A 72,089-nucleotide genomic window follows, 5' to 3' on the forward strand; every position below is an offset into this window, starting at 1 on the left:
CCTTCGAACCACCACAAAAAGAAAATCCGACCACCTGAAACGCGGCCAACCACCGCGATCAACCAGCCACCCGCATCACCTTCTGTCGCAACCCAACTCCGCGACCAGCCACCTTCTGTCGCGACCCAACTCTGCCGCCCAGCCCCTCGACCCTGCCTGATTCCTCCTCGCCTGAATCCCGCCGGAAATCGCCGGCCAAACTCCACCCTCAAACCTTCCTCTTCCCTTCCTCCTCTTCGTGCTCCTCTGTCTTTCTCCCTCCTTCGTTTCTTTTTCTGTTTGTAAAACTGATTCAAAGAATCAGTAAAAGAGGACCCCCTTCCCTTTTTAATGAGTTTTGTTATTTTACCTTTATTTTAAAAAGCTAAAACTTATAAACTTCCTAAACTAGCTACATTAATTAATTAGTGTATTTTATTAATCTTTTACAAACTTGATAACGTTTTCTGATTTTCTAAATTAAAACAAGGAGTAACATATAGTTATTCTTCTATGTTTAAAATAGTTGTTTAAGTTAATAAAATTAAGATTGAAGTAATTTTATGAATACTTAAAATGATTTCATATATAATGTGAAAACTATAAAACTTTATAAACTCTCTTAAGTTCATTAAGAATTTCTTTAAAGTTATTTGAATCATTTAAATTGTTTACTTTATAAAAAAGGGGTTATTTAGGAACTAACTTAAATCTCGTTAATATTGTAGACTCCGATTTCGTAGACAAGGACTATCAAGAGCGCTAACACGTTCGTGAACTTAGCTTTGGGCACGCGTCACGAGGTAATCTTCAATGTCCATCTAAACATAGATCCCGTTGGCGTAAAACGAATTGATTACGTGATTATTATGTGCTTATAAAATTTATAAGTATGAACCATAATTATGGATTATCAATTTAATGCGGATTATGAATACGAATGACAAATGGACAATGATTATGGATTTTCGATTATGAATAATGACGAAGGACGATGTACGATATGACAACGATGTTACTATAACGTTACTAAAATCGGTTAATGTTATTTAATAATGATATGATTATTATTATATTATTATTGTTATTATTATTATTATTATTATTATTATGATTATTATGATTATTGTTATTATTATCACTTTATTCATGAATATTATTATCGTTATTAACTTTGAACTTTATGGAAGTTGGAATTGATAAGAAATTGTGATAACAAAATGATTATGAATCTGAGACGATAAATGAACTCAAGTGATTGGAAATATGAAATAAGTTATTGAAATCTCTATGAATGAATTGAGATTATGATGGATTGAATATGTTCACACTGGTTTGAACAAGATGACGTAAATTGAATAAGATGACGTAATTGAATAAGATGACGTAAATGTATATGTGAATTATGTGATGACGTGAATTAAAAGATGTTAATCACGTAAAGTGAAATATCGGAGGGAAATGATGAACAGGTTGCCCTGTATGAGTGGTTCAGCGGCCCCTACAGGTTCTCTGGTTACTATGCTGATTATTCTGTTAATGTCTTCCTTCTAACTTGATGTGATCCAAGTAGAAGGGGTGTGCACACTAGGGACTCTGTTATGGCCAATATGATTTTTCGTAGGTGGTTACAGGGGTTTCCCCGGCCTACAAGTAGGTGGTTACAGGGGGTTTCCCCGGCCTACTATGTTGAAGTAAGTGGTTACAGGGGGTTTCCCCGGCTTACTGGCGTTCTCTTTCCTCTCCTTAAATGATTGGGTTAATTGAATTAATGAAATGATTATTCAGTGTATATATAATGTGTACATGAGTTATGACTTCCAAAACTATTAGTATACTATTTTACAAAGTATTTTCAACTTAAGTATTTTACGGGATGGAGTTGGAATTACTCAGTTTATCTGATTTTTGAGAGCTTGTCTCTCTTGTCTCTTTTCAATGTATTTGTGCAGGTGGGTGATCGATCGGGGGAACAAAAGGGAGATCATTTAGAGTTGTCATCCACTTAGCATATGATTAGCTTCCGCTGGAACTCTGAAACATTTAGTTAATTAGTATTGTTTAATGAACAATTTACTTAGTTGTTTTGATTAATGAATTTGAGTTGGTGTGTTGTAACTTAGCCTTGCAATTGTTTCCAAGGAGATAATTGCGGCGGTAACACCACCCCGTCGGATCGAACCCTCAAGGATCCATTTTCCCCCGAAAACCCGAGTTTATTCGAATGGAAAAAGGGTTCGGGTCGGTGGGGGTGTTACATTATGGTATCAGAGCGGAGTTCGATTAACTAGGGAAAGATTTAAATTGTTAAAAGATATAGAGATTAAGGAAAATGAATCAAATAGGTTTAAACTTAAAATTTGATTAGGAAGTCAAGATAATTAGGAGAAATGAATTAGGATTAAAATTTGACTTAAGGGTTTTGTATGGGTACGAATGGGTTATGTGTGCATGTATGAAAGTACTTGTTAAAGGTACTTATTAATTGTTTATATTCTATTAGATGGCTAGGACACGCATGACTGCCAGGAAATGCACCAGAACCCCTCGTCAAGGACCTTACCTTCTAAGAATGAGGGTAGGAGAGTCTATTTCAGCCTACATCTATAGGTTGCGTCTGACCATGAAGTGTTATCACCTCAATGAAGGTCACGGAAATTCAGATTACCTCACGCCACCTAGACAAGCCGATGTCTTAGTTCGCACTCTCCCCAATGATGGCCCTTATGCTGAAATCAAGAGTGAATACTCTGATATTCTGAAAAATGGAAGGCCAAACTATGAAAGATACACGTGGAAAGGGAAGTGGTATCTCACTTTGAGTTACCTGGAGAAAAGGATGCTCGATGCCAGAGCCAAATGGCTTAATTACTACCTAACCTCCGATGATGATGAACCTTACTATAGTGATAATGAAGTAATAGAAAGAAGCCCTACCCCACCCGTTGAAAACCATGGAGAAAATGAAAATGAAGATGATGATGAAGACCCGTCCGAGGATGAAGAGTAAAACCTTCAACCCTAGCTAGCCATAACCACTAGGAATCAAAAAACCTGTAGTAGACTTATTAACGTTAATGTTAACTTATTTGTTTTATGATGCTAGTATACTTAGTTATGAAAACTAAGCTGACTCTTATGTGATGAAATGTGCATGAGTAATGAAATGACGAAATTTTAGTATATGAACCGAGTATGATGTGTGGAAATGAATGAATTGAATAACTTTGATTATGTATTTATTAGCCTTATTATTTAAGGATAAATGTGAATGGTGGGAACACCAATGTGAATAACGCAGGTAGCTTATGCAATACGTTTACACACGATCTAGAGGAAGACGTCAAGAAAACCAAATGGCCGAAACTCCTGAACAAGTTGCAGCACGACTTAGGACCCTCGAGCAATTAGCTCAAAACTTTGGATTAGTTCTTCAAAACCAGCTAACAACAACCACCATGGGGATGATCCGCAAGCCGCAATGGCGAAAAAGATTTCCTCTTTGAAACCACCAACCTTTGTTGGTAGAGAAGACCCATTCTTCTCGAAAATTGGATAAGAGATTTCGAAAAGATTTTCACGGCCACGGGTACGCCTGAGGCCCAGAAAGTAGACCAAGCGACCTTTTATTTGCACGAGGATGCTGATACTTGGTGGGAAAGTGTAGGACCCATTGTTAAAGCTCAAGAGAACTTTAACTGGGAAGCGTTTAAGATAGCGATTAAGGCTCGATTCTTCCCCGAGCACATTCGTAGGCAGAAGTACAATGAGTTTAGTAGATTCAATCAGAGTTATAACATGAGTGTGCAAGAGTACGCTCAGAAATTTAATGAGTATGCTCGCTTCTGTCCGACTGTAGTTCCTGATGAGGGAACTAAAGCTCAAAAGTTTAAGGACGGACTTAAGTTCGATCTTCAGACTCGAATGGGAGGTAGTACCTCAACTACTTTCGCGGAGGCGTATGCTAAGGCCTCAAACTTAGAGAGAATTCTGCAGCGTGAAAGAGAAGTGCTAAGTAGCCATAAGAGAAAGGAACCTGCGAGCAACAGCAACAACCAAGGGTACGACAAAAGGCCCAACAACAGTGGTGGAAACAACAACAACAATGGTGGACGCTACAACACTCAGAATTATGGACAACAGGCCCATCAAGGAAATAGGATCCAAAAGAACTATGTTTGCAAGAAGTGTCACAAGAGCCATCTAGGATTCACTTGTTTGGGTGAAAGAATCAAATGCTTCGAATGTGGAGAATTGGGTCACAAATCGTTTAATTGTCCCAAGAAGCAAGTTCCGAATCGACCAAATGCGAACAATGGCAACAATGGTAGCACAATGGAGGTGGAAACAGAGTTCAAAACTTCGTTAATAACCCGCCCCAATGAAGGAAATGCTGCCCTGAACAGAAACCAGGACAACCACTCTTTTGGAAGTGGAAATGGAAACTTCGGAAAGAATGGCAATGGAGGCTACACCAGTGGACGAATCAATGTCATGAGCCGAGTTGAAGCTGACACCGATGCTAACGTTGTGACTGGTACTTTTCTCGTGAACTCAAACCCTACATTATTAGACATCTAACTTTAAAGTTCGAGGACGAACTTTTTTTTTTAAGGAGGAGTAGATGTAATACCCCGAATTTTCAAAGATTATTTTATTATTATTCATTAAGATTTAACATTATTTTCACTTAAAATTTATTTTGTGATAATGAGATTTCATTTGTCAACTACGTTTATTAAAATAATAATTTAATTTAGTTTGATTTATTTTAACAAGTTTCAACTAAATAATTTACTTATTATTCATTTCATTATCAAACTCTTTAAATTGATACCTTGGTCCACATTGGTAATCCAAGCCCAAACATTAGTCCAAGTCCATGTGTCATTTAGCCAAAAAGAAAAAGGTAAACTGAAAACAAAAAAAAAAAGGGAGAAAGTGAAAATCAGTTTCTTTCACCACCTTCCTCCATCCTTCCTCTCCTTCCAATTCAACAGTAAATTAATTAGTTCAGCAACTTGCAATACTTGTCAGTAAAAATTTAATCTTCCCAACTAATATCGGATTTTAGGGGATAGCTTCACCTCCCTACACCATAGCCTCCATTAATGGGGACTTGATCAAGCTTAAAAATTTCTGACCAAATCCCTCTATAAATAGTGACTTCAATCTCATCAGATTCCTCAAGCAAAACCACTTCAAAGGTTTGCTTCACTCTCTTCCTCCCTCTTTAATTTCTGAAATTCTGATTTTTAAAGGTTAAAATAGAAAAAAATTCTAAACCCACCATTATCACCACCTTCGAACCACCACAAAAAGAAAATCCGACCACCTGAAACGCGGCCAACCACCGCGATCAACCAGCCACCCGCATCACCTTCTGTCGCAACCCAACTCCGCGCCCAACCACCTTCAATCGCGACCCAACTCTGCCGCCCAGCCCCTCGACCCTGCCTGATTCCTCCTCGCCTGAATCCCGCCGGAAATCGCCGGCCAAACTCCACCCTCAAACCTTCCTCCTTCCCTTCCTCCTCTTCGTGCTCCTCTGTCTTTCTCCCTCCTTCGTTTCTTTTTCTGTTTGTAAAACTGATTCAAAGAATCAGTAAAAGAGGACCCCCTTCCCTTTTTAATGAGTTTTGTTATTTTACCTTTATTTTAAAAAGCTAAAACTTATAAACTTCCTAAACTAGCTACATTAATTAATTAGTGTATTTTATTAATCTTTTACAAACTTGATAACGTTTTCTGATTTTCTAAATTAAAACAAGGAGTAACATATAGTTATTCTTCTATGTTTAAAATAGTTGTTTAAGTTAATAAAATTAAGATTGAAGTAATTTTATGAATACTTAAAATGATTTCATATATAATGTGAAAACTATAAAACTTTATAAACTCTCTTAAGTTCATTAAGAATTTCTTTAAAGTTATTTGAATCATTTAAATTGTTTACTTTATAAAAAAAGGGGTTATTTAGGAACTAACTTAAATCTCGTTAATATTGTAGACTCCGATTTCGTAGACAAGGACTATCAAGAGCGCTAACACGTTCGTGAACTTAGCTTTGGGCACGCGTCACGAGGTAATCTTCAATGTCCATCTAAACATAGATCCCGTTGGCGTAAAACGAATTGATTACGTGATTATTATGTGCTTATAAAATTTATAAGTATGAACCATAATTATGGATTATCGATTTAATGCGGATTATGAATACGAATGACAAATGGACAATGATTATGGATTTTCGATTATGAATAATGACGAAGGACGATGTACGATATGACAACGATGTTACTATAACGTTACTAAAAATCGGTTAATGTTATTTAATAATGATATGATTATTATTATATTATTATTGTTATTATTATTATTATTATTATTATTATTATTATGATTATTATGATTATTGTTATTATTATCACTTTATTCATGAATATTATTATCGTTATTAACTTTGAACTTTATGGAAGTTGGAATTGATAAGAAATTGTGATAACAAAATGATTATGAATCTGAGACGATAAATGAACTCAAGTGATTGGAAATATGAAATAAGTTATTGAAATCTCTATGAATGAATTGAGATTATGATGGATTGAATATGTTCACACTGGTTTGAACAAGATGACGTAAATTGAATAAGATGACGTAATTGAATAAGATGACGTAAATGTATATGTGAATTATGTGATGACGTGAATTAAAAGATGTTAATCACGTAAAGTGAAATATCGGAGGGAAATGATGAACAGGTTGCCCTGTATGAGTGGTTCAGCGGCCCCTACAGGTTCTCTGGTTACTATGCTGATTATTCTGTTAATGTCTTCCTTCTAACTTGATGTGATCCAAGTAGAAGGGGTGTGCACACTAGGGACTCTGTTATGGCCAATATGATTTTTCGTAGGTGGTTACAGGGGGTTCCCCGGCCTACAAGTAGGTGGTTACAGGGGTTTCCCGCGCCTACTATGTTGAAGTAAGTGGTTACAGGGGGTTTCCCCGGCTTACTGGCGTTCTCTTTCCTCTCCTTAAATGATTGGGTTAATTGAATTAATGAAATGATTATTCAGTGTATATATACATGTGTACATGAGTTATGACTTCCAAAACTATTAGTATACTATTTTACAAAGTATTTTCAACTTAAGTATTTTACGGGATGGAGTTGGAATTACTCAGTTTATCTGATTTTTGGGAGCTTGTCTCTCTTGTCTCTTTTCAATGTATTTGTGCAGGTGGGTGATCGATCGGGGAACAAAAGGGAGATCATTTAGAGTTGTCATCCACTTAGCATATGATTAGCTTCCGCTGGAACTCTGAAACATTTAGTTAATTAGTATTGTTTAATGAACAATTTACTTAGTTGTTTTGATTAATGAATTTGAGTTGGTGTGTTGTAACTTAGCCTTGCAATTGTTTCCAAGGAGATAATTGCGGCGGTAACACCACCCCGTCGGATCGAACCCTCAAGGATCCATTTTCCCCCGAAAACCCGAGTTTATTCGAATGGAAAAAGGGTTCGGGTCGGTGGGGGTGTTACAGTTACCTTGTCTGAGATCAGCTGCTGGTTTGAAGGACTTTGAAGGCTCCTTGTTAACCAGAATCGAATACGAGATTGTAGTAAGGCACTGCATTATCCACTGAATTCATATTCCAGGGGATTTCATTTTGTCGGAGAATAGCTTCCACAAAGTCCCAATGTATCTTATTGTAGGCGTTATTCAAATCAATCTCTAGGATCCCTGCATAGTTTTTTCAACTTTTTTTTTTACTCAATTGATGATTTCATGAGAGATAAATCAATTATTCATCATTTGTCTCCCAGAAACAAACACATTTTGGAATCCGTCAACCTAAAATACCTTTCAGTCAGTTGACTAGAGTCTTAGAGATGATTTTATAGAAAGTTTTGCAGAGACTTATCGGTTTGAAATCCTTTACTTCTTGGAGGCGATCCACCTTCGGGATGAGCGTGGTATAAGTTCTGTTATGTTCCTTCAGCAAATAACCGCTTGAGAGGAATGAATGGACACTATCTCTTACTTCTTTGTTCACAGTTCTCCAATTTTTATGAAATAAAATAGGTAAAAACTCCGTCTGGACCTGGGGACTTGAGAGGATGTGAGCTAAATGTTGCCTCTTGGATTTTTTCATCCGTGAATGGAGAAGAAATATGATTAATGTGATCTTATGATAGGTTGGGCATACAATCCAGGAAGTCATCATTTGCTTGGACCTTAAAATCCGAGTTAGAGGGCACCAATTGCCTTCAGAATTTTTGATTGTCTTAATATCATTTTTCGAGATCCTTCCTTTCATGCTTTTGTAAAAGAAGACCGTTATTTGATCTCCTAAAGTGTCCCACTTCAATTTTGCTATCTGTTTCGATAAATCAGCTTATCTTGAATTTCTTCTTTGACTTTTTCTTTTTGATGTGAGTCTGATAAAGTTTGAGACGTTGAAGAAATATTTTATTGAGTGGTAGTGAGTTTGTTGTTGATGTTGACCCAATCTATCTTTTTTTTTCGTGAAATCAAGGCACCAATATCGAATTTTTCTTTTTGATGTGAGTCTGATAAAGTTTGAGACGTTGAAGAAATATTTTATTGAGCGGTAGTGAGTTTGTTGTTGATGTTGACCCAATCTATCTTTTTTTTTCGTGAAATCAAGGCACCAATATCGAATTTTTCTTTTTGATGTGAGTCTGATAAAGTTTGAGACGTTGAAGATATATTTTATTGAGCTGTAGTGAGTTTGTTGTTGATGTTGACCCAATCTATCTTTTTTTTTTCGTGAAATCAAGGCACCAATATCGAATTTTTCTTAAGGTGTTTTGAGGTTTTCTTTGTTGAATATGAGGGTGAGATCCTATTTGGTGTATTTCCCATCCAATCTGAATAATAATTGTAATTTTCGAGTGATTGAGATACCATACTCACTACTTTCTTCTCGATTCACAATTGTATTAGGATATAAGACTAGGAGTATCATTTACCACATCCCCTTCATTAAAAAACAAAATATAACATTTAGTCATTTACCACATTCCATCCGATAAACACAATCCCCACCTCAAAAAAAATCACAAAAACTTTTGAAAATTAAAACTATTATGTCATTCTCACTCAGTCACTTGTGCAAATCCGGTCTCAATCTTGTACTTTTGCGCCTACCCCCACGCCTCACCACATCAAAAAAAACCTCCATCTCTCTCTCTCTCTCTCTCTCTCTCTCCTCCTCTCAGCTGCTTCGACCCTTTTATTGTTCTTCCCCCTCCTTCTTCCTCCTTTCTCCTACTTCCGCAAAATCTAGGGTTTTTTTCCTCGCTTTCTCTCTCCTCCATAGCTCAATCGCCTCTTCAATCTCGCACCTTTTTCTTTCTAATTTTAGCTCCTGTTGCTTTCCATTTCAAGTCAAAATTGGTTCCAGTAGATCTGTCCACCATTTTTCCTTACCTCTGTTTTCTTCTCACTCTCTGTCCTCTTTTTATTACTCGTTAACTCTTTCGCCATGTTTTGGAAGCTCACTGCCTTATCTGCTTCGTCACCTGTAAGTTCTTACTCCCATTTTTTAGTACTTGTTTTAGTTATTTTGGTTAGAAAATATGTCCAATGTTTGATCTGTTTGTTTTAGTGTGGTATTGAGCTCGTGAAGAACACTTTATTTGTTTGTTCTTGCATGTTCGGATAATATGTTGTTTATGATGTATGTAAGATTGTTTGAAATTTACGAAGTTTAGTATGTTGTGATTGTTGGATGCGTGGTGAAGTGGACGAAGGGGCAAGGGGATATTGCGCGCTTGTGATTTAACCATATTGAGTTTAATGGGAGATTTAAGCATGAATTTAGTTTTTTGAATAGGACAAATGAAATCTTCTTCCTATCTTTCCCTATCAAATTACCCTATGCGGAGTCGGATGAATCGGGTATAATACACACTCGTGCAGTCATAGATAGACTTATTCTGTTCAACTTATCCCCAGGATGTGATCAGACATGTTGCAGATTATGATGGTTGAGGAATTTCCTAAATAAATCCACATCATGTTGCCCATGATCACCTATTGTTAGTGTTGTTAAAATGTGTGTTCATAATTGAACGATGCTACTAAAGGAAGTTTCTGACCGAAAACTTTCTAGATTTATTTTGGCTTTTCGGAGTCTTTGGTTGGGAAGGAAAAATTTCTTTGGAAAGTAGTTTTGCTGTAGCACGAGTCTTAGAGGCAAAAGTAATTGAACTAACCTACTTTTCATGCTGTAGCAAGATCAGACTCAATTAATACCCCCTCATAATTTTTCAGCCTCAAGCTTTATTGTGTGCGAACTCAAGGGTTTATAGATTGCTAAAGCTACGTGTGAAATTTCACTTCGGTACTTTTCCCTGTCAACCCAATTTTTCATCTTTCTTCGTAGGTCTTTCAAAGATGTGATTGGGTTTGAAGAGCTCCAATTAATAGGGTGTACGTTTATTGGACTACGTTTGATGATTTTGAGACTAGAATCTTTGATTCCATAAAATGAGACGCTTTATTCTTTACGTTTCTTTTTCCTAAGGTTTTGAAATAAACTATTACTGCCGGATCCCTTGCCTTTGGTGGTTCCTACGAACATTGTAAACCTGAGGGCAAGAGCTCAAGGGCTAGTAGGGGAGAGAAAAAGAGAGAGTAAGTGTAGATTGTTGGATCAGCAATATATTAGCGGTAATTAGTTGATCTGAGTACAATAGTAAAACATAGGTGTCATTGGCTTAGAAGTATGCATAAATTTTTTGGTTCCTAGAGTTTATGGGATGCAATTTTGAATAAGTTAGGGGTAGCTACGGATAGGGAGGAGAAGAGAGACTCATTATTGTGAGGGAATCATTTGCTTTATCTAAAGTTATGGTCAGCTGTAATTTGATAACTTAGAGTCTAAAAAGCATTGTTTAGTGGGGGAAACTTGATGGCTACTTTTTCTCCACAATTAGATCTCTCATATACTAGTGCATTCCGGTCGAATAAGTTAACAGAGAGTTTCTAATAAGTTCTCACACCTAAATCAAATAAGTTTTAATAAGTTCCAATAATTTGAGATAAGTTGAAATAAGTTCTAATGACAACCGATAAGTTCAGATACTTCATACACCTTTACTTGGGGCTTACAAGTGCTAGAAGTTGGATAACACCAAAAATGTGCTCAATTATCCATAGTTACATTCTCTAGCAACTATAGAAGGATTTCAGAGAAATAGATCTAGTGCCTTTACTTGTAATTCCTCCTACGAACAGTTGCAACAACCTACTATTGTCACTATTGCATTAAAAATTTCAAAGCTATACTTAAGAAGACAACAAGTCAAATGTTTTTGAAATGGTGAATTGTAATACTAATGGTGACATATTGAGGATTTGAAGGGAGGGCATGGTACGCAAATACCTTTTCTTTTTTACAGGCCTGGAGCATAATGCTCTTAGTTGAATCTAATGGACGTTTGGTTCAAATGATTGGAATCGAATGCTACTGAATTAGAAGTTTATTGGTATTGATTGGAAATCTATTTCTTCTTTTTAGTTGTTTGGTTCATTCAATGTATTCATGTAGCATATATCACTAAAGGGGAGGTATGTGAATCTCAATCTATAGGTGGTGACTATGTGATTCAAGGGGTGGATGGGGGATGAAACCTCTAGGTATGGGGTTTATACCCAAGTTACCTGTACCAAACAACCTTTTTATCATTCATAGTATGACATTCTTTCCAAAACATCTAATCAAACACCCCCTAAGTGTGCCACATGAGTTAGTATTTAAAATTTATAACAAGAGAGGCATATGGCCCATGATAAAATTGGGTCCACATATCTAAAAGCTATTGTCGTGGTCATAAGTTTGTAACTGTTTGGGGTAAGCGCCAAAGCTAATACTCTCATTAATTCATTATTTTACATTTTCTCTACAACATGCGCATGAGGAGTTGGCAAAACATTCCTGATGGATGCTTGAGTGACAAAAGCCTTCATGTTTTAGTGGTGCATAGTTGAATATTGAATCCTTCATTCAAACCCAAGATATGTAGTTACTCTTATTACTTTAGTTCAGGGTAACTATTATATGGATTTTGGAGTAGTGTATTGTTGTTAGCAACTTGTGTCACGTTTAAGGTTTGGGGGTCTACCATTAAATATAGCCACTAATCCTTGCTTGCCTTGTTGCTTTGTGTGGTAACTTTTTGTTAAAATTCTAGGAGTGTTACCTAATTCACTAATCCCCTTGCTAATAACGAATTGAGACAAACGAATTATGGTCGGTTTTTGTTTATTTTTGGTCCATTTTGGGCAACTTGCGTATTCAAAAGGCAAATTAGATAGCAAATTACGTAACACATAATTCTAGTGGAGTGTACATGCTCAATATCTATATAGGAGCAGCCTTGAGATTTTTTGCAAGTTTTTGTTGGTAGGCACAAAGATTATAAGTGTTATGCATCATGTTGGTACTTTCTTGGGTAGTAGTTTGGTTTACTATATTACTCCTTACTTCCAAAAAGATCTAAACACTTGTTAGGACACTTGGTTTAAGGTGATAAGTTGTAGTGTGGTTATCAAATGTTATTTTATCAAAAAATAGATGTGATAGGAGGTGGTGGGTTAAAAAGAAAGAGACAGAGATCATTTGAACTTAAACAAAAATTAAGGGATAGATGGAGTGCTTTCTTGAAGAACTTGTGTAGTTGGAGGCTTGGAGCCTAGTGCTTCACCTTCTTCAACTCTGTAGATTAAACCATTCGTTCTGTAGATGAGGGATTCCAAAATTCTTATAGGAGGCTTGTTATTGATTAGGGGGCATGATACTTTTGAATTATACCTGCCTCTTCTATATGGTCAACGCTTGCTATTCTTTTTATATAATCTGTAATCACATATGGAAAACAAATTACTGATTTTATGGAGTTACATCACCCTTCCCTTATCATGTATTAGATAATTTTGTTGGCGTCCCTTCAGTCTCAAACGTCCGGGGTGGTCTTAAAACTTAAATGAATACTTGCCCACTTTCCTGAAAAACTCTCTTTCATCCTAAGTGCAACTTTTAGATTCTTGAGAAACAGAAAGAAAAATGCAAGATGCCATTCAGATGTCAGAAATAAGTAGTCTTTGCATAAAATTGAGTATACACCATTGCTGGAGTTCTGTTATGCTTTCCAAGAAAAACTTTATTGGTTCATTGGTAATTGCAGTGGCGTTGTGTCAGTAATATGTTGCAATTTATTGAAATTATTGTTTCCTTAACATCTTTGTAATTTAATTTTTTTCGCTCACTTCTTAAAGTTGCTGACCCTTAATTTCATTTTTCAAGGTGGATGCAATATTAGACAAGGACAATTTCACATTGGAAGAGCTATTGGATGAAGAAGAAATAATTCAAGAATGCAAAGCTCTAAATAGTCGTCTTATTAACTTGTAATTGATTAGTGACCTTTAAAATTTACATTCAAATATTTGTCTTTGACATTTATCTTTTAATTAGTTTGTTCTGTAGTCAACAGCCCTATGTTACCGGACTTGGCAGAGTGCTCCATGGACCCGTGTCGTCGCAAAATTGTCACAGATATGAGATATGGGTCTGATCCCTTATTTGTTGTCACTTGACACGACTCCTTTTGCAAGCCTCAAACAAGGACATAGATAGAGAGAGGTGAGGGGGAAGAGAGAGAGTCAGAGAAAATTCTCATCTGGGTGATAACTTTTCCACTATCACCCCCAAAAAACCAAACTTTGCCTTATGTAAAGTTTCCAGAGTATGATTAACCTCTGGATTTGAAATCACTCCTCATGTACCTGGTATTGGCCATAATCTTAAGGAACATTATGTAGTCTTATATGTTGCTCGGACTCGGGGACTCATGTCTGATACGGGTACATGTCCAAGTGTATGACACCACTATTCTTTGGAACAGTGTATTCGCTATCTAATTCACCTTTTGAATTCGCCAATTCGCCCAAAATGAGCCAAAAATGAACCAAAACGACCATAATTCGCTTTTCTCAATTCGCGGTTTGCGGGGGGATCAGGGAATTAGGTAACACTGCTTTGGAACTTCTTCAATTTTTTGGCTGAAAACGAAGTATCCAAGTGTCCCACCCATGTCCGAGTGTCGATGATCCGACACAGGTACTTGAGATGAAATGAAGAGTCCGAGCAACTTAGGTCTTAGTAAGAGGGGGAAGGGTTAAGGATTTACCCTTAAATGGATGGAGAAGGAGACAATGATAGCTTCATTTAATATTCATGGTGATGGTTGTTTCCCTTTAGGGTCTGACCTCGGCTTGTTCATTAAAGAGACCATTGGTTGGGCTTTGGATTAAGGCCCAGAATATTATGTCTTGTATCATCTACTTGGCTTCTGTTAACATGATTAACATCTACATAAAAGAATAATACATTTCTTTTGTTATCTTTTAAAAAGATTACATGAAAGTGTAAAGAAACAGATCAGGAATTTATAATGATTATTAGTAAAGAATTATCATATATGAAAGAAAATGATGTATATAGACACATGCCTTGTCTCTACACCTGTGTCCAAATTATGCACAGTCCCATGTCCTGAACTTTTATGTTTAACAATTGGACTTGTATCTGAGTCTGGTACTTTGACCTAGTCCAGGTAACATAGGTCAACACTGTTTAATTTTTAATATTTTTTCCCAATTTAACATGATTTGTAATAATCTTTCTCCAGCCTACGAGACAGAGCTCAGGTGGAGCAGCTCTTGCGCTATGTTGTAGAGGAACCTCCAGAGGACGCTGACAGCAAACGCACCTTTAAGTAAAGTGTTTTATGCATTATGTGATATCTTAGATAAGTTCTATATTTCTATCGGCTGGTAGTTGTATGATCTGGCGCATTTCTTCTGTGAAGTTTTTGTTGCATGAACAAACAGGAGTTTGAAGCTGTCTTTAGTCACTTACTTTACAGGAGTTGAGGCAGCTACTGTTTCCAAAACTCATGTTTCCCTTTTAAACGTCAATCCTATTTGTTTGTGCAGTTAATTTATTGTTGTGGCTCGTAATGTTCAATTGTGTACCACAAGTTTTACCCTTTTCTTGGTTCTGAAAGAGATGTATACATGTTACCCAATCAATTTTCTTGTGCTTTGAATTACATTATTGCAAGAGATGCAACCCTGTACTGCCAGTGAATTTACTTTGACGATAATTGTATAATGCTTACCATTTTCCAAAGAGAATCTTTTTGAAGCTATGACAAACTGATCTTATCTGAATGTTTTGCAACATTTGCTTCCAGTGGTCCTCAGGGTTAACTTGGGTAGTTGAGGTATTAGATATTTCCTGGGTGCTCTTAACTGCTCTTTGGTGTTTCTTGTTTCTTTGGCCACTTTGTCGTTATTGTTGTCCAGAGTATCATAAAAGTGGTTGAATAAGTTTGTGAAATGCATATGTAAGTAATGGCTGATGCATAGATGCCACTGATTGACACTTACATTCTCGTTATGAGTCATGGTTGATATTATTTCTCCTGATGATATGGTTCTTTTGTAATTTGGGGGCCTGTGGTTTAGAGTTTCTGGTTATCATTGTCTTTTCATCTGCTTACCTGGCCCTACATTTTAAGTTATGGAAGTTTATGCATACCTGCAATTTGAACGGAAGGAGCTAAAGACTTCTCTGGTTATCATCTTTATTCATTGTAACTCCCAATTCATGTTTGTTCACAGACTTTCTGTAAGAAATGTGATAGGGCCTTCTGAAAACTAATAATGATGTATATTGCGGTGTTTGAATTGTAGGTTCCCATTTGTGGCGTCAGAGGTTTTTACATGTGAGATTGATGTCATCTTGAGGACATTAGTGGAAGAAGAGGAGGTGGGGCTTCTGCAAATTTTTTTAACTCTCCATGGTCTTACCTTCACCTAAATTTTTGGACACTGTTAGTTTCTGATATTCTGACTTTATTAACTTGTCAGATGATGGATTTGCTCTTCTCATTTTTGGAACCCAATCGACCTCATAGCACTTTGCTTGCTGGGTATTTTAGCAAGGTATGCTATATTTTCTCGTGAACTCTGATAATTTTTTCCCAGCTGCTGCTGTGTAGTTCTACTTACTGTTAGTTGATGCTTCGTTTTCGATTTGGCATGATAGGTTGTTGTGTGCCTCATGTTGAGGAAGACAGTCCCACTTATGAACTATGTGCAAGTAAGTGAATTAAATATTCTTGTCTATCTCTCTCTTTTTAGAGCTGCAAGATAGAGCATACTTTAAGCCGATAACTATAATTAAACATCAATGACATAGTTAGTGGCTTCTCATATATCTTTGGAAGTGTCCCAGTTCTTGTGTAGTGCATCTTCCATACCTTAGATTATTAAATTTCGCGTTTCGGCGTTTGTATGGTTGCTATTACTGTTGCAAAAAGGGGAACAGTGGATTTAACTTCATATGTCGTCGACCTATATATCAGGCTTATTTGCTGTACATCAGTCTTCATTGTACCTTCTCTCTTGAAAAAATGGTCCTCTGCTACCGGGATCCGGGAAAAAAAAAATAGTCTGAGTTGGTTACTATTTAGCCAGATCCTTGTTTTGAATCATACTATCCTTGGTTCAACAGGCTCACCAGGACGTATTCCAGCAACTGGTTGATTTGATTGGAATTACTTCCATTATGGAGGTCAGTTGCTTTGATAAGTAAGTTGTGGTCCCTCACTCAATTATGAGCATGACTTAATGGAGTTGTATTGGTTATTGATTTGTGGACAGGTCTTAGTTCGACTTGTAGGTGCTGATGATCATGTTTACCCCAATTACATGGATGTTATGCGGTGGTTGGCTGATAGTAATTTGCTGGAGATGATAGTTGATAAATTGAGTCCTTCTGTAAGTGTATTCTGTGTCCTTAGTCCCTTATTTTCTTCGATTCTTCTTTTTTGAACACTTGACATAGTCACTTTCTATGTGAAAAGTTTCATTAATACTATGTTTGAAGTTACGGTCGCGGTGTCTGTATTTGTTGCCTTGTGACACTGACATTTCTAATGAAACTGTTGTTGGGAACTTCACTTCAAAAAACAGCAAGAACGACACACTAGCAATTTTAATGGTGGTTCAAATCACCACTTCCTTAATTAATAAACTGCAAAAATAACAGCTACTATGTGTTTTTCCTCTCAACTTCAATATGAACTGCCCTTCAACTCCTTATGAGCTACATCTGCACTACTTAAACATACCTTCCTACCATCCTATATTTATAGGACTTACAAGATCTCCTATTCCTACTAGAACATGTTAACTGACACTTAACTTCTAAAATAATTAGGAAACAATATAATTGGAGGATAAGTAATTTCTTTCCTCCCTAAACTCCTAATTGTAATTTTCTAATTATATATTAAACTTCCTAAAACACAAAAAGTTTCTTGCTCTATAGAACTTCCATACTCAAAAGACTTGGAATTATTATTTGGTGTACTTCTTGGATTTTAACCCAACAATTGCATCAGGTTTGCAGGTGTTGTGGTATAGTAATATTTCTTTCCCCTCATTTTGCTTGATATGGATAGGACCTCAGTGGTTATCTGGTTAACTCATACCAATCTTTCTGCAGTCCTCTTTCCAAGGGTAGTGATAGTGGTAGTTTTGGTTGTGGTGGTGGGGAAATGAAGGTTGTGAGCATGAGCATTTTTGGTTTTATAAATCTTGGTTTCGGGGATGGTAGCTTTTCTCAAACCCACCCCTCCCTTAGGTTTGAAGTATGGGTGAGTGGGGTTTGAGACTTTGAGGTATGGGTTTGGGTCCTATTTGTATGTGCCAAACACGTATGTTGTAGACCTCTACCTGATTTTCAGTTCAAGTAAATCAAACCCCCTCAAAGATATGTCAAACCTCTTTGATATGCAGAATCCTTTATAGAACAAACTGTGTCCCCACAAACAAAATTTAGAGCTCTCTACTTAGTCCTTACGATTCTTTTTGAGATGGAAAATTCCATTTTTATCACGCTTTTTGATCAAAAAATTTGTAATTGGGAGTTTGGGACAACAAAAATTTAGAGGCAAAAAAAAAAGTGAAGATAATGGCTATATGCTGCTCTCCTGCCTAATGCTCCTCCTGAAAAGAAATATTGTCCACCATTTTCTACTTTACATGTTAGCAAGGACAGAGGACCCTTGGAACATGAAGAAACAAATTGGTCGCATGGATACTTGCAATGAATTCACTCTTTACTGCCATATTGTACAGGCATTGCTCTCCAAGACCCCAAGTAGATAATCTTCTATGCTATCCTCCCAGTCCCTTGATATTTGTTAGTGGACCAAGTTCAAATCCACAAGAGGATTGCTTTTCCTTTTTCCTATCTAAGACAAAGAAATGTCCCTATGATTCTTCCTTAAGTTTAGCACGACCTTAAGATTTCCAAATTTGAAAACACTAAACACATTATACCATATGGACCGGATAGGGATAAATAAGTCCCAATCAAAACTAGCCTTTTTTGTATCCATGTATGCTTTGTTCTTTCACTTGAATTTCCTTTATCTAGATTTATTAGCCTTTCTGAAGCTGTTTGTTAACGTCACTGTGCTTACTTTTAGCTCTAAAAGAAAGTTGTTAACCCTTTATAGAACTTTTCTGAACTTGTTGGAATTTAGTTTCTTACATTTCAACTTATCTGAATCCTGAAACTTCTTTTATGTAGTTGTGAAAAAGAGCAAAGCTGTAGTCTCTGGTAGTGACAGTTTATCGTGGTCTCTTTTTGAGTGTTTGTGTTCTGCTGATGGACCCTTTTCTACTTTGCTTTTGTTCAATGAGTCAGTGCTCACCGGAGGTTCAGGGTAATGCAGCAGAGACTCTTTGTGCTATTACTCGGAATATGGGCTCACCTCTTGCAGCAAAACTTTCCAGTCCCAGGTATGTTCATGTATACCATCACTTTTCTTGTACACCTAGCTTGCTTTATATGCCGTCAGGTAGAAAAAGTAAGAGAAAGTGTGGGGAGGGAGGGAGAAAAAGTAGGAGGAAGTTTATTTGACAAGACAAGGTGAGTTTCTTTGCGTCGTCTATTTACGTGTTGCTGTTTTGAGGGAGTTGTGGGTGGGAATGGAAGTTCTAATCTGAATTAGTGAGAAGTCCCAGCTCCCATGGTATGTTGATATATACCATCACTTTCTTGTATGCCTAGCTTGCTTTATATGCCGTCAGGTAGAAAAAGTAAGAGAAAGTGTGGGAAGGGAGGAAGAAAAAGTAGGAGGAAGTTTATTTGAAAGGACAAGGTAAGTTTCTTTGGGTCATCTATTCATGGGTTGCTGTTTTGAGGGAGTTGTGGGTGGAAATGGAAGTTCTAATCTGAATTAGTGAGAACTGAGAAGTCCCAACTCCCATGTTTGGTATACTTAGGAATTGGAATATGGTGGGATTGGGAAGGGGATTAAATTGGGTCTATTGCCTCCATTTTAATACCTAGGTGGGGGTGGTGTTGGGAGGATGGGAATAGACATGGGTTATATGACCCTTTTCCCCTAATGGAATGGAAGAAAGAAATACATTATTAAGGGTGGTTTTGTAAATTTTTTATTTATTTAGAGTATATTTTCTAACATTTATCAAACAAGAGATTGGCATTATCTTATTAAATTCCCACCCACCAATTTTTTACTCTCTGTCCCACCCTCTAATCACCAAATTCTCATTCCCACTACCAATCGCCTCTTTAAGGTAAGTGTGAAATTTAAGTAGATATGCATGGAGTAATTGTTTTAGAATATACAAAGAAAGTAACTGTTGGCAATTTCTCTCTTTTATGCAGTTTCGTCGCGAGGATCTTTGCTCATGCGCTTGAAGTATCTGCTACCAAGTCTGGTCTAGTACATTCCCTGTCTGTATGTATATCTTTACTGGATCCAAGAAGATCGGCTTCCTCTTTGTTATATCATTCTCTACGAGGTCAACATTTGTATGAGGCTCCTATTGCTGTAAATCCTGAGACTGTGAGCGCAATGTTACCTAGACTTGGTTAGTGTGAAAATTTTGCTATGTCATTGAAATATGTAAATATCCAACTGCTATGCTGTCACTTCAAACCTCTTATTGGATAAACTGATAGGAGGTTTTTTTTTAATGTACTTCCATGTAGTTGTAGTTTCCGTGTGATTTCCTTACTATTGAATTTGCTTTCAATGTTGTTTTGGTGTCTTTTGTTTGCAATGTCAATGTGTGAAAGCTGGTGAACATGCCTCCTTACGAACTCATGAATTTGCTTTACTAGCTATATTTTTATGAGTAATTAATGCTTTGTTTTTTCACAGGTGATCTTCTAATGCTTTTGAACGTGACATCTGATGAAAATATTCTGCCAACTCCATATGGTGAACTAAGACCACCCCTAGGAAAACACCGACTCAAGGTCTATTTCTTTCTGGCTTGCTCTGTCATGGGTACTATTGGTGATGTTTTTGGTTTTTCCCTTGATATCATAATGGACACTGGTATATTGCTTCCTTCGTTTCTTTTTACTTGCAACATAGCCCTTTGCACACACTTTTAGGAGGATGATAAGCAAGGTAAACAAACACATTAATTAAAACAATTCGAACATTAATAACTCAATTACTCTTCTTACCATTGTCCACAATATATTAAATTTTTTGTTTCATTTACTTTGTCTATCATCCTCCCAAAAGTGTGTGCCAAATGACTATGTTGCAAATAAGAAGAAATGGAGGAAGTATTATCTAGCAAAAATCAATAAACCATAACATCTTTTTCTGTAGGAAATAAGAAATATGTATTCAGTATATAAGGAAATAAACCTGATAGGCTGATATGAAAGAGATTAGGAAAGTTTATCATGGCACCACTTCACTTGGACCTTCAATGTGACCCGTTATTATTTTGATGTATATTTGGGAGTATACTCTGCCGTGAGTATTGGAGCATAAGGCCTATGACAACCATATCTCTATTCCATCTAATACATAGTTAGTGATATACGCACGGAACTCTCCCGTTCTGTTACCAAACGCTTCTTTGTAACGGATTTTGGATTTGCCGTTCCGCGAAATCCTGTTACCGAATGCCATAAAAAATCACATACTTCTTGCCACGTCCGTTCCGTAACGCGAACTCGCCGCGTTGTAATGCTTTTATCCCCGTTACATCGGTTCTTTTCAAATATTGGCCAAAAATATTTTATGATTTATTTGTATAGTTAATGTAAGATGATATTCTCATCGATTTGATTATATTATGTTGTAATAATGCTTCATAAACTAAAACAAAGCAAATAAGAATAGAACATATTCATGTGATTTTTTTTGAAAAATTCACGTTGCCCTCTGCCGCGAAATGTTCTATTTTCCCATTACAAGCCGTTTGCGCGACAACGCGACCGTACTTGCGAATGCGACCACGTTTTTTTCCCTGGATATACGTGACGAATTTTCAAAATATTACCACAAAGATATGGGGAAAGAGGTGCTCTAGTAATTTTATTGAAGTATCCCTAGGTGCATGTAATAAAGTGTACCCTGCAGGGCATTCTTTTGAAAGGTTTGTGTGTTAATGGCACTCAGATTTTGTGCTCGAGGGCCTTGCTGTCCTTTTGTCTATGTAATTTATGAAAATCTCCCTTTGTTTGAAAGCATAAAAAATCTCATTATATAAAAATGCATGCTTCAAATTTAAAGCAATGTCATGAGGGATCCTACTTTGGATCGCATAGGCGGGTAGGATCGTATCAAAAGATCCTACAAAATTGGGTAAAAGAGTAATATTTATGCTACAATATGGTAAATGAGTCGTGTTAAAAGTTGAAACACACTAATAGTGACTTTTTTTATTTGCAAATGGTGATAGTAGTTCAATACATTAAGATATAAGTACCATGTAACTGAATTCTACTAGGACAAAAAGTAATATGTAAAGTTTCTCTATAACATATAATAATAGGTCTGGATTGTAGGATTTTAGATTCGTATTAAGATCCTCCCATGTTGAATTTTTTTAGTCGAGTAGGATCGAATATCAGGCAAGTCCTTTCGGATTGTAGAATCATAAGATCCGGATTGAGATGTTAATAACAATGTTTCAAAGGGAAAGTTGTTTGTTTATCAGGTTTTTCAATGCCGATTTTCTCCTTGCAGATCTATTGCATCTCACTTTCTTCATGTGACAGCTCAAATATTTTCCGAGTGAGAATATAGTTTTCTAGCTTTTCATGTCCATTTGTTTATGTTATGTACTTATATCTAATCTAGGTACAAGTAATTGTAATGTTGAAGTAATGTATTACTCAAAAAGGTGCGGATATGTGGTTTGCCTAAATCTCTGGTGTCTTCTTGTTGGTGCCTTTTCTAAGGAATAAAGGTTCTAGTTAATGAGCTCCTTGACTTGTCATCTTTTCTTTGCTCGTAGATGCATTTCCTAATTAGGATGCATGGTGTATTTTGTTTGCAGATGAAATTGTATTGGTGAGTGGAGACCAGAAGTGGGGTTAATGTTAAATTGGAGCGCTGGAGGCAAACACTAGAATCTTGAGGGTTTATGCTAAGTTAGAAGAAAATAGTGGACATGAAGTGTAATTTAATGATGAGAGGGAGTCAATTGAGGATATAATAACATTGGATTGGACTGAGTTAATAGTGACTGTTTTAAGTACATTGGGTCAATCTCGAAGAGGGATGGGGATATTGACTAAGTTGTGACTCATAGTGAGGGTGGTGGCTGAGATTTTGTGCAACCATAGTGTATCTCTAAGTCAATTGATATTTTTTTTTTTTTTTGGCAATTCAAAATTATTATTGGCTACCAAAAAAAAAAGGTTAATACAAACTAAACAACTTTCCCAACATCTGGGGAAAGAGCTCACCAACTACATGTTTACAAGAGTAGCAAAGTTCTATCTCTTACATCACATCTCCCAGCAACTTTAAACACAATTTCTCTAATGGCTTGACTTGCTGTTAAGCACTTGCCACTATAAACTTTTTGATTTCTCTGAAGCCAAATCATGTAAACTGCCTCTGTAAATAAGCTAACATACAGCTTGGCTGTACGACTCCTGCTGTGAGCTTTAGTTGCAGCTGTAATTTTCTCATCTTGGAACCCTTGTCCACGTCTGCTTATCCCCAGAAGTTGAAGCAAAGTCCTCCACACCTGGTCTGCATACTCACATTGGAAAAACAGATGATTTGCTAACTCTAATTCCTTCTCACAAAGGTAACATCTCCTGTTACATTGGATGTTCCACTGTTGGAGTCTATCAGTGGTGTACAGTCTGTTCTGGACTGCCATCCAAAGAATAAATTTACTCTTTGGTGTTGCCTTGTTGTTGCTGATCAGTCTCCTCCACTCCACTATATCTTCAGTCTACACAAGCATTCTATAAACAGCTTTGATACTGTATTTTCCTTGCTGCAAAATATTATCCCAGCCTCCTAGATCCATCAATAAATCCTTGCTGTCAATCATTTTCCTAAGCAACCAAGAAGTGTTACTAGTAATAGTAACACTGTGAATGTTCCCTCTTTTGATGTAGTAAGCATTTACCCATCTCACCCAAAGTTTATCAGTTTTAAAAGCCAAAGCCCACAGGAGTTTCAAAATAGCAGCCTTATTCCAAATTTTCATATCAATCAAGTTCCAACCACCTGCTCTTTTTGGTTTATAAAATTGAGACCAAGCAACAGGAGCTTTGTGAGATGGATTAGTCTCACCTGTCCATAAGAATCTACAGCAAATTCTCTCTACAGCTTTAATCACTTTTTTTGAAAGAGGGAAGATATGGGCCCAGTAGTTTTGCATACTACTCAAAATGGCTCTTATAAGCTGCATCCTTCCTGCATATGAAAGAAGATGAGCCATCCAACTTTGTGCTCTTTCAATGATCTTCTCAATCAGACGCTTGCATTGCGCAAAAGACAATTTCCTAGAAGTGAGAGGAATCCCCAAGTATTTAAAAGGGAGATCCCCCACTGGAAGTTGAATAGCATCAGCCAATTGTACTGCTTCAATCTGTGAAACTCCAGCCACATATAGACAACTTTTATCCACACTTGCTGCTAAACCTGAAGCTTGTGACAAGTTTTGAAAAGCAGCCATGATTTTAACAATAGAGCTCATATCTGCTCTTGCAAAGAGAAGCAGATCATCTGCAAACATTAGGTGGGTAAGGTGAATTTTTTCACACTTAGGATGAAAATTAAAATCAGGATTCAACTTGAGTCTACCCAAACACCTACTCAAATATTCCATACAGATGGCAAACAAGAAAGGAGAGAGAGGGTCTCCCTGTCTTATGCCTTTTTTTGCTTTAAATGGCTTAGTAGGGGTTCCATCAATGAGCAATGAGTAAGAAGCACTTTGCACACAAGCCATTATCCAGCTAATGCACTTATGAGGGAAGCCTAATTCCCATAGCATGCCTTCTAGGAAAGACCATTCCACAGAATCATAGGCTTTCCTAATGTCCACCTTGATAACACATCTAGGTGAGATGTGAGACTCCCATATCCTCTGATTAGCTCTGTAGCTAGAATGATATTGTCTGCTATGTGTCTTCCAGGAATAAACCCAGATTGAGCTTGATTAATCACCTCCCCAATAACCTGATGAAGTCTGTGAGTGATAACCTTGGATATGATTTTATACAATGTAGTACAGCAAGCTATAGGCCTATAGTCCTTGGCATATCTTGCATCAGCTTTCTTGGGCACCAGATTGATATTTTATACAATTGATATTTTGTGCGACCTATATGTATCTCCAAGGCAATTAAGATTTTGTGCGACCTTAGTGTATCCTTAAGGCTAGAAGGAAAATTGTATTGGACATATTCGATCGATATGAGGAAGATGAGGGTATCGATAATTCACATGTTGAGATGGATGCGTGGGAACACATTAAGAGATAAAATTCGGATTGAAAATATTCAAATGGGGCTGGAGTTTCAGATATTGAGGATAAAATAAGAGAACAGCAGTTACAACGGTTAGGGTAAGTGGAAGATTAGGATATCGGAGAATTTTTAAGAAGTCTACATGAAGAAATTAGGTTTGTTAGTGCATTTAGCACTTGATAGAACAGAATGGAAGCAAAAGATCCATGTGGACGATTGTTGGGGATGAATTCTTGAGTCATGGCCGACCCCCGTTTAACTGGGAGCTGTGACGTTGTTGCCCTTTTTCCTACTTCCTCTTAACAGGAATAATTGGCCTATATATTTCTCTGATCTACAGGCATTCATAATATAAAATATAAAAATAAAAGGAAAAACAAATTGCATATTTTCAACCTTCTTATGCTAATGTTGAGTGTTGATAGCAACCTCCATGGGCTTTTCCCCCTCCCCCATTTCATTCGTTCTTCAAAAATGAAAGACGGTGAGAAAGACTGCACTTTAGATACGCACTCAATGGGTTGAGCCCTAATTTTTCTGTTGAGGAATGGATTTCAAGCTGTTGCCTAGCCTCTTTAGTAAATTTATGTTAGAATTGATTTTTTTTATTGTCGATTTGTTTTCCACAAATATTGCTATTTGCAATTCACTGGTCTCGTAATCTCATTCGATTTTTTTCTTGATTATGTTATCTTCTTTAGATTGTTGAGTTCATTGCTGTTCTGTTGAAAGCTGGCAACCAAGGTGCAGAAGAGGAATTGGTCAACTCTGGAACCATAAAAAGAGTCTTCGATCTCTTTTTTGAGTGAGTTGCTAATAATGCTAGATCATCCAAATTTGACAGCAGTTTAAAGATGCTATATGTGTCTATTCATGTTGATACTTCTATACTTGACATTTCAGGTACCCCTACAAAAATGCATTACATCATCATTTTGACTTTATAATTGACGTTTCAGGTACCCATACAATAATGCATTACATCATCATGTTGAAAGCATAATAGGATCCTGCTTGGAGAGCCGGAATGATACAGTTATTGATCATCTTTTCAGAGTTTGTGATTTGATCAAGAAGGTTCTTGATGCTGATAAGCATCCCATGCTTTCTGGCGAACTTGAACTGGTAAATGATTGTGCTTGTTGCTAATCATATATATTTCTGAGCTTCAGATTTTAGTGCTGTGATTTTACTCTAGCAAAAATCACCCTTGTCATTAGATATGTTGTGTCCTACGGGATGTCCAAGGATGTTGCTAATTCTGCTCTCCTGTAGAAAGAACTCATTTGCTTGAAAATCAAGTTGCTTATGAAGTGAATAAGCAACAACGAGGAAGTTCATATATTTCTTTTCTGTTGACAGGAAGACTTGTATACAATGTCTTTATACATGTGAAAGATGGGTTTTAGCCATCCTGGCTACTTTCATCGGAATCTTTTGACAGGATAAAAATATCATTATTGTAGTGTTTCTAAGTTCTAACAAAAACTCTGCTCTCAGTTGGTGAGACTTGAGGAGGGTTGGATGTACCGAGCCTTAGTTGACCCTTGGTCAAATATGTGTTTGATGAACAATGAGCCATATTCATTTACTTAGATATATTCATTATTATTTTTGGTGTGCTTAATTATACATATCCAGAGCGGCTTTTTTTTGTATTGATTTTCTCTTCCCTCCATTCCGCACTAAGATTCCTCTTACCTTTGACATGGATATTAGAGGTCGCCATGTGACTAGGGCACTTGCCATAACATGTGCCTCAATAAACTACTCAGATATTCCAAGGACCCACTCATCGAAGGATCATGTTTGAGAATACATAGAACTTAGCTACCTTGAAAAGTAAAGAGGAACTTCGTTTTACGAAGCCCTGCAGTAGTCATGAGGAACATTATTTTGTAAACTAGGTGTAACCTAATAATGACTTGAAACTGTTTATTCTTTTATCATTTGTTGTAAATATATTTTGTTTTTGATCTACTGGAAGAGGGAATACATTGCACTTATCTTCAATGTGCTAGGCAATGCCAAAGGTTACAATGAAATTCAATAGTCTTTCAGCTTTTGTTTCTCTTTTTAACCCTCAAAGACGTTTCGTGGTAGGGTAAACTGTTGTTAGAACAATGAACAAATCTTGGTTGAGACTGTCTGTCTGTCTCACACTTATTTCTTGTGAGACATTAGACAGTGACCCCTGACAAAGTTAACTTCATCATTAAAGATTGAAACGTTTCTCTCATCTCAAACACTCAGTTACCATTAAGACTCTCATTGTTTCATAAAAGAATTTGGTTCGAGGTATAGGGTCATAGGTGTAAGCATATCTTCCTTAGAAAATCCGAGAATTTCTACCTTCAGATACTGTTTTGACTCGTAATACGATAACAGGTATTGGTATAAAAGTAAGTACTTTTTCCCTTTAGTCTGGTGACTTTATGGAAGAATAAACTTTCATAACCAAGGGGACAATAGAATGATAGATCTATCACGTCTTGCTGTTTAAACCAAAAACAAATGTCCTTTTCTACTGTTCCATCTTCTGCATCAAATTACTGTGGTACTGGAATCCTGTTATGTTTTGAGATCTTAAGTCTCGGATCTCTGCTCCTCTTTATAGGTTATCATTCTAGTGGCACATAATATGCTTCTTGTTGTTAACTGGGGGGTGTATGAAGGGGGGTTGGGGGGGATGTGATGCTGCTTTTGGGGTTGTCGAAGTCCAGTAAGACCGTATTGTCTAGGCAAGCAATTAACCTGATTTCGTATTAATTGAAGTTAATGGATAACTTTTGCCATTGAGAAGAATTGGAGCCCAGTAAGACCGTAAGTCCAGTAGTAATCTTACTAGTTGCCAGCCTTTAGTTGTGTAGTGCACTTTATCAATTCCATTTAGCTCCTCCAAAGAAATTGGTTGCATAAGCTGATGAAGTACGCTATCTTAGAATCTAGTTCAAATAAATGTAGTAGATGCTTTTGCCTCATTCTTTTGATGGCTTTGGAAATCAATAATGAATATTTCATGTCTTTCCAATATATTCACTTGTCAATGCATATATCTGTACCTAACTAACGTAAGGTATATATAAAAGGAAAACAAACTATTCCACTGTCTAACATATTTTGGGACATGTAAATAGGAATAAAATGAAAACATTAATGATCGTAAGGGGTACTCTATTTCTTTATGTATATTAGCTGACATAGCTCAGTGTTTAGCTACAACACGTCTTTATGTCAATAATGCAAGTTCTCGGTCTTTTAATTCATGGGATTATATGAATACCATCATAGCTCAGTGTTTAGCTACAACGCGTCTTTATGTCAATAATGCAAGTTCTCGGTCTTTTAATTCATGGGATTATATGAATACCATCATACAGTACTTAAGTAGGAATATTGTAAAGTTGATGATTTGGTTTAATAAATATTTTAATTATTTGTGGATCTTTCAACACAACCAAAGAGATTTTGGTTCCCAGGAGTTAGGAAATTAAGAGGATGGCTCTGGGTTTTCTCAGTTATCAGTAAACATAGCATAAAGCTTGATGTTTTATTGTTGATGTTTATATCTACAATGTTGTTATTACAGCCAACAATACCTGCTGCTGATAAAAAGCTGCCAAGGGCTGGTTATCTAGGACATATAACTCGAATTGCTAACAAGATTGTTCAACTTGGACAAGGCAACAAAAGCATTCAAACATATATTCAGGTGCATGCGGTTTTCTTAACCTTGGAAGCCACAGACTCAGAAATTTCTTGGTGCTTACTTTTCGGGCACACCCTTTTGATTTTCGCAAATTCTCATTGTTTGATCGTGTACAGTCATGTTGACCTTGCTTGCTTGTATATCTGGATTGCAGGAAAATGGTGAATGGAATGAGTGGCATGCTACAGTTTTGCAAGAAAGAAATGTGGTAGAAAATGTCTACCGCTGGGCTTGTGGGTATGTTTATCAACTTGTAATCATCTTACTCTGTTTTTGCTTTTGCTATGAATTAGATTAATTCATGTAGGATGTATTTAGCATATCTCATTTCTTTTGATGATCGCGATGTGGCTATAGATTGTGGTATGGTACTTCAGTTGACGTGATCTAATGTCTATGCTACATTATTATTGTTATTATTCCAAATATACTTGTGGTCTTCACGCTCTTGTCATATTATAATTATAATGTAGTTATTAATTACTCCCTCTATTTCTTAATACTTTCAACATTTGTAAATGATCCATGAACTAAGATAGAGTGAAACATGGCTTATGTGCTTAAATAATATAAGGTATTCTTTGTATAGAAGTATACCAAAAGGAGAAATATGGCAAGTATTGTAAAACATCCTTAAAAGGATTATGTTGCAAGTATTAAGAAACGGAGGAAGTATAATGTACCTGTAGACTTGATGATCTTGTCATAAACTCATCTCTATGGTGATGTACATTAATCAAGGTAATGTAATGGTACAAGGGAACATATCATAAATGCTCTATGCTTCCCCTTCTTGGTGCTTTATCTGAAGGAAATTCGTCAGTGGGTTGCAGGGGTTCATTTGTGCTTGTGTGTTTCTATCATCGAAAGAAGCTAACCACTTAAACTTTGTTGAACATACTCGTCAAAAAAGGATAGTGGTGATGGCGTTTTTGGGCAAGGACATACATCCTTCTTTTGACCTGACTCTACAGTACACATAGTACTATAGTCACTGTGATGGCATTTTTAGAATTTAATGGTGTTATTCTGATGTATTGATTTGATGAAATTTTTGTGATGTTATGATGAAATTGCTAGCAATCTAGCAGTGTTTATTTCTTTAGCTTTTGGTTCCAATGCTTCCTGCTGATGCTAGTTGTTTGAAGCGGGTGCAACATTTTGTTTGTCCTGTGTATCTCTTGCATCATAGTGAATTTGTGGCTATTAATTTTAATTACCCACCCAATCGGGGATTCCTTTACATGTAGGCGTCCAACTGCATTGCATGATAGAACAAGGGATAGTGATGATGATGACCTTCATGATAGAGATTACGATGTTGCTGCCTTAGCCAATAACCTCAGTCAGGCATTCAGACCTGATTTATTCGGAAATGAGGGTGCTGAGGAGGTATGGCACTGCTTTGGCTATTATTCCGGATTATGCTTCATATGATCTTCCCCTGTTGGCCATTCATTTATGTGCTGTCATGTTTATTGTTGCAGGACAATGGTGCTGGTGAACGGGATGATGAGGTACTAGATTTACATATTGCTCATTTTATTTTATTTATAAAAAATGGTGTTGAGAAAAAAGACCGTCTGACAATGGTAATAGGAAAAGGGGGGTGGGGGTTTGAGAATATTTGCTGAACTGATCTTTTTCTTTGAGCTCTCTCATGGATGTCGCATCATGCTGATTGCTGAATTGCAGGATGTCTACTTTGATGATGAATCTGCTGAAGTTGTCATATCTTCGTTACGGCTTGGTGATGACCAAGGAAGGTACGTTTATATAGTAGAAGTGGTTTTAGCTTACTTACACCTTCATCTATCTATGGTGATCAGTATGATAGTCTGTTTATTGAAATCTTCATGCTTTCCACGACTGTGATTCAAGTGTTTGGTGTCAGTGCCACTTTGAGGGTTGTGATAGGTACCTTCAAGTTCTATTTTCAGCTTTGATAGTGTTACGATATAATAGGACGCTATTATAATGCCTCAACGGAGCTTCTTTCCCTGGGTAGGGTAGGGGGGTTGGATTTACTTCGCCTCTGCTGGATGTACATAGCCTTATCCTTGTCGAAGCAAGATGCTGTTCCAATTAACTATATATCCAACGTGCTAATAGATAATCCAATGTACTATGCTACTATTAACTCCTTTGAGAATGGACAGGTTAGTTAAATAGATAATGATAGCTTAAAGTTCAATTATCTCTATTATATAAGGAAGGGAGGAGGAAGATGGTGTCCCCTTCTGAAAATACTAAATTACCCCTAATGATCTAATTATGAACAAAATATCTTGACCTTTTAAAAAAAAAAAGAGAAGATGGTATATATGACGTCCACTTGAAAAGTCTGAAAATCTCACTACCTTTGAATTTCTTTAATTCATTCAAACCAATTCATTATTTCTGTTCTTTCTGCTCACAAAAGATTAATATTAAAGGACGCTCATAACTTTTGTTAGTTTTCTTTACATTAGCGAATTAATACATCTAAACTCATCTGTTTATCACATTTTAAGTTTAATTATAAATATAGTGCGGATGTAGTATATAATAGAATACCAAGTTTTCAAATTAACGCACGCATCGTGTGCATATGAGGCTAGTTCTAATTAAACAAGGGAAGATGTTATGCTGAAACTAAGCAACAGGATTCGTACAGATTTGTGGCCTATATTATATCACTCTGATGAATCATCCTGAGAATAAAAATGATTTGTCTATCTACCGAACATGTAAGAGGGAAGTGGGTGATTCTGTAATTCAGTAGATTCCAGTATTCCACCATCGTCTCCTCTCGTGTTAAGTGGAGAATATGTTCCGTAAATAACCTTTTTTCTTTCAACATAGTACTTGTTTGTACATGACAATATAAGTTGGCCCAATCTGGCGAAAGTTCTGTTATTGGACAAAACACGGTGCAGGAATTACACCACTCTTCTTTTAATTTTCTTCACACTTACCTTTTACAGTCCCTTTGTAAGAGCTTTTCACTATGTAAAAATAAGAATATTAAAAGTAATTGTTTTAATAAATAAAATTAAAATTTCAAACAAATCTTAGAAGAGTCTATGATAATGTTTTTTTTAAGTGTCATTCTAGTATAAAGTTACAGGCACAGTGGAGGAACTTTGACCTTGTCGTCAAAAGTGTGAAGAATGGTAGAGTGTTTCTTGCTCAAATATGGGTCGGGGAGGTTTGGGGTGGGTACCTCAGAAAGATTAAAAACTGCAAGATGGGAAGAGACAGATCAATTCGTGGTTTGAACTTTGAACACTTGCTGCAGGGTGGATTTGGTCCTCGTAAAATTTTTCCATTACATGCTATTAATTGATCTTCCTGCATATATTTTAATGGCCATCAAATTGTTCCGTATAGCTGAGTATTGAAAGTCCAGGTCAAACATTTAGCTAATTTATCGATGCCTCAAAATATTCACTTGGTAAAACCTCTGTTTTTAAGATTGGTATGTGTGTCCAACCCCATCCCCAACATTGCTTTAACATAAGGCTTGGTAGTCTACGTCATAACCTTCCTCTTCTACGTCTTTTTGTATGTGTTACGAATTTTCATTTGCCTATATTGGTATTGTGTGGGAAGTATTTTGACCATTGGATAGAGGTGCTCACAAGCTAACCCAATCTGCGCCAAGCTGAGTTTGGAGTTGTTGGGCTATACTTATAGCACTTGAATTTGAGCTCGAACCGAGTCTTGAGCTTTTTCGAGCTTCAGTTTTTAAGTTTAACTTACCTTATAACTTAACTTCAATTGATAAATGATAACCAAGTAAAAAAAAACTCTTAATTACCAGTCTTTCATGCTTCTCACAAGTATTGTGGAAAATTTTATATCATTTCGAATTTTAAACTTGACAATTAAAATAAAAAAAGTCAAATAGAATCTGGGTTCGTACTCAACTCACGAGGACTAAATGAACCATGCCAAAAATGGTTTATGAGCTAGCTAGGCTCATCTGAAGAACAGAAGTTCTTGTTTTTTATATCTTACTAGGACCAGAAAGTAGTAGGTAATCACTTTTATATATTCCGAAGATTTGACATTGCCGGGGAAGGAATATATGAAATATTTGGGATGTTATTGGTGCGGTATGAAATTTCCGAATCGCCTGCCTAATGATTAAAATGAAAACAGGATCCCCCATGTGTTGGATAGTAAAAAATTTAGTTACCTGTTATCTCTTCTTGTCCTCTAAATGCTAATCCGACTGGCTCTTGTTGTTCTGTTAAGTGCCGAAGGGGCTTTAGGGATGAGTGATTGATAATTTTTGACTTGTTTGTGAGTTGTTGACTGATGAAATGTCTGGACTCTGGAGTTGTTGACTGATAAAGTCCATATATCTGCTGTATAAGAAAAGTCTGCTGCTAATGCCTGATGGTTTAATCACAAAATATTAAATATAGATATCTCTGTGTTTTCTAGATTGGATGTGATATTATTTCGAAGTGTGTGAACTTGATTTTTACATTTTAACTTCAATTTTATCTTAGGATATTACAAGTTATTTTTATTTTGGTATAGATTACTAGAAACAATTGCTTTGGCCTTGCTGACGAGTGACGTATTATTGCCCAGGAATGTCAGCATTTCTGTATTGCATCATCTTGTAGTTTGTATTGATTTATAAAATACAGCAATGCTATTTTAAAATACTGGATCAAAATTAAAGGGCTGGAGCTGACTGTAAATATGCTGCGATGAATGAACCTCATGGCTCATGCTTGTACGAATTAAGAATGCTAGTACATGTGGTGTGTTTTCTTTGAGTACTCTAGTCATGCTGCATTCTGGCCTCTATGCCTATGCCTTGATGTATTTTCAGCTGTTCCCAATATAATTTTAGATGCATTAAATTGGAATCTTATATGTTTTTGTCTGCTGCAGTTTGTTCACCAATTCTAATTGGTTTACATTCAAAGATGAGAGAACCGACAACACTCCAGTGAGTACCTCCCTCTCTGACGCAATGGATGATATCAATTTGAACGGAACTATGAACAGTGGGAACAGCAGCAGTGATGATGAGGTGGTAGTTGGTGAGGATGAAGAGTTGCCTGATGTTAAAGATGCCAGCAGTGCCACATCCAGTTCCAAGCCGAATGATATCAATGGATTTGGGAAAAACCTTGTTGATGGTGAAGAGAGTAAGACTGACAAGGTAGATCCTTCCTTTGAGACAGCACCCTTTGGTTTAGATTCTCCTGATTCAAAGGATCTATTTGGAGAGAGGCCTGTACCAGATTGGGTAAATTGGGGTGAAGCATCAGGTTTGCTTGATGATGGATCAAGTACCAACCCGTTTGTTGATCTTGACCATCCTGTCGGTGATGGCAATGCCAATGAGGTGATAGTACCTAGCAACAGCTCTATTAATGGGGAAGTTACACAGTCAAATGGCACTATAAAAATGGGCGACTGCAGAGAACCATCAGCTAATGGTGATGTAATCCAAAAACCTTCGGCGGCTCCTTCATTGTTTGAAGAGGATGTTGAGTTTGTTGGTGTTGAACCTGAGGGTACTGAGAAAGCAATGGAACAAGCACTGAAGGAAGGAATAGTTGGCGAAGCAGGGCCTTTAAAGAAAAATGTTGTACCATTAAAAGTTCCAGAGGAGAACCCAGATGATGCTGCACCAGGGACAGAGTTCAATGATGCGAATTACTGGAGAGTTGAGCAGGAGGTTGCCGTTCTTGAGTGATGCAATTTGATTTTTTCAGTTTACGAAGCTAAAAGTTGTTTTTAGTGATGCTGATCCCCTTTCCAGATCGGCAAATGCATTTTAAGCCAAACTTATGTACAGTATGTCTTTGGCTTTCTCTGTGGAGGATCATATGATAATTTATCCACTGGTTGATTTTGTTCTTTGCTCATGTCATGTTCTGTTCATTATTCGAGCTGTGTTGATGCTTTGGCATATTTGGTTCTTTAACTTATATATCTTCTATTTGGTCAAGCAAGTTTGTTTAGGAATGGAATTCCCAGTACGAGACTTAGAGTTCAAACCGACATTGTAGACTTTCCATGGTTCCTATGGACGAACCTCGTGTTAATCCAGTTTTGTGCGCTTTTTTGTCTGTACAGATCTTCTGCCACGGTTTTGGCAGGACAGGTTGCTGATTTTGGCATATTTTTTGTAATTTTTGTCACGAAATGTCAGCTGGATTGGATGCGCAGGGTTATACACGTCTGGTCTATGGCTGGTTACTGTTCTTTCTCCAGGTCTTTAATGGAATCCTTAGCACTGGCTGGGGGGGCAAGTGAATGTTTCTTCATAAATTTCAGTTTTTTAACACCATTTGGCACTTTTAGAGATGAACATGAGTGCTGGGGTACTGGTTTTGATCTTAGCCTCTCTGCTTTTAATGCTATAGGGATGCAGAGTTGCCTAGCTATTTGATTTTGCGTGGAGAGTATGGCTGTAAAGCTGAAACTTGCACATATTGAAGGGATTGCTAAAGAAGATGAGGTTGTGGTTGTATTATCCCAAATGTAGTCAAATTTGGTTCATACTTTTATATGCACGTCCTTTTGATCATAGACATTTATGTTGATGATGAGGCAGGTAAACCTGGTTGCAGTTTCTTCATCTGGACGGTGGCAGTCATGTAATCTAATGTTTGGCAATTTCCAACGTCCTAGAACTTCGATTGGTTTGATTTGAGTCCCAGATCAAATTGATGTCTTTATGCAATGCAAGTGCAGCAGAAGTTCTTGTCACTCTAAATTTGGTTGCCTGAACAATAACAGTGATGGCTAAGCTTCTGATCAAGTAAGTGTTACAATAGCCTTGATGGGTAAGCTTCTGTTCAAGTGCTCTACATCATACTCAATACAGCATGTTAAAGTTCATGGTATGTGGAAATCTTCTTCAAAACATTAGACTGGGTTTGCAATGATTTATTGTACACTCAAACTGGCTTTATTATATAAAAACTAATTATATTAGAAAAAACCGACTATATCATAACTGACTAAATTAGAAAATTGATTATATTATACGGAGACTGATTGGATTATATCAAATAAAAATTGACTATATCAAATAAAAATTGACTATATTAATGGTTTTTGATGCACAATACATTATTGTGAATTTGGCCCATTCAAGTTTTTTAGGGTGTTCTTTATGGTGAATTTTGGTAAGCTAGATCGAAGATGAAATACTATTCGTGTATGGCAGATGTTGTCTAAATAACTAGAATATCCCTTTGGTAGTTTCGGTTTAGTCATAAACTATTCGTGTATGGCAGAGTGTGTAACGGCCAACGTGTGATCAATTGATTTGAGGTGAGAGTAGCTTCATCAATCTGGATACAACCCCACGTATTAGGTTCGGTTTAGTCATATTGTTTTTGCGCAATTTTTTGAAATAAGGTCAATCCCACATTTCAAAACGGAAAAATATATTGTATTTCAGCTGAATTTTTTTTTTTTTGACATCGAGAAAACGTGCATTGATTAAACCTATTATCCATACAACCACACATAAAACAAAGGAAAACCTAAAAGAGCTTTATGAGCTGTTATATGTCCTAAAAACAAAAATAAGTAAAATCGATAAAAGAGTCGCCTATTAAGCGCGTTGTCGGTCGATGAATGTGAGTCAAAACTCTGATGACTGGTGGATGTGATGGGCTAAGTAGAGGACGATCAACCAAAGGCAAGATTCGCATCTCGCCGCATGAGCAATCGCAACGAACTTCTGACGTGTGGGATTCTTGGTTCATGATCCCAACGAACTTATGAATAGTCACGTTCTCAAGTGACTCGTGACTCTCTCTCGAAAGAGAGAGTATTTCAAGTTTCTCCAAAAAGTAGGAGAAACGGGGTGTGTTGAAATCCACCAGATAAAACTGGGGTGCTGCTTGCATATTTTGATTTTTTTTAAGGCAAAGATCATTAAGATCGTTGCCAAGCTAAGACAGAGCTAAACATGGTGAGCTCTCGAACGCACCTCCGATTTATGAAAACGTCCAACCATGAATGACGAACATCACCTCCACCATACTCACACTTCTCATCCATTTGATGCATCCGTTCCTTCAACAAACATTTCAAAGAAACTACAAATTTTACTACTACAACCTTACACCACCATCCCTCCTGGCAAACATATTTTAAAAGCCAGAACCAACAACAAGCTACATCCTTGGCAACTCGGATGAACCAACTTATACCAACTATTGGATGACTAACCACACACACTGAGAAAAAAATTATCAAACTTATAACTAACATAGCTAGGGGGAATGGGAAAGGGAAGCCCAATGACTGGGGGGAAGGGAAGGGGATGCCCGAGAAACAAAACCAACCAACAACAGGGGGATGGGCAGTCGACTGAAGATTCGAACAGGGAGTGGGGATAGGTTGCAACTGAACAATTCGAACATGGGAGGGGAAAGGGGAAGGGAAGCCCAATGAACTAATGAAACCAGGGAAGGGGAGGGGAAGCCCCACGAATAATTAGGAGGGAATCTCCTTGGGCTTGTAAGTGGGCTAAACTTTCCTCCTCCTTATTAGGTTACCCAAACTCATTTCATATAATCTTAAAATTAACATGGTATAAGAGCCTAGGTTATGGGTCTCTTTCAGCTCCTAAGAGGATTATTTCTGATTACCTTTCCAGTTAGCTTTAAATTCTAATGACACTCACATGTGAAGGGTAGTGTTGAATCCCATTGATGTCCACATGTGAGTGTCCCACATTGGAGAAAGAAAAGAGACTAAATTACTTTATAAGATTTGGAGTTACTCCTCCTATCACCAATTGATTTTAGGATAAAATTTCTTTGGGCTTGTAAGTGGGCTAAACTCTCATCCTCTTTATTGAGTTACCCAGGCCCATTTCATATAATCTGAAAATTAACAAAGTAGCATGTTGGGGATATTGCATATGATGAACGCGGTTGTAAATCAATTTGATGTTGCAATTTTGGTTAGATAAACAAACTTCATTGATTCAATATGGTGATATTATATGATATAACTACAAAATTTTATATAGGGAGAATTGTTGTTTCATTTGATAAGATTTTGTTATTCTTATCCTATTGACAACGATATTTTATCATAAACTCTAAAAGAAATAATTTTTTTTTTAGTATATATTTCTTTTCCGTTTGAATAGTTTTTTTAAATATGAAAAAATAAACCTAAAAATCCTATGTGATGTTTTTGATGCTCCTCTACATATACATATATTTTTCGAATCACAAATAACAATAGTCAAATTGAAGTACAATAATGTGTAGATTTAAAAAGAAAGGATGAAGTATTATACTATTGTTATAATGATTATGATAAATATAATCAAACAATCAATATTATAATAAAAAATGCATAAAAAAGGGCCGATATAACTTGCAATGATCAAATTTAGACCCAAACAACCCACAAATGTAAAAATTTACCTTATCTAACTTGAAATGGCTCTTAGAATGATTAAATTTAGACCAACACAATCCAAAAATGTAAAAGTTCACTGTATTTAACGCAAAATATGGCTCGATTTAAACCTAATCTTGAAAAATCAGAATAAAATTTGATCAAACCTAATATGACATGACTCCAATTGAAGTTGAAGTTTAACCCGAAAATCCGACGACTTAGAGTTTAACCTGACCCGTTATCCATCTTATCAGCCAAACCAGATCCAATTTATCCACAAAATGAAATCGAATTTGAAATCCAACCAAATTTCGATGAGATTAAACTTAATTGTAAGGTAAGAAATACTTAAAAATAATCTGACCTGGACTCTGTCAGAATGATACAATTACGAAATTAATGATGTTTTGGGTAAAATATTAAACCTTGTGGATCACCATGATGAATTATGCTTATGAAAATGGGATGACGCCTACCTAGATCCCGGAGAATGGTTCTTGTACTTGAGCATTGACACATTGGGGGTGTTTGGCAATTAGAGTTTTAAAGCAAAAAGAGAGTTTTGTACCACTTTTAGAGTTTTGACTAGTCAAAAACTCTAAAAGGGGTGTTTGGTAAAAGAGAGTTTTAGAGAGAGATTTGGAATAAAAACTCTCAAAATGAAAAAGCTCATATTATGAGCTTTTTCTTTAGAGAATTAGGTAAGAATATGTCAATGACTTTTTTTCCTTTGATAACAATACTACACATATATATTAAAATGTCTATAAAAGTCATTTCACATAAAGAAATGACAGTAAGCTTTTAGCAATCAATTGATTTATACCAAATACATTTACAAAAAAAATTGTCAAATCTGCTGAACAAAAAGTAAAAACTTTAACAACAAACTCTAACTCTAAACTCTAACAGGTAAATTCTAAATTTATTTGCCAAACAGGGCCATTATATATCTCCCTGATCGACCTTAATAATCTGACTTGTGTGGAACTGGTTCACATTAACATGTGCACCAGACAGAACAATGTAATCATTACTAAACAATCCACTATATCATGCGGACAACCACTATATTATGCAAGCACCCACTATATCATTCATACCCACACTATATCATGTAGAAACTCATTATATTATTCATACACTCACTATATCATTCAAACACACACACTATATCATACAAAAACTCACTATATCATTCAGACACACACTATATCATACATAAACTCATTACATCATTCAAACACACACTATATTATGCAGAAAATCATGCAGAACTTTACTATATCATTCAAACACACACTATGTCTAGGGCTGTTCAGAGTGCGGTTTGGACCGCACCAAACCGCAACCCAAATCGTTTTTTCGCGGTTTGGGTTGGTTTGTGGTTTCAAAATTGCGGTTTGGGTTATGATTTCAAACAAACCGCGGTTTGCGATTTGGGTTAGGTTTTAATTTTTGTAAACCAAAACCGCACCATAAACCGCAATCTTATATGATCTTTTTTTTATAGAAAAATTATCTATTTTAATTTTTTTAAATACACCTGAGAAGGTGGCATGCAACTAAAAAAATAAGTTTGAGGTAAATAAATTGGACACTTTTGATAAATTATTATTTATGTTTAATTATGAAGTCAACTTCCTATTTATTTGGACTCTTTATATTTATTAACATTTTTTTTACTCTTAGATTAAAAAATTAATGGCACGGAGGAAAAAATGGTTAAACCGCAAACCAAACCGCACCAAACCGTTTTGCGCGGTTCGGTTTGGGTTGGTTTGGGCAAAAGTGCGGTGTGGTTTGGGTTGGGAAAATGCCAAACCGTATATTTGCGGTTTGGGTTGGGTTACATCCCAAACCGCACCAACCCAAACCACGAACACCCCTAACTATGTCAGACATACACTCATTATATCATTCAGATACTTACTATATCATGCATAAACTAAATCATTTCATATGTTAGAACATGTGTCATGATATGTAATACGCAACTTAGATCTTCCTGTATGTTAAAACATTTTAATTAATTCCTTTATTATATTGCATATAATTTCACATTATGTTTTTCATTAATAAAATACACTATATTGTATATAAGTTCACTATATCTCTGTAGAACTCACTATATGAAGTTAATATCTTACCAACCTGGTGCACACTAAGTGTGCACCGAGTCCATTTGAGTTTTTGTACAACCTTAAAGCAAAGTGTTGACGGGCAACAATTTAAAATAAATGGGAAAGGGAAGCGAAAATAAAACAAACAAAAAAAATGTATACAAATATATTATAAGGTGTGCGAAAGAAAGTTTATGTGCCACGTGACACTCTCCTCAAATTTCTAATGCAAATGTTTTATGTCAATGTGTACTCTTCACTTTATAAAAAAAAATGTGTAAGTGTAAGGTATCGAACGCGTAACATTTGAAAAGAAAAATAAGAGCTTAACCATCAATACACATGACTTTGTTGTCTAATGTTTCAAATAAAATATGATGAAGTCTTCTAATAATTATAATTAACTAAAAAGACTTAAACAAGAATATACATCTCTAACACTCTTATTATGTAACTTACAAGAGAATATTAATGTCATATTCTCTTACCACATTTCCTTTTAAGGTATTGTTTTCAAACTCAAATCTTCTAATTTTTTTACTTATCACGTCGTGACGTGAAGTTTTTTCAATTTTTTAATGGACAAAAAAATACCAAAAGTAGCAAAATAAATTATTAAATTTAAAAATAATACTATATTGTTTAATATAACTGACCTGATGTATCGTCCGGATAAAAAAACTAGTTAGGATTTTAAAAAACAAAGCTAAAAAGAAAAGGTGAGAAAAGGGTAATGGAAAAGCAGGACAGAAAATCCAAGAAGAAAGATGCAGTGATGCACAACCATGAAGCTACAACGTAATGTTGAGTTGACTTATACTCCCTCTATTTTTTTTATCTTTCCTATTTTAACTTTATACGTTTGTCAATACACTTCTTCTACATCAAATATCTTTCATTACATATTAGTAAAAATAATAATAATTGAATAATAATAGAGTATTCTCTGAGACGAATCAAACAAGACCCCACATGATTATAATTTTTTTCTTATATATTGAGAAAAGTATAAAAGATTCTCTCTAGTTGTGAATAGTGTCAAGATTTTAAGTGAGAAAGATAAAAAAAATACAGAGTTAGTATATTTAAAATAAAATTTTTTCGAACAAATTTTTTTGGAAAGATTTTTTTTTTTTGAAAGAGAAATTTCATTAATTGAAGGCCAAACGGCATCTACAATAGATATTAAAGAAAAACAAGATACAATTAAACAAGGTTAAATCAAATTCGTCTTCGAAGAAACTATAATGAACCAGATCGAGCAATACAGCGCAGCCCCCTTGTATTTGCTGAATCAAACAGCTATTGATGAGGAAGTCTATCATTCTGACATAGTTTGGGAAGAGCCTTCTTGATCGAGCCATGTTAACCGCATCCGAGATTCCAATACCTTCATGTTGAGTTTTGAACTTCAACCAACAAGAACAATTTCTCATACCTAAAAACAAAACAACCACACTCACAATCCCATAGAGGAGAAGGAGATCTCCACAACAAAGACTAAAAACCCCATAACAGGGTTTGAAGAAATCTCATAAAGAGATACTGATTTATTCAACAAAACAAAAAATAAACTAAAAATTGAAAATAAAAGGAAAAAGGGGGCTTACCATGGATGAAATCATCCATGGCAGCCCTAACTGATGAAGAAGAAGTAGGGGAGGCTAGGGTTTTAGAGAGAAAAAAGAAAGAGGGAGGCTAGGGTTTTTTTAAATTTTTTTTTTTTTTTTTTTTTTTTTTTTTTTTTGGAAAGATAATATGAGGATTAGATGGTTAATTAGTTAAATAGAAAGATACAAAATATAGTTACAAAAATATTAAAACTAGTTCCATTTAACTCAAAATGAATGCAATAGTTTGACTTTTTTCATTATTCACAAGCTTTACTTTGATCATAATTATATACTAATAAACAAAAACAAAGTTTATGTATAAGAGGTTCTTTATTCTATCTATCGAGACATATGTTAATCACAAAGGTAGTACAAAATATAAAAAAGGAGAGGGAGATTCGAACCTATATCCTATTATTCACAACACCTCAATCTATACTACTCCCTCCGTCTTTTTTTATTTGCTACAAGCACTTTTTCACAAAGACCAAGGAGGGAGTGGGGACCATTGACATAAATGGAATTAACAAAAAAGCAAATAGGTAAATTGTGGGACCTATGTATTATATATGGAAACATTTACAAAATCAAGAAGGGAGTGATGGCAAATTTGTAAATAAAGTGTGGGACCTATGTACTATATATGGAAATATTTGCAAATGTAGCAAATAAATTGAAACACCCCTAAATGGCAAAATGTAGCAAATAAAAAAAGACGGAGGGAGTAATATATAAAAAGGCGTGCATAAACCAGGAATGGTGCCACGTGGCGCTCTCCCTTAGGAGTTTTAGTTCATGTAATCCATGTACAATAAAAAAAAAATAGAAATTGCATAGTATAAGTTTTGATCCCATGACCTCAAGTTCATGTACTAAAGTTTTAACCACTAGACAAGTTGTATTTAGTGTCATTATATCAAAGTACAATATTAATAAATAAAATTTTTTCTTACGCGGGATATAACCCGGGCCTAATAACTAGTTTTAACCACTAAACCAAGACATCCTTAATACCTTAGTCGCTTTTTAAAAGAAAATGAAAAAGGAAAAGAAAGACTAAGCTAATGAATTCGACTCCATTCCATCCCCCCAACTCTCCCTAATAACTCTCTCTGCATATAGTCATAGTCATTTTAGTCATTTTTTTCTTCAATTCACTTTCTCTCTCCTCACTCTCACATCCTCTCCCAAACAAACCCCACACACCACCACTTCACTAATCACTACCCAACAAACCCCCTTTTTCCCTCCTCTTCCCCCCACCCAACCCCAACTCCCTTCCTCCCCAACTTTCTCTCTCCTCCATTTCCAAAACCCTAAAGAAACAAAACCCTCTTCAAAATTCCTCGATCTCATTAATAAAGGTGGAGGTGGAGGTGGAGGTGGTAGTGGTAGTGGTGGTGGTGGTGGTGGTGGAGGAAGTAGTGCGGCTTGTGCACAAAAAACGATGTATAAAAACCAGCTGCAAGAGCTGGCGCAAAGAAGCTGCTTCAACTTGCCTTCCTATACTTGTATTCGAGAAGGTCCGGATCATGCTCCTAGGTTTAAAGCCATCGTCAACTTCAATGGCGAAAGCTTTGAGTCACCACAATATTGCTCCACTCTTCGTCAAGCCGAACACGCTGCTGCCGAAGTCGCCCTTAACTCTCTCTCCTCTCGTGGCCCATCTCATTCCCTCGCCGCCCGCATCCTGGTCAGCCCCCCTCCTCTCTCTCTCTCCCCTTAAAATGCCCTTCATCCCTGCTTTTTTTAGAGCCGCAAGGGTAAATGATGTAGACGGGATTTGATCTCAGTACCATTTCTCGAGACTTTAACCAACTAAGCTAGTTGACATCCACTTTTTAAATTTACTAGAATGCCCTTTTGCTCTCTGATTTGGGCTCATCAATTCTTCTTTCATGAATTTAGCTTTATTTTTAGAATGGGTATAATTGGAGGAGTATTTTATATGTATACTTAGATTTTGTTTCGATAGGTTGATCAAATTCTGTATCTTACTTGGGGTTTTCTTGAATTTTTTAATTAGTCAATTGTGGAGAGGACAAATTAATTTGGGAATATTAATTTCAGGTTGGTTTTGTATTTAAAATTACAGATAGCGGGTGGGGGTGGGGGGGGGGGTGTAAGAGGAGTATTTATTAGTTCTAATTTTCTTTTTACTTGTTTTGGCTATACCTTGATCAACCTTTTATTTACTCATGTGCTAAATCTGGTAATTTTTTTGGTTAGTAAAACACAGTTTGAATTGAAAGTATAAAATTTATGATGGAGTGCAAACAATAAAAGTTAATAGTAAAGGCTTAAATTTATATTGGGTCTTATGAGAAGTTGAAGTTGAGGAATTCTATATGGTTCATTGAACTAGATTTTATTCTCCAACTTTGATTTTGAAAAGTATGATTACTTGATCACTTATCTTTAAGAATTTTACTGTCGTAAGTTTTTTTTTTTTTTTTTTTTTTATGCTGGAGTTGCATTAGGTGGTTGGCTAGTTTTGTGATTCTTGCTCTTGCTGTCTAATTTTCCATTTGATCACTGCTCAATTGCTGGCACTTATGGAGGATTAGCAGCCGTGATGAAATGCTAACAGAGCTTATTTGTTAAAACTGCCTGCCTCTGGCTAATTTGACATGCTCCATATTTGAGGGGATCACATTGTGTGGATGATAATATAAAAGTTCAGCTTCATGTATATAATGTTTATGTGTTCAGCCACAAAATTTATATGACTGGGATTAATTGTTTTTGAATTATGGAATTCATTTGAAAATATTCCAGCTAAAAAACAGTGGTATCATGGATGCCTTTGGTGAGTAGAAGGCAGTACGTACTAATTTTTCATGGATTGCCTGAAGCATCTCATCTCTATATATGAAGTCACATATTCGTGTAGTTTTGTGGAACCCTTCCTTGCTACTTGCTCAATATGTAGTTTAGTTCTCTTACATTCTGTAGTAGGTGAAGTGGCAAGCTGCTCTTTCTCCCTTTTGCTTATTGCTTGGGGTTCAGTAACTCCTAATTGAAGCAATCTCTGCAATCACGCTGGGGAGAAGCTGTTTACACGCACATTGTGGGTGGAGCCTTGTGCATTAGATTATTGTCATTGTATCACTAAGGGATGACAGTTCATCTGCTTTTCTACTTGTACAATCATCTTATGTATAAGCTGAAAAAGAAAGAATTGTAGTAGCTGAAGCTTCAGACTTGATGATAGATGAAGCTCTCTCAGGATTTAGATACTTGTCCGAAGTTACTTTGATGGTCCTCAACCTAGTCTATCATTTACTTGGGTACAGGAAAATTATGGGGTCAATATTCCAAAGCTCTGTCATGTTATCTGAGGTTAAACTGTAATCTGTTTGTAAGTATTGCTAAAATATCAATTTAGAACCCTCCTATGTGTTCAGACTCAGGTACATCTCCAAGTGTTCGACTAGGTAATTTTATCAAAATTGTCATGATTTTGGCCCCAAATGGAGTGTCAAAGTTTTGAGAATTTGACATGCTTACTCAGAGTAAACTACAGTTCGGGTGACATAAAGCTATCTTGTTCTTACACAAAGAAATGGGCTTATTTTCCAAGTCATAATTTTCAGTAGCCTTTATTTGTGATACTTGTAGATTTCTGAAAATAGCTTTTATTAGATAATCGTGCTAGTATGCTTGTGTAGAATTTGGTGATAACTGAGTAGTGTGCTCCGTAGCTTGTGTTGGCTCACTTGTATAGCTGATAATTACTTTTTCTGCCTTGTTACAATTTTCCCTTCCTGCCCCTCATGCGTCTGTGGCTTATTTGAACTTTTTGTTAAAAGCCATTGAAGATTAATTCTTTAAGCTTGATTGCTTCTATTATTAATATTATTTGGGGTTGTGAAACTGATTTACCCGTTGATGGGTTTTTTTTTTCCTTTTTGAAATTTCAGGATGAAACTGGGGTTTACAAAAACCTTCTACAAGAGATTTCACAGAGAGTTGGAGCCCCATTGCCTCATTACACAACTTACAGATCAGGCCTAGGACACCAGCCAGTATTTACTGGTAAAGTAGAACTTGCCGGGATCATATTCACAGGGGAGCCGGCCAAAAATAAAAAACAGGCAGAGAAGAATGCAGCTTTGGCTTCTTGGCAATCTCTAAAACAATGTAAGTGCTTTAAGTTCAATTTGCTATGAGACATTAGATCTAAAACATTTTCTTTCACACTGCTGCATAGTGACCTTGTCACACACTACTAGAATAATGATTTCTTTTTCCTATCGGTGCCATTACTGGTTTCATAAAACCAGACTCTCCGTTACAATATGACAAAAATTCCTCTTTATTATAAGCATTGAAGTATTAATCTTGTGTTGTTTGAACAGTGGCACACCAATCTGGGAGCTCGTCTTCCGAGCAAGAGAATACTGACGAGCTTGAGCAGGTGACAATAGCCCGAGCATTGTTGAGGTACCGATTGAGGGAGAGGATGACAACTGCATCTAGTAAACCTTTGCCATTTCCACAAACATTCCCCATCCAGAATCCAAGACCATCGAGCCCTCAACGTCGTCCAGTGACTGCGTCGAAGATTCTTCCACTTATCTGCCCAAAGAAGACACTACCTCGAGTACGGCCCCTGTCATATGTAGGGTCTGATAATTCGGTCTCCTCATCCCATTCTCAAATTCCAGAATCCCGAGGAAGTCAGTCTCAGCGGTTCCCAGGTCTGGGGGCACCTCCATACATTCCTATGCGGCATGTGCGAGCACCATGCCATGGTATTGCACCACCAGTTACTATTAGGAATGCCATCCCGTGCTACTCCGCACCACCTGTTCCCCGATCATCAGCTCCAGCTCCTCCAGTTATGAGGACAGCTCCACCTGTGCGGATTGCGCCACCAGTATGCATTAGGCAAAGTGTCCCCGTTTTCTCTGCTCCTCCGCCATTGCCAAAGGAAGACCTGTCAACTGTTAAACATCTGGAGTCAAATAAAGCTTCAGATGAAGTAGAAGCAGTTGAATTCTCAACTGGAAAGGAATCTCAAGAATCTAAAAAAACTGAGCCAGTTGTGAAACCTCTTCCCCTAGCCAACATGGGCCCTTCGGTGACCAGGGCTTTCCCCACTCGAACTGCACCATCTGTGTGTATTAGACAGGCTATTCCTGTTTTTGCTGCACCACCAGTTAAAAAGGTTGAGTCATCATCACCAATGGAGCCAAGAGACTCGGGTACAAAGATGGCTTCTGTAGAAGAAACCCAGGATTCCGAAGCTGTAGAGAAGTTGGAACTGCTCAAACTCTGAAAATGAGGAATGTAGATCTCTAGGAATGTCAAATCAGGGAGTATGATTTTGGTGCTGGTTTTTTATCTTTTATTGTCGATGCCATCTTGTATGAATGTCCACCCCCCCTTTTTTTTTCTTTTTCTTCTTAGTTTTCTTGTATTTGAGTTGGCATATTATCGATGTTTCACTACAGTTATATCCTTTTAAAACCAGTATATTAGCAACTTAGTGTCGATTTGGCTTAGTGGCTGGGTATCAAAAAACTGTTTACCATATTGTTCTTGCAGTGCTTTTACAATCATGTCAACTAGTAATGCAGCCTAGTCTTTGACTAATAGGTAGTGTTCAACTTTTTATAACAAAAAGTTCAGTGAAATTTCAATAAGCTCTAAATATAATTACGAATAAGTTCAGATTAGTGAAAATCAGTTGATTAGAATACTTGAGTTTTATCTACTACAAGATCCAACTCCATTTGTCTTTATGGTGTATAATACTGTCACGGTCTTAGCGTAAACTGCCCCCTCTTTTTCATAGTGGATGGCTCACTTACTCTGCAGGCTGCAATTTTATGCTTGGCTCTAGGAAGAAAAGTTGTAAGGAATGATTGATTTCACTTTTTATTCGGTTACAGCATGAGTAGAGGATGAATGCTTGGTACTGGGTCTCACTTTTTGCTTTTAGGAGGTAGTGAAAAATAAAATAGAATTATTATATACTTTATAGAGTTATGAATTATGATACTTCTTGTCCCCTAGTTTTTCATGATTAATGGCCTCCCAGAAGTCATAAACCTTTTGACATAAATGGGATAATTATGCTGGGACATGTTGTGTAGAGGTTTGACAAACTATGTAAACCACCACACATCAAATTAAAATTAGACTGTTAAAGTTTATTTTGTCAAATCAAATCTAATCTGTTAGTAAGTCTAACTGATTTCATGTAACTTTAAACTATTTTATTTTGCTATAGTGTTGTTGGTGGTGGTACTTAAGATATAAACTTAAATCTAACTCCGATATTACAGTTCAGAATTATTACTCTAATGATCGTTTGGTTCATCTCGACGTTCTCTATAAGCCACATAATAAAATGGATTCAGTCTTGGGCACATATTGCCCGACTAATAATATTGAAAAGGATATGTTATGGACTTATTTGAATAGCTACGTTACTACTCTTCCTTTTTCCTGGCTTATGCTTGGGGATTTTAGTGAGATGCTCTCTTCCAACGACAAAGTAGGCGAATGCCCTCTGAAACATAACCAACTTTACCGACTCCCCCTCCTCTTGACTAATTCTCAAGCAATAGACATTCCCTGTTTACAACAAGCCTTTTCGTGGAGAGGCAACCATAACAACAAGGTCATTTACGAACGTTTAGACAGGACCATATGTCGTAAAAGTTTCTTCGACTGCTTCAACAATAACATTATTTTCTATAGCAACTTCACAGTTTCTGACCATGCACCCCTCATTTTCTCCACCAATGAGGGGAAATCACCAAACCGCCTCCTTTCCGATTCCAAAATTTTTGGACGATAGACAATGACTTGCATAATATTGTTAATAAAAATGGGAATGTTCCAATTACAGGCTCACGTTTCTATCGTATTCAGCAAAAGCTTAATTAGATTAAAAATTGAACTTAAATCTTGGGCTAAAATAAAATACAAGCACACGTCAAATAAACTACTCCACAATGACGAAAAAATAAAAGAAATACAACAGAAACTATGGCTACAACCATATAATCAAATCCTAACTAAAAATATTAATCGTCTCATTTTGCAGAGAGAAAAACTACTACTTTTAAACCAAATAACTTGGGGTCATAATGCAAAGAAAACTTGGCTCACCCAGGGGGATCGCAACTCTAGGTTCTTCCATGATAGAATGAAGAAAACAATGGCCCACTTGACTATTTTCAGATTAAAAAATAATCTTGGCCAATGGAATGACTCTCATGATGATCTTACTGCTCTTCTTTCAGATTATTTTAAGAAACAATTCAAATCTTCTCACGTAAATAGACAGATAGATCTGAACTTTATCAACCCTTTCGTATCCAACAAGACTTCGATAAACTCCTTGCTCCAGTCTCTTTCGAAGAAATCAAATTTCTATCTTTGACATTAATCCGTTAAAATCCCCAGGCTCCGATGGCTTTGGTGCAAAATTCTACCAAGCTTACTGGCTCATCATACAAAGAGAAGTAATCACTGCTATATAAAGCTTCTTCGTCCATGGGAAACTCCCTCCTTCACTAAATCATACTCTGATTCCCAAAAAAGAAGTTCTCGAAACCCCGGATCATTTCCGTCCGATTAGACTAATCAACACTATTTATAAAGCAATATCAAAAATTTTGGTTAATCGTCTACGACCAATTTTGCAAAAAGAAATAAGCCCCCTACAAAATACTTTTACTCAAGATCGCTCTATTCATGATAATCTCCTAATAGCTCAAGAAGCTCTTAATACATTCCATAAATCTTACAATAAGATTGGTTGGTGTGCACTAAAATTAGACGTGGAGAAAGCTTATGACATAATTGAATGGGATTTCCTTTGGGAAACTCTTCGTGCTTTTGGTTTTCCCACCATATGGATCTCATGGATAAAAGAATGTGTCACAAATGTTTCATACTCAATCAAAGTTAATGGCCAACCTTCACCCTGGTTCCGCCCCCCAGGGCCTTTGTTAGGGTGATCCCCTATCGCCCTACCTGTTCATTATCTGCATGGAAGTGCTAATAAGGATATTGACTATCCAAATCCAAGTCCCCAATTCAGGCATTGGCTTTAAACTCCTTCCGAGAACTGCTAATATTTCCCGTCTCCTTTTTGCGGATGATAGCCTACTATTTTGCAAAGCTACTACATTAGCTTGTGCCAATCTAAAAAGAGTACTCGACGACTTATATAACATCTCTGGTCAATTAATTAATTTCCACAAATCATCGATCATCTTCTCCGAAAGGTCAACCAGCCTCGTAAAGTGGCTTTAGCTAGCATGCTCCCTGATATCTTGTTGTTCGCTTTGAATTATTTAATTACTTTATGAGGAACGAGGGCCTTATTTGGTAAGTGGATTATCATAACTATGAAAGGTTGGTTGGTTGTTGACTTGGTTCAACGAATAAAGGAAGGTTATGGATTAAATAGCGGAATTAATCTTGGGTTGTTAAGCTGATGATCACCCTATCTAATTCTAAGATAAAAATGGAAGTTTATGATTCTTTGATGATTATATTTTTTGTCCTACTTGTGAATCATAGCAAGTGAATACATTATTAATCATGTAAAGGGAAACGTAGATAATAATAGCTTTAGATTTGTGCACGTCTGAAGTGTTGGACAAGTATGAGTTGGAGTACATGGTGGTAGCCCATGGCTTTTCTTGCGACCACATTGATCATCGTGTCATATTTTTATTCTAAAGGTTCCTCGATGTCGTAGGTTAGGGGAATACGGAGTCGTGCCGGTATTTCGTCTTCTAAATTGAAGGCTGGTTTTGGTTAGATAACTCGTTCCATTAATTTTTACATCTAAATTAATTAATCTATTAGTTGTGAAGTTTAGTTTAGTAAAAGTAGTCTGTAATGTTATTTTATGATTAATTTATCCCTTTTATTATTTATTAGTATATATCATGATAGGATTGTTTATTTATTATGTAGTACTCAGCTTTGCTGATTACGTGCTTTGTGTGTATATGTTTGATCATGAAGATGCCTTATTGATCCTGTGATGACCTATTTGGTGATCAATCTCTAGGGATCAATAGTGTATCGTCATTTACAGGTTTGAAGATGATATCCCTTCTTATTGTTTATTAGTATCATGATATGATTGTTTATTTATTTATTTATTATGTAGTACTCAGCTTTGTTGATTACGTGCTTTGTGTGTATATGTTTGATCATGGCTATGCATTATTGATCCTGTGATGACCCATTTGGTGATAAATCTCTAGGGATCAATAGTGTATCGTCATTTACAGGTTCGAAGATGATGCATCATGAGTTCGAGATTTAGAGAGTTTATATTGACTATTTATTATATTTGACTTTACACTTTCATAGTTGACTTTGACTATTGTTGTTGACTTTGACTTTTGAGGTTGACTTTGACTTTTGTTGGTTTGACTTTTTGTTTGACTAAGTTTTATTTGTAAAGTTTATTTATTATATTTTCGGCTACAAAATTCTGAATAAGCCGATACGTTATCATACGAACGATAATGCTTTGATAAGTTTCTAAGTTTTACATTAGAAAGATATTTTGAAAAATAGAGCATTGTCGGGGTGTTATAAAGTGGTATCAAACCTTTAGAGAGTCACTTATGTCGCTCCAACAAGTAGGACTGCGACATTCACGCCCATACAAGGCCTCATAAGGAACCATCTGTATGCTCGCATGGTAACTGTTGTTGTAAGAGAACTCCACCAAATTCAATGACTTCAACCAAGACTCTTGAAATTCCAAAGCACAAGCGCGGATCATATCCTCCAGAGTCTGAATAGTCCTCTCAGTTTGCCCATCCGTAGCGGCATGGAAAGCGGTACTCAACTTCAACTTAGTACTAAAAGCTTCTTGCAGAGCAACCCAGAAATGAGACAAAAATCTAGGGTCACTAGGGTCACGATCAGATACTATATCTATATCCTTCGGAACACCATGCAATCAAATGATTTCATTAGCGTAAGCTTCTGCTAACTCTTCCATAGCCCAAGTATTCTTCATCGGAATAAACCGAGCCACCTTAGTCAACCGGTCTACGATCACCCATACGACATTCTTACCACCAGCAGCTCTCGGAAGACCCATAACAAAGTCCATCGAGATAGAATCAAACTTCCACGCGGGAATAGGTAATGGTTGTAGCAAACCACCTGGTCTTTGATGCTCGATCTTGACCCTTTGACACACCAAACATCTAGCCACAAATTCGGCCACTTCCTTCTTCACACAAGGCCACCAGAAATTAGCCTTGAGATCCTTGTGAAGCTTATCACCCCTAGGATGAACAGAATAGGGAGTACAATGATCTTCTTCCATGATTTTTCTTCTTAAGCTCTAAGTCATTAGGCACACACCAACGACCCATAAATTTCAGACCTCCCTCGGAATCAACTTCGAAATTTTCGGCTCGACCCTGAACCTTAGCTTCACGGATCTTCTCCAACTTAGGATCATTTTTCTGCTTCTCTCGCAATTCTCGGAACAAGACAGGCTCGACACTCATAGCACAAAGAGTTTCCACTGAACCTTGAGGTACAACCTCGATTTCAAGCTTCCGAAATTCATCACACAAGTCCCTCGGCGGAATTCTAACCGCATTAAGAGAATGCTTCGATTTACGACTGAGAGCATCCTCAACCATATTAGCTTTATCCTCATGGTAATCAAGCTGCAGATCGTAATCCTTGATTAGCTCCAACCATCTCCTCTGCCTCAAATTCAAATCTCGTTGAGTGAAGATGTACTTAAGGCTTTTGTGGTCGGTAAACACCCTACATGAAACCCCATATAGATAGTGTTGCCAGATTTTAAGAGCAAACACCACAGCAGCCAATTCTTGAACATGAGTAGGGTAATTTTTTTCATGCACCCAACTGTCTAGAGGCATACGCCACCACCTTTCCTTGTTGCATAAGGACACAACCCAACCCGAGCTTCGATGCATCTCTATATACTTCAAACCCAACCCCTTCGGTAGGCAAGGTCAGAACAGGAGCAGTAGGGAGGCACTTCTTCAATTCTTGGAATCCTTTTTCACACTCTTCGGACCACCGAAACTTGCTCTCCTTTCTCATTAACTTGGTTAACGGTTGGGCTATCTTTGAGAAATCCTTAACAAACCTCCGATAGTAACCCGCAAGACCTAGGAAACTCCGGATCTCGGAAACATTTTTAGGACTCTCCCAATCCACCACAACTCTAACCTTGGAAGGATCCACCATAACTCCATCCTTGTTGATGATGTGGCTTAGAAACGACACCTCCTTAAGCCAGAACTCACACTTGGAGAACTTCACAAACCATTTCTGTTGCCTCAAAATACCCAGGATCAACCTCAGATGCTTCTCATGCTCTTCTTCATTCTTAGAGTACACCAGGATATCGTCGATGAAAACAACCACACACGTATCCAGGAATTCATGGAAAGAGCGGTTCATCTGGTCCATGAATACAGCAGGGGCATTTGTAAGACCAAAGGGCATGACAACAAACTCATAATGCCCATATCTTGTTCGGAAGGCGGTCTTAGGAATATCCTCCTTCTTCACCGGAATCTGGTGATATCCTGACCTCAAATCTATCTTTGAGAACACTCCAGCACCCTTTAGTTGGTCAAACAAATCCTCAATGCGGGGCAAGGGATATCTATTCTTGATAGTCACCTTGTTCAATTCACGATAGTCGATGCAAAGCCGCATACTCCCATCCTTCTTCTTGACAAACAGAACAGGAGCACCCCACGGCGAGACACTCGGCCTAATAAATCCCTTGTCAATCAGTTCTTGCAACTGAGTCTTCAACTCTTGCAACTCAGCAGGCGCCATCCTATATGGGGCCTTTGATAAAGGAGCAGTACCAGGAGTCAAGTCAATGCTGAACTCGACCTCTCTTTCAGGAGGGATACCCAGTAACTCATCAGGAAAAACGTCCAGATACTCACGAACAATGGGGATGTCCTCTAACTTCACCTCTTGGGTCAAATCTTTAACCATGCAGACGAACACTTGCTCCCCTTTCCGACGAAGCTTTTGCATTTTGAGAGCGTACACGACTTTTACCCCTTTCTTCAACATCACTCCACTATAGGAGATACGCTTGCCACACGGACTACGAAGAGTCACTTTTTGATCGCGGCAATGAATCTGAGCACGATACTTAAACAATCAATCCCTACCTAAAATAACATCAAACTCAACCATGGAGAATGCCTTGAGATTGGCAGGAAGGTCAATACCCAACACAGAGATAGGCACTCCACAATACTCGGCAAAACAAAGGTAGTTCTCACCACAGGGTAAAGATATAAGAGTTCAAGGAGGAGAACTCAAAAACAGGTTAGCTTTCTTGGCGAAAGAGTTAGACACACATGACACGGAAGCACCAGAATCAAACAACACAGAAGCAGGGACAGAATTAACAGGAAAGGTACCAGAGATGACGTCGGGATGAACATCGGCGTCGGAATGAGTCATGCTGTAAACTCGATTCTTCGGCGGAGCAGAAAGACTAGGAGGAACAGGAGGCTTAGCTGTAGCCCTCGGATTCTTAAGACACTCATAACTCTTGTGACCCGCTTCCCTACAGTAGAAGCAAACAATAGCAGCTCCATCACAATCCTTCCCCGGATGCACAGGCTTCTCACACCTCCGACACTTGGACGGATCAAAACTCTGCTTAGAACTGGAACCTTGATACCCACCTCGGGAACTTGGTTCAAACTTCGGCTTCTTAGCCGGACAAGGAGCAACAAACGGAAACGACTTCCTCGCAGATGCAGCCTTAACGACTTCCTTGCAGATGCAACCTTAACAGCTTCTTCCTCTTTGACTGATGCATGGACACTCAAGGCCATCTCATAAGCAGCTTGAAAAGTGGTAACTCCCGAACACAGCACAAGAGTCCTTACCCTAGGATTCATCTTCTTGATATATCTCTTAACCCTCTCAGCTTCGGTGGGAATGACACCAGCAAACTTAGACAGCTCTGTGAAGCGGTCGGTGTACTTCTGAATATCCATACTCCCCCTGAGACAGAGATATAAACTCTTCCTGCTTTTGCCAGCACAACTCGTCAGGATAGAACCTCTCCTTCAGCTTGGCGGAGAACTAGGTCCACCCAAAACCAGCCGTAGCCATACATGCAGCCTTCACCGTACCCCACCAATTATCAGCCTCTCTCTTCAAATAGTACGTCCCAATAGGTACCATTTCGGCATCAGGGCAGTTTGTTGCCGTGAAGAGCTTCTCCATTTCTCTTAACCAATTTTCCAGAGCCACAGGGTCGGCAGCACCATCATAAGTAGGGGGGCTATGACAGTCAAATCGGTCGAAAGCAGACTGCCCACCACCAAGAAACAGCTCTATTAGCCAAGGATATAAAAGCATTTTCCAGGCTTACGCGACGATGACGTGCGGCTTCCTTCCTAGCAGCCAACTGTTGTCGTGGAGGCATACTACAAAACAGAAGCTTTCACATTAGTTTACCAAATTCATATAAGAATGCATTAAATCGATAAATACGGTAAACAAAAATGATTCCCCAGGTTTACTTTCCTACCCAGGTAACTCTCATACACACTAGACTTGAAGCCTAAGACACTAGTAATCCTAGTCACAAGTCTACTCATTCTCGGGGAAAATCATAGCAACTTAAAGAGAGCTTATGGAACGTTTTGCTCTTATACCAACTGTAACATCCCGTCCAATTCCGAAGGAGAGCGGAGATTTAAAGCAAAGGAAATGATACAAATAATGGCAGCGGAAATACCAATAAGACGGAGATGCTACTCTAAGGAGTAAAAATATGTAACTATAATTAGGTAAAGCCTTCGAAGACATTAATCAAACTCCAAAGTCGTATATATAGAAAAAGGGAAAATGAGGTCCCATACCCTCATTCCAACAAGTCTAAAAATATAATATGGTTTCCAAAAGAACCCTCCATCATAGAGAAAATCCAAACCAAAAGACAACTAAAACCGTAGTTTAAAATACATGACAACAAAGAGGTAGCTACTTAAAACCGACTAAGTAACTAGTCCTAATTCCAGCTTCGACAACTTCCACAATCAGTGGGGAGTAACTAGCAGTTCTCCCAGCTTAATAGAAACAGATAAAGAACTTAAATAATTAGAAACAACACCAGAGAATACAATATCAAGAAACCATACTCACTATGAGGTACAATCGATCATAATAACAAATAAGACACCCCACTATTACAACAAATCCCCGTCAACCATTCAACAAATGCGGTCAACAAGCTCAACGCAACAGACCATGCCGCCTGTGAGTAGACTTATTGGACCATGCCGCCCAAGGCCTACGTTGCTTATTCGAGGAACCATACCGCCCTTTTCGAATAGCCTGCATATTCGAGGAACCATACCACCCTTTTCGAATAGCTAAATTCTACGGATCATCCACCCGTAGTGAACCAATGGACCATACCGCCCAAGGTTAGTAACCAAATCCTAGGACCATACCGCCCTTAGGATGATCAAACACAAATTCCTAGGACCATGCCGCCCTTAGGACAATCAACTCAAGTTCCTAGAACCATACCATTCTTTGGATCACCTAATAGAGATCTCTAGAACCATACCGTTCCTAGGATCACACTATTCAACAATGTACAAGTATACACGTCAAGGTATACACCAACTAATCCAAATCCAACTTTCAATGTATATATAACAAGTTATAAGAGCAAATCAAAACAATCTTACCCATCAAGGTTCCATCATGAGCCTACATAGCCAAAAACAAGCAACCGATCCGGGCAAATAACCAAAAGCTACCTAACACAATTGGGCACATACCCTTAATATAACACTTAAACTAACCAAAGTTTACTCAAACACCCCAGTATACATACCTAAGACCAACCAAGCAAAGATACATAAGCTGCAAACCAAAAAGAAATCTAAAACACAGCAGCACGACCCAGGGGACAGACCCCTCCTTGCGAGGCGCGACGAGCGTCGCGGGTCGCGACACCCAGCCATCGCGAGTCGCAATGAGGCTCGCGAGTCGCAAGCAGCTACTGCCGTGGCCTGCGAGCTTCGCTCGTACGCCTACCGAAAATCCCACAAAACTTGCACTAGCCTCCTACGTCCACTCCAACTCAACCCACGCCAACACACAACACCAAACACCTTCACATGTGTCAAAACTTCACCAATAACAACAACAACTCCAATCCAAGGCAAAATCAAAGAGAACCAATCAAATATATTCAACCACACAACTAAAAAAAAAAAACAACTAATTGACAAGTCCTATCAATAAGATCATAGTAGCAATCCAAAACATGAAAACAACACCAACAACCATAGAATCCACATGAAACTTTAATCATGCAATCCTCTAAGTTCCACCTAGCATGATACTACGTTCTCTAACGTAATTCTAACAACCTAAGTTCAAAATCTATACTCTACCGAACTAGAATAACGCTAGTTACCTTTTTCTTGAGGAGAAACGTAGTAGAAAGCTTCAAATGTACTCTAAACGCCTTGTGGAATATCACCACCTTCTCTCCTATGAACACAAACGCAATGACCTCAACACGTGCTTGAAAACTGGTGCAAAAATAGCTTGAAACCAAGAAATGTGGACTGATTTTTTGTGTGAGAAAATGTGAAGGAAGAACAAACTTTTCCTCTCCCCTTTTCCCTTGTGTTAGGCGTGCAAAATGAAGGTGATATGGGGTAAGTTTTCTGATTTTATTTTCAGAAAATGAAAGTGAAGAGTTTGTGTTTTTAAGAGGTGTATTAAGGAGGCAAATAAAGAGATAACTCTTTATTAACTTTAACGTTACAAGAGCTTAAAAAGGGTTGTCCACAACCGTTAGTATACCACAAATAAAATCAGAAATTTCGGACCTCCAAATACCCATAATACAATGTACGAATGAAACACTAGTATAATGTACATTTCAGGCACCAAGTAAAATCGTTCAAAAATAATATGTATAAGTAAGTATTTTCCAATATTAAAATTATAATTAGTAACGTAATACAAATACGCACGCACTATACTATCACATTTTATACTCAACACGGACACGAGGACTACATTGTCCGTTTCGTATAAAAAATGCATATACAAACATTATACGACTAACAACAATGCCACACAAAATAAACACATTATAAACACATTGAACAATATCGATTAAAATAATGTAGATGTATATATATATATATATATATATATAATATATATATATATATATATATATATATATATATATATATATATATATATATATATATATATATATATATATATATATATATACTTTCTGAAAATATATTAGTGAAATATAATTTATCACTCCAATAATAATAATAATTAACGCGCGAAAATTTCAGAGAAATTTCGGGGTGTTACAGAGTGTGCTTGTGGAAGGTGGCAAGTCAGTGGTATTCCATATAAGCATGGAATTAAAGCCATATTGGATGCTGTTAAAGACCCACTAGACTATGTCTCAGATTGGTTTAGTGTATCTAGGTAGAAAGCAACTTATAATGGCAACATTTCACCAATCCCTAAGTCAGAGTAGTGGCCAGATTTAACCAACACTTATTCCTCCAACCATGAAAAGAGGAATTGGTAGACCATCTAGGAACAGGAGAAGAGAGGAAGGAGAACAGAAGAAAGGAAAGAGAAACACCATTTTACAATGCAAGAAATGCAAGGACTTTGGTCATAACTCAAAGACTTGCAAAGGTGGGGCTAAGCTAGGGAACCAAGGGAGCAGCAAGGAGGTGGTGTGCAACCTAGACCTGAAGGCAGCAGCTAGGCCTCTAAAAGAAGACAAAGTCAGAGCAGTGGCCACATTGAAGTTAACTCCAATCTCATTGATTTTTGATGATCAATCTGTCACAACCAGACTTAGAGCAACCAACAAGAAGACTTGCAACAAGAAGACAAGTTGATTTTGCATCATCTACCCAACCTACCACAACTGCCAACCCTCCTTAGCAATATAAGTCATATTCTAGCTAACCTACCACAACTGGAAACCCTCCTCATCAACATCACTCACCTTCTAGCCAACCTTCAACAAGTGGCACTAGAAGAATTAGTTCTAAAAGGCAGAAGATTATGAACAGAATGGCCCTTCTTTGAAGATTATGAACATAATGTGGTGTTTTTTTTTTTTGTGAACAATTGAGCCTAAGATACAATTGGCTATAACTTTTGTTCAGCTTTTTGGGTACTCTGGAAAATTGCACTATCTGTAGGGTGTATTGGTGCTTGTTCAACTTTTTGGATATTTGTTCAATTTGCACTAATTGTAAACTCTTTATTTGAATTATATGAATCATGCACCTGGCTTTTGTAGTTTAATTCATATATGGTTTGAGATTGTTAAGGAGAGCAAATTCAGATTAATTCACCAAAAGTGCAACAATTTTTATTAATTCACTAAAAGTGCAACATTACACCAAAAGTGCAATTACAAAAACCCTAACTTTCATCATTTGTCCAACAACTACACCAACTGAGTAGGATATTCCTATCTCATTACATCTTTACTAGCAATTTCACCCTAATTCACAATTACAAGTAGAACAACATACATAAACAAGCCAATTTTAACCATCTTCTTCAAATATTTGAGAAGTCCTTCAACCTTCTCCTTCAAATCAGTAATTTCGTGCTTCATCTCCAACAAACCTTCCTCTTCATGCATTACACCATGTTCATCACCAACACGCATCAACAGCTTCTCAAGGGTCTCTCCTCTCACAACAAAATTGTTGTTGTTCAGCCACAAGAAGAACTAATAGTAGTCACATTTGAAGTAGCCCTTTTGCGGATTTCTTTAGGAACCAGATACATGTAGCTTTGCAATTTTTGCAGGGCAGCCGTTGCACCTTGGACTTATGAATTCCAGTTCGCAACCATTGTAGGACTTAGAAGAATAAGACTTGACATATTCAGTAATGGAAGAGAGGGATAAGAGATGTAGATTGGAAAGAGAGAGGATGGAAGAGATGCGAGTGATTTAAAGAAGACGGGAAAGAGAACAGCATGTTTTGGTGGGAAAAGTTCCCACAATTTGTTAGGGTTTAACAAAAGTAACAGTCAACTTAACATTGACTTAACGGGAAGGTACCATAGAGATTACTTAAAAAGTATGAGGGTAATACAGAGAGAAAAAAAAAGTGAGGGTGCAGCGTAGAATTTTAAATAACACAAGGGCACACCATAGAAAAACCCTTATTTTTTTCTCTATGTAATATGTATAGTAAAATGTTTTCTATGAATTTGAAAAACTAAAAAGTACATTAAATGATGAATTATAAATGATAAAATAGTTAGATTAATAGATGAGCTATTTAAAATTTATAGGAAGATATGTTATGATTTGTTTTGCTTTATACTCCCAAATTGCGTTATTCAACGGAATTCCACCTGACATAATAATTAGAGGTGCCTTCTTATACTTTCAACTCTCAAGTAATTATTTCTCTAGCGAAAGAGGAAAGTTCAATTATTAAGCTCGAAAAGTTGTTCTATTGGATGGCTTAGTCATATTATTTAAGAAATTTTTCAATGGCAAGGTATATACACATTTTTTAGTTGATGGAAAATTTACTTTCGTAATTTTATAATAAATATGTGAAAAGATCGTTTGGGAAAAAATTGCTCAAATTTAAAAAATTATTTTCTTCCAATATATCACCTGCATTTCAAATTTTGTGGTTGGGAAGTATGAGCTCTCATAACAATCATAATTTCTAAACAATAAAATTAGATTACATTAGTTTATAGTTGTAGGCATTTGAAGTTGTGCTACCAACACAAGTTTAATTTTGTACAAAAATTAATTTTAATTTTGTAAAGAATACTAAATAAACTATAAAATGAGATTCTATATTCTGTGATGAACGTCCTTCTAAATTCACTGACATATTAAATTGAAAATAAAAATATAAAGATGAAATTACTTGATTGCAACCTAAAAAAGGACAATAATGCAAAAGTTTGATTTTTAACATCAAACATCTAATAAGGTGACCACTCATTTAACTTTAATCAATAATCAGATTAGTGGGTTTCTAATAGTTTGTCCAAAATATCGGATTTAATCATTAAAATATATTTAGATCTTTGTTAGCATATACAACGTGAAAAAACAATCATAAAGCATAATAAAAATAATTCCAAAAAAGAATCAAAACCACTATGAAAATAATTAATATTACAAGTGAAGAAAATAAATAAATATATATACATGAATATAGAGAAAAGTGTTAGGGGACATCATGAAAACACGCGTTAGTAAACAACAAGATGAATACAAAAAGAAAAGAATGGGGAAAAACCCTCATAAATTATACCATTTTGCTATTGTCGCTTGCTTGTACAGATCTCAAATACCAAACTATAAAGTCTTTTTAGAAAGAGAAGTGCGTTGATGTATTTGTTTAAATGATTTTCAGTGTTTGATGGAGGTTTCTATATAAAAGTATGAGAGGGTATCATTTTTTAGAGAGAGAAATTGGAGAAATAGAAGTTTAAAATAAAGAGAAAAAGCTCTTTAAAAGTCGAAAAAAGAAAGGTCGTAATAGAGAAATCCGAAAATTAGGGTTAAAAAGGAGCTATAGGGCATCCGCAAGACTTGCTTGTCGCGTAAGCGTCTCGAGCGGAGCACACAAAGGTTGTGTGAGACGCACATCCGCTACACAAACTCATGCATCAACGCACAAAACTCCACATCCCAAGAAAATCTCGAGTCTTTTTAGAGTTTTGCAAGAAGCCCGTCCTTGCACCAGATTCCAAAGACTTGCGCAGCGTGCAATTCATGCACATCAGCAGGCTTTGCAACGATTGTTTCTCTGGATCTCGATTTTGAATAATGGCTTATAATATGTCGCTAGAAAGTCACATATATCTAAAATCCAATGGATTTGGAATTAACCAATTGTAATTTATAAAGAAAGCATTATGGCCCACACAATAAAAGAGGCCTAATTTGAATATTCTTTTTAGTAATTAACTCATAAATTACGCGTTTTAAATCGGAATTATTGCATGTATATTACTGAAGACACGTAATCGTGTTTTTCCATTTTAACCGATGATGATATATATCGTTGTCTTACTTGGTCTGATACGAACGTGAGCAATCCAAAGAGCTAATCCTAAAATCGTTCTGAGTATGTCAAGTCTATTTATTTATTTAAAAAGGTCCAAGCCCAATTTTAAAAGCCCAATTAATTATTAATTAAAATTTGGATTTATCCCTTTCTTAAAAGCCCAATTAATTATTCATCATCATAATTGTATTTTCGATTACGATATAATTATTTTGTAAGATAAGATATATTGTGAAATTCAGATTTAATCTTCTAGAAAGATGATTTCAAAATAAAAATGATAATACTCAATAAAGGATAAAATGATCTTTTAATTTGGATAGAAAGTAAAATCTGACCAGATTTGCGGTTGTGCGACGCAGAGGTTGTTGCATCCCGCGCACCAATGGTGCGCACTATCTACCTTTGGACACTCAGGAAAATCAGAGAATGCAAGTAGGATGCGTATTCAGACTGCTGTGCGCGCGACACATCACTGTTGCGTTGGTGTAACTCCTAAGCGTTAAGGTCATTAGGCCCGCGCTCTGTGCGTTCTCAAATCTTATCTTATTTTTCATTTTTTCCTACAAATAGGCCTTGTTCCACAGAATTTTTGGCACGACGTTCAACTGTTATTTCACATTACATACTCTAAGCATACTCCTTCTAAAGACTTCAAACACTCGTATACTTTCTCAATCTCCATTGATTTCGATTTAAGCTTCAAGTTTGCTCCTCCCAAAAGTCGATATCCGCTAAGACCCAGGACTATATTCCTGAGGATACTTAATATTTCAATCAATATTTAATTGCTTAAAGTTACTAATGCATTTTTGATAATGTAGATCTTAAACAATTCATGTCTTTTTTACACCAAACTCTAATCTTTTCTTTATATTTTGGACTTTATGCACATATATTCATGTTTATGTGGTTATTGCTTTTATCACCCTAATATGCTTATAATTGCTAATCAAAGACCCAAATAAATATTCTCATGTCTAATAAGATAATTTGGACAATTATTTAGAAACTTAGTAATTTGATTGCTTAATGAACATATAAACAAAAATTAGTCTTTTGGTGTTTAATAAACCAACCGATATTAATTTTTGAGGTTTTGAAATATATTGTTTGGTTATTTAACTGCATAAAACTAGATCCGTGAATCGTATTTAGTATAAGCTAGTTGCAAATCGTTAGATCAGCATTCATGGGTTTATAAACAATTGTTGCAATTGTTGAAATATAAGCTAGTATAAACATATTGTTGCAATTGTTGCAATATGTTTATACAGAATTGTTGAAATCTAAGGTAGCAATGGGTTTCATTGCTCCATTAATATTAAATTCAAAAGTTTAAAGATCAGCATTCATGGGTTTTGGAAGGAGAATTTTTGGTGTTATAGACGGAGAAAGAGAGGATCAGATATACGTGGTATAAGCTTGCAATTTCACGATATTGGTTAGTAAGGCTGTGCGAAATCTAACGATTAAGATTAGATTGATGCTTTCGACGACTAGCTAGCTAGCTAGCTTATACATATTTTGAATATTTAAATTCGGGTTTCATTGCTGCAAATCAACAATTTGTGCAAAATGCTTAAAACCAAAGAAAATGAACTTAAAAAATTGCAAAAAAGCACGTCAAAAAACTACTACATGCCAGAAGCACCTTAGATAAAAAATAAATTAACGGGAGGAATTGGGGGAAAAACTGGTCTTCGTTATACTGGTGACAACAATAGAACCAACTAATAGTGCCCTAGAGAAACCATATGGATTAAGGAGTTCAAAAAAGGTTTCATTTGACATAGTCTTCCTGGGGCGTGCCACCTATTATTGGAAAGCTCTTTGAGTATAGTTTTCAAATCCACTGAAATTATTCAATTCCCAGAAATACATCAAAAGTTACGGTTAGAAGAGTAGACGTGACTCCTTTTGCCACATTTCTTCTAATGATTTTTCGCTCAAACTCGTACTACCTATACTCCAAACAATCCTCATGCAAAGCGCCTTCTTTCAAATTCTCCTAATGCTCAAGCTTCTCTAGTCATACTCTATATATGTTCTCAATACCTGAAATTCATCAAAAATATGAAAACATACCAAATAGAATTAGAATAGCATAACTTGAGAATGTAATGCAATAATGAACCTAATATGAATCTAATGCTCTAAAATACAACCTATATGCACCTAAAAACTATATATGAATATGACATATATCAAACTCCTCCAAGCAAAATCATTGCTTGCCCTCAAGCAATAAGACAAGAAACATTGGAAAAGTAAGGCAACCAACTATGTGGGATTACGATAAAGCCAAACACTTAACTAAAAACATGAGAGATATAATCACTATTCAAAATAAGCATTAGAACAATCTTGAGCACAAAGCTTCATAGCATGTCATGTAACACAATCTAGTCTCCACACATACCAAAAACCATCTCCCCCAAGCTAGACTTAACCAACCCTAATAAACCTCACTATAATTATGTGCACTCAAATGTTCATGTGTCTAAGGGATAGGTGGTGACTCTCAACCTAAATCAGGTCGACTAATGTGAAGTATAAACTCTTTAACTTTAACATTTTATCTCACTTCTTACTCGACAATACAATAGCCAATGATCAAGAGGACTTTTATGAGTTGTAATGGGTCGAGGTGAAAGGTAGGTGGAAAAACCAAGAAAGGGGAGCACCATATAAGTGAAAATATGGCCAAAAAATGTAAGTACAACTCCACGCAATAACCAAAAATATCAAAGTATATAACCAACAACTTTTTTTTTTCATTCAAGAATTCAAAATAAACTTTTTTCGTTCTTTCACTTTATTCACAACTCTTTTGTCGGTTTTTTTTCATGTCATTTTTTTCAAACTTTTAATTTAGTTTCCACACTCACTAAACCTACCTTTCCATCCATCTAAACCATAAATAGAGCACTTGAATTCAATACAAACCAAATCAAAGCTAATACTTGCTCTCCCAAGCTAGCATAGACATGGGACAAGAATTAAATGAGGAAAAGGGCTTGTAATGTAGGTATAATTAAACACAGTCAGAAAGGCTCAACAGCTAGAGAAAATATAATATAAAACAAGAATAACTCTAGAGCTAAGATTATGAAATAAAATTCCTCAATCATAACAAAATGTCTGCACTATCGAATATAAAGAGTACCAACTACCAAGGCAAAGTCAAGACCAATTCGACAACTGATGAGAAACTAATCGCACATGAAAGAATAGATATGATACAAATACATCAGTTATTAGGCACAAAAATGCACTTAAGTTAAGGTGTCTGCATAGTCAAGTTAAAACAAGCCAGAGAGAGATCAAACAATGTTACCGCAAACATCAAATGTAGAACTTCTTGCTGTGAACAATCATGAACAAGATGAATTGTGCTTAGGAATCATAGTAAAATATCAACAAAGTTCTCAAAATGTGTTAGCAATAGACCCATAGATGCAACTAAAATGAAATGAAAAATGCTAATGCAACTAAGAAAGTAGTACGATTTTGTTGGTTGCACATAATTTCCCACTCCTTGTGAGCGATACAAACTATGTAACATCCTACGTACAAAAGCAATTAATAAAAACTAAAACTAAAACCATGAATAATGATAATCGAGAGAAAGTGTTCTTCACAACAAGTGATTATTCCTAATATAGATAGGACTTAGTAACCTAATATGACTAGGAAAGTAAGTTACAAGATAAGAAAATTCGGAATAATAATTTAATGTGCGGATTTAGTCATCTTGCGCGTACGATAGAAAATTCCATCAAAAATAGTGCAAAATTCCCAATTGCACAACTCCTTGACTAGAAGTCTCCTTGGGATGTGCCACCTATAATTGGAAAACTCTTTAAGTCTACTTTCCAAATTCACTGTAATTATTCACTTCTCATAAACAAATAAAAAGTTGTGATCAAAAGAGTAGACGTAACTCCTTTTTTGCATTTATTTCTAATGATTTTCCGCTTTGTTTTCGCTCAAACTCGTACTAACTATGCTCCAAACAATCCTTATGCAACGCACCTTTTCTCAAATACTCCTAATGCTAATATTAGCAAGCTATACTCCAAATATGTTCTCAATACTTGAAATAATTCATCAAAAAATGATAACATACAAATAGAAGTAAAATATCATAACTTGATAATATGATGCAACAATGAACCTTATATGAATCTGAATGCTAATCCAACTTAAATGCGCCTAAAAACTATATATAAAATACTACACATCACACTCTTTCTTTAATCTCTTACATAGAACTAGTTGACCAGAAATTGGCTTTGACATATCCAAATTGGCTTTTGGCTATATATGCAGGAATAATTGAATCGGTTTGAAAGAAATATGTTTGTCATCTTGTGGTAAAACATCTAGATAGGTTAATCATTGGTATCAAATGGGTGTTTAGAAATAAATTGGATGATCTTGGTAAAATAATCAGAAATAAGGATCGACTAGTTGTGAAAGGGTAAAATCAATACGAAGGAATTGATTATGATGAGACCTTTTCACTTTTAGCTAGATTGGAGGCTATAAGTATTTTGGTATCCTTTACTATTCATATGAATATGAAGCTATTTCAAACGGACGTTAATACTGCCTTTCTAAAAAGTTATTTCAAACAAAAAAGTATATGTTGAACAACAACCTGATTTTGAAGACAATGAGTTTGCAAATTAGGTTTTTAAATTAGATAAAGATCTTTATGGTCTTAAACAAGTTCCTCGAGCTTGGTGTGAGGTTGTCTCACTTTTTGATGAAAATGGTTACAAGATCGAGGGGAACAATTGATAAAGCATTGTTTATCAAAACTAGGGACCAAATCTAGGGGTGTTCATGGGTGATTATCTGTCCCATAAAAACAATAAGTTCCAGTTCGCTCTTTTTGTGAACCATAACCAGTAATTGTTTAGGTCGGTTACCGCATAAGCGGGTAACTGTTTTTTCGGTACAGCTTTTCGGTTAACTCTTAGCCGTTATCTAAATTTTACTATTATATTTTACTTAATGTAGATATATATTTTTAATTTTTTTTTGCATATATTTTATATTATATATACTCTAATATGAAATGTATTATAAAGCAGATAATAAAGATATTTGTAAACATAACTAACACTAATAATTCACTCCATTTCCTAATTATAGTGTTTATATTGGTACTAGAGTTTCTAGATAATCACATACTTTCTCTAATTATTGTAACTTAGTAACAAATATTAGAATTAATGTAATTGTTTGAAAATATCACCATAATTATATTACACAAAAAATATATTTCGGTATTTTGGTTAACAATTCACTCAAAAATCATTACCGTAACTGTATCGTTTGATTGTTAATTTTATCGGTTCGGTAATAGTACCATTAAGACATTTTTTATCGATACGAATACCACTCATTTTAATTGGTTTTTTGGTATTTCGGTTTCTGTTTTTAATGAACACCCCTAGCCAGATCTATTAGTACGTAGTTCAAATTTATGTGATGATATACTGTTTGGATCTACTAATAAGTATTTTTTGTGATGAGCCTTCGATCTTATGTTAAGTGAATTTGAAATGAGCATCAAGGGAGAATTGAGATTCTTCCTTGGACTTTAGATCAAGTAATCAGTTGATGGAATCATGATTCATCAACAAAAGTATCTTAAAGAGCTTTTAAAGCCTCTACCAAACTTGATGTTGATTGGGAGGGAAACGATGTATAAGCTTCATTGTATTGAGGTATGATTAGCCCTATTTCGTAACTAACAGCTAGTTGATAAGAGGTTTTTTGTGTGTCGTTCAGGCACCAAAAATTGTTTTTCAAACAATACTTATAAAACCTAACAAGCAATTACTAAGTAAATAGTAAGGGTAAGTCTAGGGTCGATCCACAGGGAAAATGGGATCAATTCAAGTCTATCAAGTCTATACTACCTAATTGAAGGGTATTTGGAGGTTAAAAAAGATTTGGTAACAACTATGACTAGCTGATAACAAGAACTAGCAAACAACTCGAATTAATTAATCAAATAGGAAGACACTAGATTTAAGGTTACTAATATGAATAAGAATGGACAATGAATGTTAATGCGATTGTGAAAAAAATTAAAGGAGATGATTATGCCCGGTTTAGTTTTCCTCTAAAATACTCGAGTCCTCTCTCGAATGGTCCTCAAGAATAATCACTTAATCAATCAACTAAATCCTCTCTCGAATGGTCTTTAGTAAATTAATTAAGAGATTCGATAAATTCGGAAAACCCCTAATAATAAGGATCCCTTAAATTTCTACATAATATCTTGGCCTAGAAATTAAGTTGATTCTTGGGGATGAGAAAAGAGTTCAAAATTCGATTTAAAAACATTTGAATTCAAAATACAAAGTATAAATGTGATCAATATCTACTCTAAGGTCTTAAAACACCAAGATCGATGCATAAACTTCTTTAAAACATCACAATCACATCAACAAAACATTTTAAACCCTAATCCATACTTTCGCCCTTACCCTATATAAGACACTACCCATTAATCATGGATTCTAAGCAATTAAACATAAAATTTATGACTAATCTAAGGCTAAACATGGTTTAGAGATAATAAAACTAATAGAAATAACAATTATGAGAGTATAAGAATGAAGAACTAATAACAAGGAAGAACAAGAACAACCACGAAAAGAATGAAATAAAAACTAAAACTTCAAATTGAATTGAATGAAAAGTACTTTGAATGATCGGAATCACAAACTATGATTAATTAATCTCAAATCTCAATAAAGCTAAAGTGTTTATCTCTCTAGTATAAACCCTAGCAATACTCTCTAAAAACTCTAGAATAAAGCATTAGTTAAAACTAAAAACCAAACTATCGTTTTTAATGAGGCTCAACTTTTTTTCTTTTCGGAATCGAAGGGTGCGGGTGCACCAAAAGTAGGTGCGGGTGCACCAAAAGGAGGTGCGGGCGCACCACAAGCAGGTGCAAGCACACCTCACCCTTCTGTCTCAAAATCAGGATCCCTCGTCATATAGTGCGGGCGCACCATGGTTTTCTGACTTTTGTCTTCAAAAACAACTGAAGGTGCGGGCACACCATCGTACGCGGGCATCTCTAACTCAATGCGGGCGCACCTCAAGCTCCCTCGGCTTCTCTAACTCATCCCTTAAACCATATCTCGCAATACTCGGCCCCAAAAAGGGTCATACCTGCAATGAAAACACGAGAAAACATGGTGAAAGCATATCAACTGTACTAGAAATTCAATCAAAATAGATCGAAAATCTAGCAAAACGTCACTAAGATCAATCAATGATCAAGTGAAGAAGTAGAAAGGGAAAAGAGGAGAAAAGATGGGAGAAAAGAGAATAAAGAGGACCCAACTAAACCAAAAGGAGGTCATAAAGTGCGTTAGAAACGCACTTATCAAACTCCCCCAAGCTTAGCATTTTGCTTGTCCTCAAGTAAACCAAGAGTGAGAAGGAAGGAAAAGAAGAGGAGAAAAGGAGGAAAAAGAAGAAAAAAAAATTATGCAACAAACTAACCTACATGCTCCAAACGCAAAATTACAAACATGACATGTAACCTAAATGAGTTCATAACAAGATTTAGGAGACCAACCAAACACAAGAGGGTAGATGATTAGGAAGCACAAGAGTGACTCTAAGGACTCAATCCACCGATCAACCGAGTCTTTTTGGAAAAAAAGCTTTCCAAGAGTGATTTCTCACTCTTCTCCACTTCCAAGTCCCGAGTTTGACCCCTCCCTAGGGATGCTCAACCATAATAGCTCGCCTCTACCACATTTTGATGACCCTCATCATGACTTGCACAAAATCTCGCCCGCCACTACTAAATCGACTAAGTCCAATCTAGAAGTCAAAAGGGACTTTGTTAAGGTTGTAATGGGGCTAGGTTAAGGGTGTGGATAATAATTTAGGAATGTGGTGCAAAAAGGTAAGCGGAGTACAAACTAGGGGTAAATAGTCCCCCACGCTAGTCCTAACACCAATCTCAATTCAAAATCTCACACATAACCTTGATTTTCACTTTGACTTTTTCACCTTTTGAACTCTTTTACTTTTTGAATGTTTTTCATTTTTCTCATAAAATTGCTCTATCTTTCTTTTCTTTCAATATAAATCCAAGTGAAACACTAAGATCTTTCTTTCTTTTATATCTTTTGCCTTTCCTCTTGCATTTTTCTTTAGCTTTTGCAATCATACTTTCATATTAATTCACTTTCAACTAAGACTCAATATCAAAACAACTCAACACAAACTAGACATGCACTCCACTTTGGGGAAAATTTGGCCATGACTTATTATGAGGGTTAAGCAAAAATAGGATAGAAAGCTCATATGGGTTGAGAGGCGGATAATTATGCCGGTATACAAGCTTTTGGCTTTGGAGCTCCTATTTCTAGCAAAAAGAAACGCCCTAAATCATTCTTCTAAAGGCTCAGTCTTATGCAATCTCGGGGACCTAAAATGCAAGTCATAAGTTAGGCGATCAATGTTGAGGGTTATGAATGAGTCTTACGAGGTTCTTGGTCCTCCTTCGGGATTCGTCGCACAAGGGGCAAGGCAATTCAATCAACAAACTCGCCTAATCTCAAAAAGACTCTACCAAAAGTTATCGTTCTCAAGAGTCACTTATAGTCACATTAGAGCTTCCAAAACCATCAAGTCTAATGTAGAGAAGGTGTTCCAATGAAGTTATGAACACTTTTAGCCACAAATCATGCAAGCAACCAAGCCAAGTGAAGATCCATTTCCTTCTGAGCGTCTCCCGCCAAGTGAAGATCCATTTTGAGCTCTTTAATTGCCAACCAAGCTTTGTGCTCTAGCTCAACCGGGAAATGACATGTTTTGCCATACACAAGGCGATATGGAGTGGTTCCTATAGGTGTCTTGACAGCCGTGCGAAGAGCCCAAAGAGCATCATCAAGCTTCAAAGACCAATCCTTTCTTGTCTTATTGACCACTCTCTCAAGGACGTTCTTTACTTCTCGATTTGAGACTTCAACTTGTCCTTGGGTTTGGGGGTGATAAGGATGACCGGCTTTGTGATTTACCTTGTACTTTTTCAAAAGTGCTTCTAGTTGCTTCTTAGCGAAGTGTGAACCGCCATCACTTATCAATACACGGGGCACTCCAGACCGAGGGAAAATGATCTTCTTCGGGAGCTTGGTCACAACCTTGTGGTCATTGGTTGGGGAGGCAATGGCTTCAACCCATTTAGTTACGTAGTCAAACACAACAAGAATGTACATATTGCCCAAAGAAGGAACAAATGGACCCATGAAGTCGACTCTCCCAAACATCAAATGGTTCAACCTCGAGGATATTTTATTGAGGTATCTCATGTTTTTTGTGATGCCACCACTCCTTTGACATCTATCACAACTCAAAATAAACTCCTGAGCGTCCTTTTGCAATGATGGCCAAAACATACCACATTGAAGCACCTTAGCAACAGTTTTGCTTGCTCCACCGTGCCCTCCACATGCTAAGGTATGGCAATGGTTCAACACTAAGGTCATCTCATGATTGGGCACACACCTCCTAAACACTCCATCGGCACATTTCTTAAACAAGAGAGAGTCATCCCAATAGAACCTCACAACTTCCTTGAAAAACTGTTTCCTTTGTTAGGAATTAAAACCATGAGGTTCAATCCCATAAGTCAAATAATTCGCATAGTCCACGAACCACGGAATCTCATTGTTTAGAATGATGAATAACGCTTCTTCTTTCAAATCTTCTTCAATAGGGATCTTGTCCGGATCCAAGAGCTTCTCATCAAGAGGGAGGCAAGAAAGATGGTAAACTACCACATTTTCCGTCCCCTTCTTCTCTTTCATCTCAAAATCGAACTCTTGAAGAAGCAACACCCACCTAATGAGTCGAGTCTTTGCATCTTTCTTACTCATCAAATTACGACCGCGGAATGGTCCATATACACAACAGCCTTATTACAGGTCAAGTAAGATTGGAATTTGTCAAATGCAAAGACTAAGGCCAACATCTCCTTCTTCGCAGTTGCATAATTCCTTCGAGTGTCATCCAAGGTCCTAATTGCATAGGCTATCACATGTAACCTTCCTTCCTTTCGTTGCCCAAGAACAACACCCACTGCAAAGTCACTAGCATTGCACATTAGGTCAAAAGGCAAGCTCCAATCTGGAGCTTGCACGATGGGGGTAGAAATAAGGGCTTTTTCAAA

The 72,089-nt window shown here is 36.5% G+C and overlaps 3 protein-coding genes across 3 annotated transcripts; 2 read left to right on the plus strand and 1 right to left on the minus strand.

Annotated features, from left to right (window-relative positions):
- Positions 1-9,131: 9,131 nt before the first annotated feature.
- Positions 9,132-34,473, plus strand: LOC104903229 (uncharacterized). The gene is made up of 19 exons (XM_010691234.4): positions 9,132-9,534; positions 13,321-13,424; positions 14,708-14,794; positions 15,777-15,852; positions 15,954-16,028; positions 16,132-16,185; positions 16,600-16,659; positions 16,749-16,865; positions 18,805-18,899; positions 19,795-20,000; positions 20,294-20,391; positions 25,584-25,687; positions 25,842-26,007; positions 28,472-28,594; positions 28,746-28,828; positions 29,842-29,983; positions 30,079-30,108; positions 30,287-30,357; positions 33,488-34,473. The coding sequence occupies exons 1-19, from the start codon at positions 9,496-9,498 to the stop codon at positions 34,299-34,301; spliced, it is 2,544 nt and encodes an 847-aa protein (XP_010689536.2). The 5' UTR covers positions 9,132-9,495; the 3' UTR covers positions 34,302-34,473.
- An 8,388-nt stretch (positions 34,474-42,861) lies between these two features.
- On the plus strand, positions 42,862-47,236 carry LOC104903230 (double-stranded RNA-binding protein 2). Its single transcript, XM_010691235.4, has 3 exons — positions 42,862-43,419; positions 45,650-45,869; positions 46,088-47,236. The coding sequence occupies exons 1-3, from the start codon at positions 43,174-43,176 to the stop codon at positions 47,008-47,010; spliced, it is 1,389 nt and encodes a 462-aa protein (XP_010689537.2). The 5' UTR covers positions 42,862-43,173; the 3' UTR covers positions 47,011-47,236.
- Positions 47,237-54,053: 6,817 nt separating this feature from the next.
- Positions 54,054-59,475, minus strand: LOC130590153 (uncharacterized). Its single transcript, XM_057392156.1, has 5 exons — positions 59,336-59,475; positions 55,141-55,195; positions 54,859-55,079; positions 54,375-54,767; positions 54,054-54,321 (listed from the first exon to the last, which is right to left on the minus strand). The coding sequence occupies exons 1-5, from the start codon at positions 59,473-59,475 to the stop codon at positions 54,054-54,056; spliced, it is 1,077 nt and encodes a 358-aa protein (XP_057248139.1).
- Between the last annotated feature and the right edge of the window lie 12,614 nt (positions 59,476-72,089).

This window comes from Beta vulgaris, chromosome 9 (assembly GCF_026745355.1).
Source record: "Beta vulgaris subsp. vulgaris cultivar EL10 chromosome 9, EL10.2, whole genome shotgun sequence".
In the NCBI taxonomy this organism is placed as follows: Eukaryota; Viridiplantae; Streptophyta; class Magnoliopsida; order Caryophyllales; family Amaranthaceae; genus Beta; species Beta vulgaris.

What these genes read in the sequence shown, in the direction of transcription:
- LOC104903229 (XM_010691234.4), top strand. Translation starts at nt 9,496, where the DNA reads ATGTTTTGGAAGCTCACTGCCTTATCTGCTTCGTCACCT. An exon ending in TTGATAAATTGAGTCCTTCT is followed by an intron (nt 16,866 to 18,804) that starts GTAAGTGTATTC and finishes TCAATGAGTCAG; the next exon opens with TGCTCACCGGAGGTTCAGGG. An exon ending in GTCTACCGCTGGGCTTGTGG is followed by an intron (nt 28,829 to 29,841) that starts GTATGTTTATCA and finishes CTTTACATGTAG; the next exon opens with GCGTCCAACTGCATTGCATG.
- LOC104903230 (XM_010691235.4), top strand. Translation starts at nt 43,174, where the DNA reads ATGTATAAAAACCAGCTGCAAGAGCTGGCGCAAAGAAGCTGCTTCAAC. An exon ending in CCCTCGCCGCCCGCATCCTG is followed by an intron (nt 43,420 to 45,649) that starts GTCAGCCCCCCT and finishes TTGAAATTTCAG; the next exon opens with GATGAAACTGGGGTTTACAA. An exon ending in TTGGCAATCTCTAAAACAAT is followed by an intron (nt 45,870 to 46,087) that starts GTAAGTGCTTTA and finishes TTGTTTGAACAG; the next exon opens with TGGCACACCAATCTGGGAGC.
- LOC130590153 (XM_057392156.1), bottom strand. Translation starts at nt 59,475, where the DNA reads ATGCGTGTTGGTGATGAACATGGTGTAATGCATGAAGAGGAAGGTTTG. An exon ending in AAGCCGCACGTCATCGTCGC is followed by an intron (nt 55,080 to 55,140) that starts GTAAGCCTGGAA and finishes GGTGGTGGGCAG; the next exon opens with TCTGCTTTCGACCGATTTGA. An exon ending in GTCGGAGGTGTGAGAAGCCT is followed by an intron (nt 54,322 to 54,374) that starts GTGCATCCGGGG and finishes CTTCTACTGTAG; the next exon opens with GGAAGCGGGTCACAAGAGTT.